At 47.6% G+C, this 72089-nt stretch overlaps 2 protein-coding genes across 2 annotated transcripts; both read left to right on the top strand.

Annotated features, from left to right (window-relative positions):
- The first annotated feature begins 39483 nt into the window (after positions 1–39483).
- Positions 39484–41145, top strand: LOC138645760 (zinc finger CCCH domain-containing protein 13-like). Its single transcript, XM_069735279.1, has one exon. It carries the CDS (start codon positions 39484–39486, stop codon positions 41143–41145), a length of 1662 nt encoding a protein of 553 aa, XP_069591380.1.
- Positions 41146–42783: 1638 nt separating this feature from the next.
- Positions 42784–43254, top strand: LOC138645759 (octapeptide-repeat protein T2-like). Its single transcript, XM_069735278.1, has one exon. The coding sequence runs from the start codon at positions 42784–42786 to the stop codon at positions 43252–43254; it is 471 nt and encodes a 156-aa protein (XP_069591379.1).
- The last annotated feature ends 28835 nt before the right edge of the window (positions 43255–72089 follow it).

The following is a 72089-nucleotide window of genomic DNA, read 5'->3' as shown; positions in this document are numbered from 1 at the left end:
AGGGGACAATACAAATATCTCGCTGAGGATCTGTTTATACCAAGGAAGGTGACGGGCACAAGGGGGCATTCTTTGCGTCTGGAGGAGAGAAGGTTTTTCCACCAACATAGAAGAGGATTCTTTACTGTTAGGGCAGTGAGAATCTGGAATTGCTTGCCTGAGGAGGTGGTAATGGCGAACTCAGTCGAGGGGTTCAAGAGAGGCCTGGATGTCTTCCTGGAGCAGAACAATATTGTATCATACAATTATTAGGTTCTGTAGAAGGATGTAGATCTGGGTATTTATTATGATGGAATATAGGCTGAACTGGATGGACAAATGTCTTTTTTCGGCCTTACTAACTATGTTACTATGTTACTATGTTACTATGAAGGGGTTAAGCTCCTCATTGCTGGGCTATTCTGGGGTGAGGACCATGTAACACTCATCACCTCCAGAACTGGATCATAAACCTGCTGTGATCCCTGGCGCCACCATGAACGCTTGTGGTCAGCACAGCTGTCGGCAGGCAGAGAGATGACAGCCGACAACGAGCACCGTCACCATCCTCCAAATCCCCGGGCATTCCATAATCGTGACAACGAAAATGTCCATCATCCACAGTGCACCATCACAAATGTCTGCCTCACAAATCACGCTATATCAGGAGTTATCCTCCAGGCACCTCCAGAGCTGCACTCGCTATTCTGATTTTACATCCTCTCATTCTCCAGTCACCTCCAGAGCTGCACTCGCTATTCTGCTGTTACATTGTGCCCTATCCTGCAGTCATTATGCTACTGATGACTCATCCTATTGTCACATCCAGAGCTCCTAAGTGTGAAGAAGATATCTAAGGAAGCTTCAGAAGGTGGTGAAGACTGTAGAGGAAACTCCTGAGGGCTGTGGAGAGCAGAGAAGGTTACTACACATGGAGAATACCTCATTGGAAACTAATGATCGTGGAGAAGACATCAGAGGGTCATAAAGAAAATATCAAAGAAAAGGCCTAAGAATGGTGAATACAACACTCGAGACTCCTTTCTACTCCAGAATGTAGAGGAGACCTCTGACTTGACTTAGCTGCTGAGCATGGTGAAGACATACAAGGAGTCTCCAGAGCATGCAGAAGAAAGCAGAGGGTGATAATGTTGGAGAAGACATCTGGGGGACTAGGGGTAGAGGCATCAACGGTGGAGATGGCCGCCCAATATGTCACCACATGTCATAGGCTGAAAAGAACGTAAGACTCCCGAGTGGACCATTGCTGCCCAAATTGTGCCCCCAACATCCATCCTCATAACCTCGATTCCCTACCCGATCACACTTATTTTATTCTTGCTTTGGCAACGCTAATTTTATTTTGGTCCTACCAATAAAGACTATTAGAACTTGACATCATAGAGAGCTGCTAAGGGTGGAGAAGACATCGGAGACAGCAAAGGGTAGAGAAGATATCAGTAGAGGCTCCTAAAAGTAGTGAAAATTTCACAATAGATGCTTGAACATGCATGTCACGATAATGTGAATATGCCATGTTTGAGTATCTACCTAAAAGCTCCATGGCCTGTCAGACACGCTGTGGGCCTTTCCAACCCCCCCCATCCTCTTCTCCCTCTGCCAATGTATGTGTTGTGAATTCTGTGGCCAAGCTCCCTCCTGTGGTCGTGAGTGGTACTGCGGCTGGTTCTGTCTATAAGCTTCCTTTGGTGGATGAGAGTGGTACTGCGGCTTCTGAGTTTCCTCAGGTGATGAGGTTAAGTCGTTAGGTGCTGCTCTATTTAACTCCACCTGGTGCTTTGATCCTGGCCTCCAGTCAATGTTCTAGTATTGGTCATGCTTCCTCCTGGATCGTTCCTGTGGCCTGTCTATCCTGCATAAGCTAAGTTTTGCTTGTGTTATTTTTGGTTTGCTATTTTTTCTGTCCAGCTTGCTATATTGGTTTTTCTTGCTTGCTGGAAGCTCTGAGACGCAGAAGGAGCACCTCAGTACCGTTAGTCGGTGCGGAGGGTCTTTTTGCCCCTCTGCGTGGTTGTTTGTAGGTTTTTGTGTTGACCGCAAAGCTATCTTTCCTATCCTCGGTCTATTCAGTAAGTCGGGCCTCACTTTGCTAAATCTATTTCATCTCTGTGTTTGTATTCCAAACCAGGGATTCAAGCTTCAGGAGGCTAATTTGCATATTCCAGGTGCCTTCTGGGAGAAGCGAAGTCTCCCTAAGCTAGAAGATCGTTGGGTACAGCCGGGACCAGCTGCTTCGAAAGCATCACCAAACCAGGGATTCAAGCTTCAGGAGGCTAATTTGCATATTCCAGGTGCCTTCTGGGAGAAGCGAAGTCTCCCTAAGCTAGAAGATCGTTGGGTACAGCCGGGACCAGCTGCTTCGAAAGCATCACCAAACCAGGGATTCAAGCTTCAGGAGGCTAATTTGCATATTCCAGGTGCCTTCTGGGAGAAGCGAAGTCTCCCTAAGCTAGAAGATCGTTGGGTACAGCCGGGACCAGCTGCTTCGAAAGCATCACCAAACCAGGGATTCAAGCTTCAGGAGGCTAATTTGCATATTCCAGGTGCCTTCTGGGAGAAGCGAAGTCTCCCTAAGCTAGAAGATCGTTGGGTACAGCCGGGACCAGCTGCTTCGAAAGCATCACCAAACCAGGGATTCAAGCTTCAGGAGGCTAATTTGCATATTCCAGGTGCCTTCTGGGAGAAGCGAAGTCTCCCTAAGCTAGAAGATCGTTGGGTACAGCCGGGACCAGCTGCTTCGAAAGCATCACCAAACCAGGGATTCAAGCTTCAGGAGGCTAATTTGCATATTCCAGGTGCCTTCTGGGAGAAGCGAAGTCTCCCTAAGCTAGAAGATCGTTGGGTACAGCCGGGACCAGCTGCTTCGAAAGCATCACCAAACCAGGGATTCAAGCTTCAGGAGGCTAATTTGCATATTCCAGGTGCCTTCTGGGAGAAGCGAAGTCTCCCTAAGCTAGAAGATCGTTGGGTACAGCCGGGACCAGCTGCTTCGAAAGCATCACCAAACCAGGGATTCAAGCTTCAGGAGGCTAATTTGCATATTCCAGGTGCCTTCTGGGAGAAGCGAAGTCTCCCTAAGCTAGAAGATCGTTGGGTACAGCCGGGACCAGCTGCTTCGAAAGCATCACCAAACCAGGGATTCAAGCTTCAGGAGGCTAATTTGCATATTCCAGGTGCCTTCTGGGAGAAGCGAAGTCTCCCTAAGCTAGAAGATCGTTGGGTACAGCCGGGACCAGCTGCTTCGAAAGCATCACCAAACCAGGGATTCAAGCTTCAGGAGGCTAATTTGCATATTCCAGGTGCCTTCTGGGAGAAGCGAAGTCTCCCTAAGCTAGAAGATCGTTGGGTACAGCCGGGACCAGCTGCTTCGAAAGCATCACCAAACCAGGGATTCAAGCTTCAGGAGGCTAATTTGCATATTCCAGGTGCCTTCTGGGAGAAGCGAAGTCTCCCTAAGCTAGAAGATCGTTGGGTACAGCCGGGACCAGCTGCTTCGAAAGCATCACCAAACCAGGGATTCAAGCTTCAGGAGGCTAATTTGCATATTCCAGGTGCCTTCTGGGAGAAGCGAAGTCTCCCTAAGCTAGAAGATCGTTGGGTACAGCCGGGACCAGCTGCTTCGAAAGCATCACCAAACCAGGGATTCAAGCTTCAGGAGGCTAATTTGCATATTCCAGGTGCCTTCTGGGAGAAGCGAAGTCTCCCTAAGCTAGAAGATCGTTGGGTACAGCCGGGACCAGCTGCTTCGAAAGCATCACCAAACCAGGGATTCAAGCTTCAGGAGGCTAATTTGCATATTCCAGGTGCCTTCTGGGAGAAGGGAAGTCTCCCTAAGCTAGAAGATCGTTGGGTACAGCCGGGACCAGCTGCTTCGAAAGCATCACCAAACCAGGGATTCAAGCTTCAGGAGGCTAATTTGCATATTCCAGGTGCCTTCTGGGAGAAGCGAAGTCTCCCTAAGCTAGAAGATCGTTGGGTACAGCCGGGACCAGCTGCTTCGAAAGCATCACCAAACCAGGGATTCAAGCTTCAGGAGGCTAATTTGCATATTCCAGGTGCCTTCTGGGAGAAGCGAAGTCTTCCTAAGCTAGAAGATCGTTGGGTACAGCCGGGACCAGCTGCTTCGAAAGCATCACCAAACCAGGGATTCAAGCTTCAGGAGGCTAATTTGCATATTCCAGGTGCCTTCTGGGAGAAGCGAAGTCTCCCTAAGCTAGAAGATCGTTGGGTACAGCCGGGACCAGCTGCTTCGAAAGCATCACCAAACCGCGCGCCGTAAGGCGAATTTTTGCCTGTAGGACATTATTGCAAGAGAGCTTGGCTGAGTAGATTACACAAGAAGGAAAACACACAGCAAGTCAGCAGGATCTAGGAGCAACATGGCAGATGTGACCACCTACATGGTGAGCTGCAGCATGTGCTACATGTTCACAGATCGACCAGAAGAAGAATCCAATTTCACCTGTCAGAAGTGTAGACTAGTGGCCCTTTTAGAAGAAAAGGTGCGGGGTCTGGAAGAAAGAATAGCAACTTTGAAACTCATCAAAGAGAATGAAGACTTTCTAGACAGAACAGAAGCATCTCTACTGGTCACAGAAGGTGCAAAAAGTGTCAGAGAACCTCCAAAAGCAGATGAGTGGAAGCATGTGACCAAAAGAAGCAAGAAGACCATGGAGAAATCACCAACCACACAACTGAAGAACCGATATCAAATCTTTGTAGAGGATGAAGATGGCACACCTAAGAATGAAGCAATACCAGCAAGCAAAAAAGAAAAGGGCACACAGCAACAAGTGACAGCAAAAAGTACAGCCAAGAAGCAACGAAGAGTGGTGGTGGTGGGAGACTCACTACTGAGAGGCACCGAAGCAGCCATCTGCAGACCGGACATAACTGCAAGAGAAGTATGCTGCCTTCCAGGTGCGATGATCAAGGATGTGACCGATAGGATACCAAAGCTCTTCAGCTCCAAGGACGTCCACCCATTTCTTCTGATACATGTTGGCACCAATGACACGGCAAGGAAGGACCTACCGACAATCTGCAAGGACTTTGAAGAGTTGGGGAAGAAAGTAAAGGAACTGGATGCACAGGTAGTTTTTTCTTCTATCCTTCCAGTAGACGGGCATGGCACCAGGAGATGGAACAGGATCCTTGATGCAAACAACTGGCTAAGACGATGGTGCAGACAACAAGGATTTGGATTCCTGGACCACGGTGTGAATTACTGGTATGATGGACTCCTCGCCAGAGACGGACTACACCTCAACAAACCTGGGAAACACACATTCGCCAGAAGACTCGCTACACTCATCAGGAGGGCGTTAAACTAGAAGAAGAGGGGACGGGAAGAAAAACATTAGACTCGAACAAAGACGACCCAGGAAAACATACTCAGAAGGGAGGTAAGAACATTTCTAAAACAATCCACAGTGAGGAGATTGGAACAAAACAAAATCCTCTAAACTGCATGCTCGCAAACGCCAGAAGCCTGACAAACAAGATGGAAGAACTAGAAGCAGAAATATCTACAGGTAACTTTGACATAGTGGGAATAACCGAGACATGGTTAGATGAAAGCTATGACTGGGCAGTTAACTTACAGGGTTACAGTCTGTTTAGAAAGGATCGTAAAAATCGGAGAGGAGGAGGGGTTTGTCTCTATGTAAAGTCTTGTCTAAAGTCCACTTTAAGGGAGGATATTAGCGAAGGGAATGAGGATGTCGAGTCCATATGGGTTGAAATTCATGGAGGGAAAAATGGTAACAAAATTCTCATTGGGGTCTGTTACAAACCCCCAAATATAACAGAAAGCATGGAAAGTCTACTTCTAAAGCAGATAGATGAAGCTGCAACCCATAATGAGGTCCTGGTTATGGGGGACTTTAACTACCCGGATATTAACTGGGAAACAGAAACCTGTGAAACCCATAAAGGCAACAGGTTTCTGCTAATAACCAAGAAAAATTATCTTTCACAATTGGTGCAGAATCCAACCAGAGGAGCAGCACTTTTAGACCTAATACTATCTAATAGACCTGACAGAATAACAAATCTGCAGGTGGTCGGGCATCTAGGAAATAGCGACCACAATATTGTAGTTTCACCTGTCTTTCACTAGGGGGACTTGTCAGGGAGTCACAAAAACATTGAACTTTAGGAAGGCAAAGTTTGAACAGCTTAGAGATGCCCTTAATCTGGTAGACTGGGACAATATCCTCAGAACTAATAATACAGATAATAAATGGGAAATGTTTAAGAACATCCTAAATAGGCAGTGTAAGCGGTTTATACCTTGTGGGAATAAAAGGACTAGAAATAGGAAAAACCCAATGTGGCTAAACAAAGAAGTAAGACAGGCAATTAACAGTAAAAAGAAAGCATTTGCACTACTAAAGCAGGATGGCACCATTGAAGCTCTAAAAAACTATAGGGAGAAAAATACTTTATCTAAAAAACTAATTAAAGCTGCCAAAAAGGAAACAGAGAAGCACATTGCTAAGGAGAGTAAAACTAATCCCAAACTGTTCTTCAACTATATCAATAGTAAAAGAATAAAAACTGAAAATGTAGGCCCCTTAAAAAATAGTGAGGAAAGAATGGTTGTAGATGACGAGGAAAAAGCTAACATATTAAACACCTTCTTCTCCACGGTATTCACGGTGGAAAATGAAATGCTAGGTGAAATCCCAAGAAACAATGAAAACCCTATATTAAGGGTCACCAATCTAACCCAAGAAGAGGTGCGAAACCGGCTAAATAAGATTAAAATAGATAAATCTCCGGGTCCGGATGGCATACACCCACGAGTACTAAGAGAACTAAGTAATGTAATAGATAAACCATTATTTCTTATTTTTAGGGACTCTATAGAGACAGGGTCTGTTCCGCAGGATTGGCGCATAGCAAATGTGGTGCCAATATTCAAAAAGGGCTCTAAAAGTGAACCTGGAAATTATAGGCCAGTAAGTCTAACCTCTATTGTTGGTAAAATATTTGAAGGGTTTCTGAGGGATGTTATTCTGGATTATCTCAATGAGAATAACTGTTTAACTCCATATCAGCATGGGTTTATGAGAAATTGCTCCTGTCAAACCAATCTAATCAGTTTTTATGAAGAGGTAAGCTATAGGCTGGACCACGGTGAGTCATTGGACGTGGTATATCTCGATTTTTCCAAAGCGTTTGATACCGTGCCGCACAAGAGGTTGGTACACAAAATGAGAATGCTTGGTCTGGGGGAAAATGTGTGTAAATGGGTTAGTAACTGGCTTAGTGATAGAAAGCAGAGGGTGGTTATAAATGGTATAGTCTCTAACTGGGTCGCTGTGACCAGTGGGGTACCGCAGGGGTCAGTATTGGGACCTGTTCTCTTCAACATATTCATTAATGATCTGGTAGAAGGTTTACACAGTAAAATATCGATATTTGCAGATGATACAAAACTATGTAAAGCAGTTAATACAAGAGAAGATAGTATTCTGCTACAGATGGATCTGGATAAGTTGGAAACTTGGGCTGAAAGGTGGCAGATGAGGTTTAACAATGATAAATGTAAGGTTATACACATGGGAAGAGGGAATCAATATCACCATTACACACTGAACGGGAAACCACTGGGTAAATCTGACAGGGAGAAGGACTTGGGGATCCTAGTTAATGATAAACTTACCTGGAGCAGCCAGTGCCAGGCAGCAGCTGCCAAGGCAAACAGGATCATGGGGTGCATTAAAAGAGGTCTGGATACACATGATGAGAGCATTATACTGCCTCTGTACAAATCCCTAGTTAGACCGCACATGGAGTACTGTGTCCAGTTTTGGGCACCGGTGCTCAGGAAGGATATAATGGAACTAGAGAGAGTACAAAGGAGGGCAACAAAATTAATAAAGGGGATGGGAGAACTACAATACCCAGATAGATTAGCGAAATTAGGATTATTTAGTCTAGAAAAAAGACGACTGAGGGGCGATCTAATAACCATGTATAAGTATATAAGGGGACAATACAAATATCTCGCTGAGGATCTGTTTATACCAAGGAAGGTGACGGGCACAAGGGGGCATTCTTTGCGTCTGGAGGAGAGAAGGTTTTTCCACCAACATAGAAGAGGATTCTTTACTGTTAGGGCAGTGAGAATCTGGAATTGCTTGCCTGAGGAGGTGGTGATGGCGAACTCAGTCGAGGGGTTCAAGAGAGGCCTGGATGTCTTCCTGGAGCAGAACAATATTGTATCATACAATTATTAGGTTCTGTAGAAGGACGTAGATCTGGGGATTTATTATGATGGAATATAGGCTGAACTGGATGGACAAATGTCTTTTTTCGGCCTTACTAACTATGTTACTATGTTACTATGTATTTTCATCTTACTCACAGTCATTATACAGTGGGGCAAAAAAGTATTTAGTCAGTCAGCAATAGTGCAAGTTCCACCACTTAAAAAGATGAGAGGCGTCTGTAATTTACATCATAGGTAGACCTCAACTATGGGAGACAAACTGAGAAAAAAAAATCCAGAAAATCACATTGTCTGTTTTTTAACATTTTATTTGCATATTATGGTGGAAAATAAGTATTTGGTCAGAAACAAAATTTCATCTCAATACTTTGTAATATATCCTTTGTTGGCAATGACAGAGGTCAAACGTTTTCTGTGAGTCTTCACAAGGTTGCCACACACTGTTGTTGGTATGTTGGCCCATTCTTCCATGCAGATCTCCTCTAGAGCAGTGATGTTTTTGGCTTTTCGCTTGGCAACACGGACTTTCAACTCCCTCCAAAGGTTTTCTATAGGGTTGAGATCTGGAGACTGGCTAGGCCACTCCAGGACCTTGAAATGCTTCTTACGAAGCCACTCCTTCGTTGCCCTGGCGGTGTGCTTTGGATCATTGTCATGTTGAAAGACCGAGCCACGTTTCATCTTCAATGCCCTTGCTGATGGAAGGAGGTTTGCACTCAAAATCTCACGATACATGGCCCCATTCATTCTTTCATGTACCCGGATCAGTCGTCCTGGCCCCTTTGCAGAGAAACAGCCCCAAAGCATGATGTTTCCACCACCATGCTTTACAGTAGGTATGGTGTTTGATGGATGCAACTCAGTATTCTTTTTCCTCCAAACACGACAAGTTGTGTTTCTACCAAACAGTTCCAGTTTGGTTTCATCAGACCATAGGACATTCTCCCAAAACTCCTCTGGATCATCCAAATGCTCTCTAGCAAACTTCAGACGGGCCCGGACATGTACTGGCTTAAGCAGTGGGACACGTCTGGCACTGCAGGATCTGAGTCCATGGTGGCGTAGTGTGTTACTTATGGTAGGCCTTGTTTCATTGGTCCCAGCTCTCTGCAGTTCATTCACTAGGTCCCCCCACGTGGTTCTGGGATTTTTGCTCACCGTTCTTGTGATCATTCTGACCCCACGGGGTGGGATTTTGCGTGGAGCCCCAGATCGAGGGAGATTATCAGTGGTCTTGTATGTCTTCCATTTTCTAATTATTGCTCCCACTGTTGATTTCTTCACTCCAAGCTGGTTGGCTATTGCAGATTCAGTCTTCCCAGCCTGGTGCAGGGCTACAATTTTGTTTCTGGTGTCCTTTGACAGCTCTTTGGTCTTCACCATAGTGGAGTTTGGAGTCAGACTGTTTGAGGGTGTGCACAGGTGTCTTTTTATACTGATAACAAGTTTAAACAGGAGCCATTACTACAGGTAATGAGTGGAGGAAAGAGGAGACTCTTAAAGAAGAAGTTACAGGTCTGTGAGAGCCAGAAATCTTGATTGTTTGTTTCTGACCAAATACTTATTTTCCACCATAATATGCAAAAAAAATGATTAAAAAAAAGACAATGTGATTTTCTGGATTTTTTTTCCTCAGTTTATCTCCCATAGTTGAGGTCTACCTATGATGTAAATTACAGACGCCTCTCATCTTTTTAAGTGGTGGAACTTGCACTATTGCTGACTGACTAAATACTTTTTTGCCCCACTGTATGTGGGGGGCTGCCTTTTCCTTTGGGGAATTTCTCTGAGGCAAGGTAGGCTATTTTTCTATCTTCAGGGCTAGTTAGTTTCTCAGGCTGTGCCGAGTTGCATAGGGAGCGTTAGGCGCAATCCACGGCTACCTCTAGTGTGGTGTGTTAGGATTAGGGATTGCGGTCAGCAGAGTTCCCACGTCTCAGAGCTCGTCCTTTGTTTTTGGTTATTGTCAGGTCACTTTGTGTGCTCTGTACTTCAATGTCCATTGTGGTTCTGAATTACCTGTTCATAACATGTATGTAACCCTAAACCCCTCATTTACCCCCTCCCTCAAGAATTTATGTGGCTTCAAACTGAAAGTACAAGTAGAAGCACATGGGGAAAAAAAACAGGTTTCTTTGTCTTTGCAAATGTAAATATCGTAGCACCGATTAATGATAAAAGTAGGACAAATACATTTTTGACAAGGGCTTCGGTAGAACTATCAGGCAGTGAGTTTTCTAGGTTCCACAACCAGCACAATTTAGAAATGGATTACTAAGGAACTGGGTCACCCAGCTACCCCATGTCTATACTTAAACGAATCCCTATGGCACGCTGTCGACACGGGTGTCGTCTTTCTACGGAGTTCCTATTCCAAGATATGTGGTATCATGGGTTTTCATAATGCTAAGTAAAGGGGAGGTTTCAGCCTCTAAGTGAGGTCACCACAGGAGGAGTGTCTTGGTTGTAGGTTAGGAAATAAGTAGTGAAGCAGCAGTCTTCACATATCTTTGTCTGGGATCTAACTGATATACAGATGTGTGCTATGCATCTAGATGTATCCCCTCCTCCACAGCACACGGTCGGCCATGAGATAAGATGACATAAACTAAATTGGATATAATTCCACACCAAACATAAAAAAGGGGGTGGACAAAAGTATTGGCACTGTTCGAAAAATCATGTGATGCTTCTCTAATTAGTGTAATTAACAGCACCTGTAACTTACCTGTGGCACCCAACAGGTGTTGGCAATAACTAAATCACACTTGCAGCCAGTTGACATGGATTAAAGCTGACTCAACCTCTGTCCTGTGTTCTTGTGTGTACCACATTGAGCATGGAGAAAAGAAAGAAGACCAAAGAACTGTCTGAGGACTTGAGGACCCAAATTGTGAGGAAGCATGAGCAATCTCAAGGCTACAAGTCCATCTCCAAAGACCTGAATGTTCTTGTGTCTACCGTGCGCAGTGTCATCAAGAAGTGTAAAGCCCATGGCACTGTGGCTAACCTCCCTAGATGTGGATGGAAAAGAAAAATTGACAAGAGATTTCAACGCAAGATTGTGCGGATGTTGGATAAAGAACCTCGACTAACATCCAAACAAGTTCAAGCTGCCCTGCAGTCCGAGGGTACAACAGTGTCAACCGGTACTATCCGTCGGCGTCTGAATGAAAAGGGACTGTATGGTAGGAGACCCAGGAAGACCCCACTTCTTACCCCGAGACATAAAAAAGCCAGGCTGGAGTTTTTCAAAACTTACCTGAAAAAGCCTAAAATGTTTTGGAAGAATGTTCTCTGGTCAGATGAAACAAAAGTAGAGCTTTTTGGGCAAAGGCATCAACATAGAGTTTACAGGAGAAAAAAAGAGGCATTCAAAGAAAAGAACACGGTCCCTACAGTCAAACATGGCGGAGGTAACCTGATGTTTTGGGGTTGCTTTGCTGCCTCTGGTACTGGACTGCTTGACCGTGTGTATGGCATTATGAAATCTGAAGACTACCAACAAATTTTGCAGCATAATGTAGGGCCCAGTGTGAGAAAGCTGGGTCTCCCTCAGAGGTCATGGGTCTTCCAGCAGGACAATGACCCAAAACACACTTCAAAAAGCACTAGAAAATGGTTTGAGAGAAAGCACTGGAGACTTCTAAGGTGGCCAGCAATGAGTCCAGACCTGAATCCCATAGAACACCTGTGGAGAGATCTAAAAATGGCAGTTTGGCGAAGGCCCCCTTCAAATATCAGGGTTCTGGAGCAGTTTGCCAAAGAAGAATGGTCTAAAATTCCAGCAGAGCATTGTAAGAAACTCATTGATGGTTACCGGAAGCGGTTGGTCGCAGTTATTTTGGCTAAATGTTGTGCAACTAAGTATTAGGGTGCCAATACTTTTGTCTGGCCCATTTTTGGAGTTTTGTGTGAAATGATCAATGTTTTGCTTTTTGCTTCATGCTCTTTCGTGTTTTTTCATTTAAAACAAATTAAATGAAGATAATAATACCAAAGAATTTGTGTTTGCAATCATTTTCAGGAAGAAAATGAGTATTATCTGACAGAATTGCAGGGGTGTCAATACTTTAGGCAAGGACTGTATATCAGGACACAGTTCTTCTCTCTTTCAGCTATCAGCACAAAAAGTCCTCTCTGCAGCAGCCTCAGCTCACACACGCTGCTCCAGCTCCACACCTGCATGCTGCACAGACCAGTTCATTCCAACGATTATTGCAGGGGAGAAGCAGAACATCCCATCATGCCAGACAAGGGGGTGCAGCCTCTTAAAGTGACAGCATGTTCCTTACTGTCCATGACAGCACCACCCTCTTACAGCAGAGCGGTGGTATAATGGAGCATTAGTGATCTGGTTTGAGCAATCATTCCTCTCACTATAAACCCGCATGGTTCTTGCGGGGACTCTGTGCAAAAGTTTTGGAGAACAAACTCAGTGTTTACTAGTCAATATGAGACAATACCGTGTGTACTTTCGATTACCTCCTCCCTTTCTCTTTGTTTTTCTACCCTATTTTTTATTTGGCAATGATGGCCACAAAAGGAGAAGGCTGGTACACCCAGCAGAACAAGGACACTCTTATTGCCCTTTGCGGGTTGACACAGATTGACGCCAAGGCAAAAAACAAAAGCCAACTGGTCGTGGCTCTGGTGCAACGGGAAATCACTCAGAGCCCAGCGGATGCAGAAGCCGGCCCAAGCGCAAATGGTGCTCCTGCAGAGGTCCAACCACTGAATGCTGGCCCTACTTGCAACCAGGGCATATTGGACCCCCACCTGCAGGTGGCCTTGGAACAACTCCCTGCCGACGACCGTGACGGATGTCTGAAGCTGATCCAGCAATACCAAGTGGAGAGCCCAGCGGGAGGCGGGAAGAGCCCAGTGGGAGGCAGAGAGCTGAGCGCCAAGCTAAGCGGGAGGCCCAAGCTGCCAGGGCCCAAGCTGAGTGGCAGGCCCGAACCACCGAGGACCAAGCTTAGAGGGACCATGAACTGTGGATGGCCCAACTCGAGGCAGTACCATCTACCACGTGGAACAGTGATTCCAACAATGCTCCGTCCCTTAAACCCTGGCCAGAGCACTTTCCTGTGATGGAAAAGGATGGGGACTTGAACACCTTTCTGTGGGCATTTGAGAAAGCCTGCAGACAGCACTGGCTGCCTGGAACCAAATGGGCCTGATACCTAACCCCAAGGCTCAAAGGCAAAGCTCTGGAGGCATTTGCTTCTCTCCCGCCAGACCAAGATGGAGACTATGAGGCCATCAAGCAGGCCCTGAAAACAAAGCACCAGCTTATACCTGAGGTTTACCATAGAAACCTCAAACGTGACCCACATGACAGTTACAGCGATGTGGCGCATGGAAGCGGACCCACTTTGACCAGTGGACCCAAGGACTGTCAGTGACCACCTTTGCACAGCTGCGAGACCTGATGATCAAAGACCAGATTCTACATTTTTTGCCCAGCTGAGGTGTGACAGTTCGTGATGGACCGAGAGCACAAAGACGTGGCTAAAGCAGCGCAGATTGCCGACACCTATGAGGCCAACCGTAAACTGGAAGTGCAGAAGCCAGTCTGCCAGCTGGAGAAGGGGTAATCCGTCAACCAACCCAAAGAAACCCCTGCTAACCGACTCACCGGAGGCCCTGTCCCCATTGCCAGCACTAGTTCTACCACCGATCTCCACAAGTGTTTCTAGCACCATGTGTTAGGAGAAGCAGAAGAACCCCCAGCCAAGGCACCAGGGCCTAATGCAGCTGTTCTTTTGGTGGGTGGGCAGTTGGGAGGGTCTATGACAACGTGCAGCATGTCACCATTGGGGGCCATGTCGCTAGAGGCCTCAAGGACACCGGGGCCGAATGAACTCTCAACTGACCTGAACTGGCAGCCCTGAATAGATTATTCAAGGGAAAACCCTGACTGTCACAGGGATTGGGGGCATCCGTTGTCTCTTGCCGATGGCCTGGGTGTATATAGATTGGGGTGCCGGAAGCAGGGTGAAGAAGGTGGGGTTGTCCGATAACTTGCCCACTGATGTTTTATTGGGGACTCATTTGGGGAGAATGCTTGCATATTATGTCCCTGATTCCCCTACCCAATCTGATGCTAAGGGCGATGCTAATGCGGATAATAATGACAGGGAAATGCATGCGTCCCCGGGAGTGATATACCAGATAATGCTTTATCTCGTACTGATGATGATGAGGATGAAAATGTTCATGTTTTACCTGCTAACCATTTATTTCCTAAGGATGATGTGTCTACAGGTGCAGGAGTGCTCAGCCACGTCACTCTGTGTGGTGGAATGGCTGAGGAACTCCTAACAGGAGCAACCGATGGTGCTAAAGTAAATGGGGAGATGCATGGGAACCATGAGGAAGGTGATGCTGTGCAACTGACCAGTGCCACAGAGGAAGGTAACTGCCCCATAAGTAGCACTGCTCCTGTGGTGTTGGGGGTGGATGGGGAGGTAGTACACATAGCAGCGCTGGCTGATGGGTCTGTGGAAATCTCCGGGGAGACAGCCTACATAGCTGATGTCACCTGCAGCCAGAGTGCCTGGAATGCAGATAACGTTCTGCCTTCTGGACCCTCCTCAGTCACAGGGGTGACTGAACCGGAAATGGACCCAGAGCAGGTCCCAGAGGGTTCCTGTGGGGAAGGGACCCTGATGTCGCTTCTGGTTGCCTCCAGCCAGGAGTTCCAGGCTGATCTACGCTCAGATGCGAGCCTGGACAACTTGAGACACCTCGCCGAGATGCCCACCTCAGTGACTGATAAGGAGAAGGTGTCCTGCGAACGAGGAAGGTTATACAGGGAGACAGTTACCGGTCAATCCCGAAAGGTGTGGTTAAGAGAAAGACAGCTGGTCATCCCATACCAATTCAGGAGTGAGTTGTTGCGGACTGCCCATGAGATACCACTCGCTGGACACTTGGGGATCAGCAAAACTAAGGCCCGGCTGTCTCAACACTTCTATTGGCCCAAGATGGGGACAGATGTGACAAACTACTGCCGCTCCTGTGTCACCTGTCAAAGAGTGGGGAAGGCGGGGCCTGCTCTTAAGGCTCCCCTGATCCCTTTGCCAGTGATAGAGGAGCCTTTCCAGAGGATCGCGGTGGACATTGTGGGCCCGCTGGCAATCCCCAGCAGCTCTGGAAAGCAAAACATCCTCTCACTGTGGTAGACTACGCTACCCAGTACCCAAAGGCAGTGGCTCTGTCCTCAACTAGGGTGGATAAGGTGGCAGATGCACTGTTCGCAATCTTTTCACGGGTAGGATTTCCTGGGAGATGCTTACCGATTAAGGGACCCAATTCTGCTTTCGAGCGCATATCACCCCCAAACCAGCGCTTCAACTGTATCCTCAGATACTACGCATGCTGGTTAAGACCCAAGGGCGTGATTTTGAGCGGTACCTCCCACACCTGCTATTCATTTACCGAGAGGTTCCATAGGCCTCAATGGGGTTCTCCCCCTTCAAGCTCCTGCACGGCAGACGAGTCCAGGGACCCCTTGGGTTGGTAAGGGAATGCTGGGAAGAGGAGCCGAACCATTCTGAAGTGTCCATTGTGGATAGTGTTGAGCGATACCGTCCGATACTTGAAAGTATCGGTATCGGATAGTATCGGCCGATACCCGAAAAGTATCGGATATCACCGATACCGATACCCGATACCAATACAAGTCAATGGGACACCAAGTATCGGAAGGTATCCTGATGGTTCCCAGGGTCTGAAGGAGAGGAAACTCTCCTTCAGGCCCTGGGATCCATATTAATGTGTAAAATAAAGAATTACCTTCTTTGCTTAAAATGAGCGCGTTTAGGGCCTTCCATGACGTCACGGCTTCTGATTGGTCACGTGCCGCTCATGTGACCGCCACGCGACCAATCACAAGCCGCGACGTCATTCTCAGGTCCTAAATTCCTAGAATGAGGAGTTTAGGGCCTGAGAATGACGTCGCGGCTTGTGATTGGTCGCATGGTGGTCACATGAGCGGCACGCGACCAATCAGAAGCCGTGACATCATGGAAGGCTCTAAACGCGCTCATTTTAAGCAAAGAAGGCTGCCGGTTACCAGCGGTGATGTCCAGGGGCCTCCGGAGAGGTGAGTATATCAATATTTTTTATTTTAATTCTTTATTTTACACATTAATATGGATCAGATACCGATTCCCGATACCACAAAAGTATCGGAACTCGGTATCGGAATTCCGATACCGCAAGTATCGGCCAATACCCGATACTTGCGGTATCGGAATGCTCAACACTAATTGTGGAGTATGTAATGCGCTTCCATGACAAAATGCAGACATTGACGCAGTTGGTGCATGACAACATGGCTCAGGCCCAGGCTGATCAGAAGCACTGGTGCGACTAGAACGCCTATGAGCAGACCTACCAGGTGGGTCAAAAGGTGGGGGTGCTGGTCCCTGTATTGAAGAATAAGCTTCAGGCAGCCTGGGAAGGCCCGTACGTTGTCCACCAACAGCTCAACCCAGTCACCTACGTGGTCATGCTTGACCACGCTCGGGGTAGGCAAAAGGCCTTTCATGTCATTATGATGAAGTCTCATCACGAACATGAAGCCTGTGTCCTACTGGTTTGCAACTTGCCCGAAGACGGGGAGGAAGACGCCCTCTTGGACATGCTGGCCTAAGCCAAGGCTGTTGGGTCCATCGAGGACGTGGAGGAAAGCGCCTTGCTTATTGAACCCCATTGGTCGCAGCTACGAACCAGGCTGGAACCCTTTCAGGCTGTGTTAACCAACAGACAGGGGGCTGAATGCCATCACAGCTTCGGACGTGCACCCAATGCCGAGCATCGAGAAGCTGCTTGAGCGCTTAGCTGGCGCAAAATATTTATCCATAATGGATTTGAGTCGGGGATACTGGCAGATTCCCCTGAGCCCCGAGGCGCAGGAGAAGTCCACCTTTATCACCCCCTTCGGACTGTACGAGTCCATGGTCATGCCCTTCGGCATGAAGAATGCCCCTGTCACTTTCCAGCGGATGTTTAACCACCTGCTTCAGGGACTGGAGGAGTACATGAACCTGGATGACATTATCATCTTCAGTCTCTCCTGGTTGGAACACCTGCAGTATCTCCTGGAGGTGCTCCAGTGAATTCACCAAGCAGGTCTGATCATCGGGAAAGTACCAGATGGGCATGAGAGAAGTCCACTACCTGGGGCACTGGGTAGGTGGGGGCTCCATGAGGCCAGAGCCTGGGAAAGTGGACGCGATCGCGTTCTGGCCCACCCCCAGGACCAAGAAACAGGTGATGTCCTTCCTGGGCACTGCAGGGTACTATAAGCGCTTCATACAGAACTTTAGTAGCCTGGCAAAACCCTTGACAAACCTCACCAGGAAGAAGCTACCCCAAACAGTTGACTGGACAGACGGCTGTGAGGTGGCCTTCCAGGCTTTGAAAACAGCCCTGTGCAACTCTCCCGTGTTAAAACCAGTAGACCGTTCCTGGTACAGACCGACGCCAGCAAGTTTGGTTCGGTGCTGTGCTCAGCCAGGTCGACACGGGGAACCAAGAGCAGTATTTGGTCAGTATTTTATATCAGTATTTGTAAGTCAAAACCCGGAGTGGGTGATAAATGCAGAAGTGGTGCATATGTTTCTATTATACTTTTCCTCTGTTTTTAGCTTACAAATAATGATGTAAAATACTGACCAAATACTGATAGCGTGACCGTAGCCTTACACAGATTCGAATTATGCATGGGGAATATCCCATGATTATGGCCCTAGCTTTTCTTACATCAGCCGGTAAGCCCATTAAAAATGCAGAGGTGGTGAAACAATTAATGGAGGCATTGATGTTACCAGTCCAGGTTGGCAAGGTAAAAGCACACACGAACGGTGACTCCGTGGAGGTAGAGGGCAACATAAGGGCGGATGAGGCTACTAAAGTAGCAGCAAGGCGACCTAGGGAGCAGTGGACGGTGGCGAGGAGTCAGCGTATTCCAGCCACACTGAGCCTAGATGTCCTGAATTCCCTCCAGCTGCCCAAACAGAGAAGGAACACTGGGAGAGAATGGGAGCTGAGCTGAACTCAGGAGTACGGAAGAATAAGGATAAATCGTATATACCAAGGTCCTTGTTCCCAATCATGGCGCAAGCAACACATGGCCCCACTCACACCTCAAATTGTCACATGCGTCCATGGTAGATGCCTTCTGGATCGCTCCTGGTTTCAATTACGCAGGTGTGAAACTCGTACAGTCATGCCTCATCTGTGCACAGCACAACCCAGGAAAAACAGTAAAAGTCCCTGTCACGATTCCCCTGACCGCTGTCAACACTGGGTCAGGATTCCCACCGTGACCGTCACCCCTACGTCACGGATTGAGGGGACTTCAGGCCAACAGACGGCTATCACATGTGCAGGGGGGCTTATCTTAGTTATCCCTCCACTCCACGATGTGATGAAAAACCACACACAAGGCTATTGACCTCTTAGTTTACAGCAGGGGCTTATTCTAGGTATCCCACTGCTTTTCTATATACCATGAACTGCAGGGATTTATATATATCCCGCTTACAGTTCCACTTAACACTTGCAGCTCTCTGGCGCCCCCTTACTTTCAGGTCAGATGAGGTACTGCACCCTGGGTAATTAGTCGCCAGGAAGGCTGCCTGCTATGTACTGGCTATTGGGCACGCTGCAGCGACGCAGTAAACTACTCCCACTCAGGCAGGAACAATAATTATCAAACCCGCAGTTGCTTCAGCATAATCCAACAGTCAGCGCACTTTCGCTGCCACCAGCTTCGATTCAAAGGGTCCGAAGCTAACCCAACACAACAGTAACAGTAGCGTATTTCCCTTCAGAAGACTTAGGGTACGGTTTTTAGAGCATGGAGAAGAACTAACATATAATAGTATATCCCATTAAAAATTAGGCAGTGCGTTATCAAAAATATTTTATAAAGAAGTTACAAATGAGACAATTGCAAATATGTACATGGGTAATTATAACATAAAGGGAATAAATGAGAAAAGCAACACTCACATGTTTAAAGCATGACAGGCATCCAGGCTAGTGGAGTTTTTCCATATGTCCCAGCTCATTTGGACGTGCTGCTGGCTTCAGAAGACAAGCAGTCCAGAAGGAGAAATCAGCAGAAGAGAGTGAGCTGGGGCTCCTGCCACAAACTTAATACCTTAAGGCTTTGACATCACAGAAGGGCTGGCTTATGCAGACCCTCCTCTCTCTACATTCTGAGTAAACTTTAAACTATTTCCTCTGATTTCTATAACTTCACTACAAAACATGTCAGAGTCCTAACATACTCATAATTCATCTCGGATTAACGTGAGCATTCTAATGAGATCAAATATGTCCTATCTGGGATACATTTTTCCAGAGAAAACCCTACTTCTTTACCAGATGGAGTTAGAAACCGGAGTTTCATGGGATGTGTAGATACACCGAGTGAGACTACGAATATATATTTTCATGTTCCTAGCTTAAATCGTTTGCCTAATATCTAACAAAAACTAAACAAAGAATCTCTCATGGATTCTTGAAGTTTCTACTTCCCTTATAGCTGAACAAGAGCTTACACAGGAAATGCCAGTTGTAAATTCCATGCGGCAATAAAACCTCTCTTTCCCCATACTCTCAGAGAAGGAAAGCCAGGAATTTGCAGCTACAAACTGTTACTCCAAGAAGGGGGGCTTAGCCCATGCAGGCTAGCAAGAGAACTACTTATGATATTTCATACCATATCGTGACAGTCCCTAAGAAAGCGACATTCAGGCCTCTCTACCCGTTTCAGAGACTGCAGACTGACTACATACAGCTACCCAAGGTAGGAGTGTGTGAAAATGTCCTAGTATGTGTAGATCTCTTCTCTGGTTGGCCGGAAGCCTATCCGGTAAAATGTGCAAATGCTAAAACGACACAAACTAAAAATTTCCAAAGGCCGTGATAGAAACATGAAAGAGCGGGGTAGAGTGCTTGTTTCTTGCCTCTTTTCAGTCAGACACACTCTAAATAGAAAGACAGGCTTGTCTCCTTTTGAAGTCCTGTTTGGTAGTTTGCCAGAGACTGGTCTGTACTTCCCATGGGTCCTACAAATCCAACATGGTGCTATTACAGCCTATGTCCGGGCCCTGCAGAAAAGACTTAATGTGGTGCATAAACATGTGTTTGCATCCATTCCAGATCCTACTGCCAGTGCAGACGTCAATCAGCTGAATCCAGGTGATTGGGTCATACACAGACGTACATCAGCTGAATCCAGGTGATTGGTGGTCATACACAGACGTACATCAGCTGAATCCAGGTGATTGGTGGTCATACACAGACGTACATCAGCTGAATCCAGGTGATTGGTGGTCATACACAGACGTACATCAGCTGAATCCAGGTGATTGGTGGTCATACACAGACGTGCATCAGCTGAATCCAAGTGATTGGTGGTCATACACAGACGTGCATCAGCTGAATCCAAGTGATTGGTGGTCATACACAGACGTGCATCAGCTGAATCCAAGTGATTGGTGGTCATACACAGACACGTGAGGAGCCCAGATCCACAGTCTGACGGCCCATTCCAAGTCCGGCTGACCATATCCACCTCAGTGAAGCTTGAGGGAAAGCCCACCTGGATCCATGCCAGTCACTGTAAAAAGGTCACCCCTCACGAGCAGAATGACTGTTCTCATAATCACCTTGCTGGCAGTGACAGGATTATTGCACTCTACAGAGGCACTAGATAAACTTTTAAATGTTGACTGGGAAAACAAATTTTTTTTTGCATCATGCTCTTCTTATAAAGGACATGGAAGGACAAAAACTAAAAGACTGTTGGATCTGTATACACAGCCCAGTATCTGCATTGACTATGCCGTACTTAGCCTTACCCCTGGAGCCAAGGAAGGTAATAACACCACACTGCATGCACAATGAGACCTGGACTCTGATTTTCCAGGTCCCTTGAGGTTCTCAATGAGACTAATACAATACAGAGACTCCTTTTTAAATCCCACTAACTGATTAGTCGCCTAGCAGGATGGATCTCTGGTATTGTATGTACTTGCATGCAGATTTTATTGTTTTGTTGATTGCTTTATGTAGCCAAAAAAGTGCTGATATATGTATTACCTAAGCTATTGAATAATGTATGGGTGAAAAAAGAATCTAAGGCTGAACCTTCTATCGTGTATCATAGACCCCAGAAAACCACTGCTGATGGGGGAAGCAAGTGTCCACACTGAGGGTGGATGGGCAAAGCAGGTAGGAAGCCCCCTTATGGGTACTAGACCCATGAGACAGTAGCTCCTTTGTGGACATCACCTGACCCTGTGGCAGAGGTAATACAATTTACAAAAGGGGGAACTTCATATAGAAGGGTTAATGTTTTGCCTTAAATTACTAGAATTCGTTCTTATGATGCAGTAGTGTTGTAGTCTCCGATTCAAGGATTTTATACTACTTATGTCTTTTCCATAGTCAGCAACATGTTCTGGGTACATGGTAAATAAAGCTTGACCCTGGATAACGGGGGGGGGGGGGGGGAAGCTACATGAGCTACATTGCTGTAAATGGTATAAAATACTGCCTAGTGTATCATTATATCAGATAAAGTAACTTGCTCACAACCTGTGTGCATTTCCTTTTCTCCAAGGGCACTTGTCAATTAGGGCTTAACCTCCTAATTTTGCCTCACTGGTGATCTAGCATATCTGACTTTGGGTCAAAACGCAGACAGCTACAAAAAAGTGTGACCCAAGTTGTAGCTATTATTAACCAGCATATAGGGTCTTCTTCAGGAGTCCCTGTCGTGCTACGTCTTGAAGGGTATGCCAACTCCCATCGTCCTACGCTTCCCCTGGCTGAAGAGACGCAACCCAGTCATAAATTGGCCGTTCAGGGAAGTATTCAGGTGGGACCAGTCATGTAAGGACGGCTGCCTGGGAGCTACAATTTCAACCATCTGCCTCTAACCTACCCCTTCTTTTTTTCTGGTGGGGGCAGCTAATAATAATAATAATCTTTATTTATATAGCGCCAATATATTCCGCAGCGCTTTACAGTTTAACAGTTTCAAACACAACAGTCATAAGTAGAGTTGAGCGACTTTAACTTTTTTAGGATCGAGTCGGGTTTCGCGAAGTAAAAAAAAAAAAAGTCGTGGATCGACCGAAACACGAAACCCAATGCAAGTCAATGGGGAATCAAAGTCGGCAGTGAGTGGAGGACAGGAAAACACATACAGTGCCCATTTTAATGCCAAAAACATCAATTCGAATTACTGAAGCTTGTCAATCTTTACTTTATAATAATAGTTAGGCATTGAAAATTGGTGGTCATTTGGCTAAAGTTGTTGGGGGTATGGCTGGCTCAAGTTTTTCGTGTGCCCGGGAAACGCAGACTACGTCACGGCGGTGAAGCAGGGAGAGGTAAGTATTTCAACTTTGCAAGTGCTGTGATCCTGAGCAAGCAGGGGGGCCCACTTGTTCGCATTGGCTCTGGCACAGGGCCCCTCAAAGTACGGCGGTGTGTTTGATGGCGGGGGCGTCAAATACACTAAAGGCTAAATGCAGTTTAATATTTGATAAAAAGCTGAAAGCCTGAAAATTGAAGCTCAGCTTTGTTCAGTGAAGGAGAACAACAAGCAGCGGCAGACACCGTTAGTAGGCCCAGCCAAACAAGTAGGCCAGATGCAGTTTAATATTTGATATAGGCTGAAAGCCTGAAAATTGAAGCTCAGCTTTGTTCTGTGGAGGAGAACAACAAGCAGCGGCAGACACCGTTAGTAGGCCCAACCAAACAAGTAGGCCAAATGCAGTGTAATATTTGATATTGGCTGAAAGCCTGAAAATTGAAGTTCAGCTTTGTTCAGTGGAGGAGAACAAGCAGTGGCAGACACCGTTGGTAGGCCCAACCAAACAAGTAGGTCAAATGCAGTTTAATATTTGATATTGGCTGAAAGCCTGAAAATTGAAGCTCAGCTTTGTTCAGTAGAGGAGAACAACAAGCAGCGGCAGACACCGTTAGTAGGCCCAACCAAACAAGTAGGCCAAATGCAGTTTAATATTTGATATAGGCTGAAAGCCTGAAAATTGAAGCTCAGATTTGTTCAGTGGAGAACACCAAGCTGCGGCACACACCATTTGTAGGCACAACCAAAGAAGTAGGCCAAATGCAGTTTAATATCTGACTCCGGATGAAAATTGAGGCTCAGCTTTGTCCAGTGGAGGACAACTGTAATGGGAGGCAGACATAGTTAGTAGGCCTAAATAAGTAAGTAGGCAAAATGCAGTTCAAAATTGGTAAGTGGAGTACACAGGCGGCATAGCTTTGTTCAGCGGAGGACAACTGTAATAAGTGGCTCAGACAGAGTAGGCCCACAATTAAAAAAGGTGGCTAATTGCAGTTCAAAATTGGTAAGAGGAGTACACAGGCGGCATAGCTTTATTCAGCGGAGGATAACTGTAATAAGTGGCTCAGACAGAGTAGGCCCACAATTAAAAAAGGTGGCTAATTGCAGTTCAAAATTGGTAAGAGGAGTACACAGGCGGCATAGCTTTATTCAGCGGAGGACAACTGTAATAAGTGTCACAGACAGACAGAGTAGGCCTAAAATAAAAAAGAAGGCTATATTCAGTTCACAATTGGTAAGAGGAGTACAGAGGTGGCATTGCTGGGTTCAACGGTGCAGGACAACTGTTGTGAGAGTCTGACACAGTTACTAGGCCCATATAAGTAGGCTAAATGCTGTTCTAAATTGGTAACAGGAGTACACAGGCGGCATAGCTTGGTTCAGCGGAGGACAACTGTAATAAGTGGCTCAGACAGACAGAGGCTCAAAAATATAAAAAGTAGGCTAATGTCAGTTCAAAATTTGTTTGAGTAGAACACAGGTGGCATAGCTTTGTTCAGCGGAGGACAGTTGTAATGTGTGGCACAGACAGAGACAGAGGCCTAAAATAAAACAGGGTGGATCATGCAGTTCAAAACTGCTAGCAGGAATAACCAGGTGGCCTAGCTTGTTTCGGGGGGGGGAGGACAACTGTTATGAGAGGGTGACACAGTTACTAGGCACAAATAAGTAAGTAGGCTACATGCAGTTCACAATTCATAACAGGATTGCTCAGGTGGCATAGGTTTGTTCAGTGGAGGACAACTGTTATAAGTGGATGACACAGTTATTAGGCCAAAATACTAAAGTGGGCTAAATGTCAGCCAAGGAATTGTTCATAAATAAACTGGTGGCACACTAGCAGCTGGGCAAGCAAGCTCCTGTAATGCATATTCTGCCAATTCAGGCCAGGTGTCTATTTTAGATGCCCAGTAATCAAAGGGGAATGACCTGTGAGGGAGAACATCGATAAGGGAGGAAAAACAGTTTGTAACCATACTGGACAAATGCTGTCTCCTGTCACTTTGAATCGATGCAGCAGTACCTGTCGTGTCAGCGGTCATTGCAAAATCACTGTGCCACTATGGCTGTCCCTTGTGAACCCTGCATCCACCACATTAACCCAGTGCGCCGTGATGGACACGTAATATCCCTGCCCATGCCTACTGGTCCATGCATATGTTGTGAGGTGCACCTTTCTACTGACCGATTGCCTCAGTGCATGGACAATGCATTCTTTGACATGCTGGTGGAGGGCTGGGATGGCTTTTCTCGCAAAGAAGTGTCAACTGGGTAGGTCATAGCGTGGTACTGCGTGGGCCATCAGGGCTTTGAAAGCTTCTCTTTCAACCAACCGATATGGCATCATCTCTAACGAGATTAGTCGAGCAATGTGGGCGTTCAAACCCGGTGTACGCGGATGAGAGGAAGAGTACTTTCTTTTCCTATCGAGAGCCTCCTGTAGGCTGAGCTGGACTGGAGAGCTGCATATGGTGGAACTAGCGGGGGTGCCGGTGGACATGGCAGATTGAGAGAGGGTTGGTGATGGTATTCTTGATGTTGGCCTACATACAGTGTTTCCTACCAAGAACCTTGTGATTCCCTGGCTGCTTTGGCCTTGCGACAATACCTCCACATTTGCTACTGGTGGGGTCATAACCGGTGGGCTTACAGTGAGGAAAGCAATGTTGCGTTGCTGACTAGCTTCAATATGAGCAGGTGGACCAACGGTACGGGACGTTTGGTAGTTAGTCCAGGCTTCTAAGTGCCTGCTGGTTAGATGTCTACGCATGCACGTTGTAGTTAAATTTTGAAGATTCTTCCCTCTGCTAAAGGTCTTGGAGCATTTCTTACAGATAACCAAGATCCGAATGATCAGTGCAAAGTTAACCAATTCCCACACTGCACTCTTCCTACTAAATACCTTTTCAGGCTTTGCACGCTGTGCTACTGTCACCGGATGGCCACGCTGTCCTACACCTGTTGTGGTTTTTGACACACGTTTTGGGCCTGATGCGGGCCTGCCAGATGACAGCTTTTGCGATGTAGATGGCTGCTGCGGATCATCCTCCGCTTCAGAGCTACTGGCAGCGGCACCCTCTTCCCCCAATGGCTGCCAATCTGGGTCATCTATCACCTCCTCTTCAATGTCATGTGCACCTTCCTCTGTGTCACAGTGTAAGGTGCTATAGCGTTCGAGACAGGGCACCACAATCTCATCAGGGTCAGATTCTGGATCAGTACACAGTGAGGGCAATGTAGTGATCTGAGTCAATGGAACAGCATAATAATCTAGCTGTGGCTGTGCATCAGTGCACTCCATGTCCGATTCTTCCTGTAATGGGCTTTTAACAATTTCCCGTTGTAACCCAGGCACGGTATGTGTAAAGAGCTCCATGGAGTAAAGTGTTGTGTTGCCCGACGCATCCTTCACTTTTGTTTTGGGAGAAGGACACAAGGAAGCTACTTTTTCTGGACCAGGAGCATCCACTGACGACTCGCTGGTTTTAGATTTCGAACCTTCTGAAGAGGAGGCGAAAGAGCTAGAGGCTGAGTCAGCAAGGAAAGACAAAACTTGTTCCTGCTGCTTCGGCTTTAAAAGCGGTTTTCCTACTCCCAGATAAGGGAGCCTTCAAGGCCTTGTGTAGCCAGACGATGACGCTGGCTCAACACCTCCAACCTTAGGTGCTATATTGCTTTTCCCAGTACCACCAGATGCTCCACCACCATCAGTACCAGCTGGTAACGACCACCCACGGCCTCTTCCACCAGACTTCTTCATTTTTGGGGAAATGTTACCAAAATAACAACCGTTATATGGTACTGTTAAACAAGGTAAAAGAATTTTTGGAGAATTTATATATCCTTTTTTGGGCGGGAATACTGCAGCCAAAAACAGGCCCAGTGTATTACATTACACAAAGTCAGTGGCAGAACGTGGCTGGCAGATATACGACAAACAGAACTGACGTATAGAACCTTTTTGGCAATTTAAAACTCCCTTTTTTGGGGGAGAGAATGCAGCAAAAAAAAAAAACAGGCCTTGTGTATTACACTACACAATGTAAGTGGCTGAACGTGGCTGGCAGATATATAAAAAAAATACAAGGGCTGTAGTACAATTTCAATCTCCCTACAATGATCTCAGGACAAGTATGGCAGCAATAAAAAGGACTGCTGCACACAAGAGTGTAGACAAAGAAACAAGATACCTGTGCAGAAAGGAGCAACAGGATTTTTGCTTTTAAAAAAGCAGTTGGTTTGCACAGCGGCGTACAAACAGCAATGCAGCCATCAGGTGTCATGTGCTGCTGCAGTGCAGTATAGAGCAACCTCCACCAGGGGGTGCTGGATAAGGAAAAGAGGCTGCACACACAGCGCAGCAACACTGAACAACAACACAGGTGTCACAGGTAATGAAAGGGACATGAAACAAGCCAAGGTCATACACGGAGATAGCAACGCGGTACAGAAGGGGCGAGCAGAGAATCGTCGGGGACAAGCAAGACATCAGAACCTACTGGGAACGTGGTAACCAAAACGTGAGATGTAAGACGCAGTTGGGGTACAGGCCAAAGGTCAGAACAAGTAATATACGGGTGCAGGCAGTCAGAGGCAAAGAGGAACACTAGTACAGGGATCCAGGTCAGGAGCTCAAACAGTGCAGGATGAACTATAGCTGACACTGGCCCACAGGCTGCAGAGGACTTAAATAGCTCAGCCAGCTCCAGAATGAGGCAGAGAGGATTAACTCCCACATGACCAGTCCAGAGACAAGACAGCTGAACATAATCTCAGAACTGGATCATGACAGTACCAACCTCTCAATGGGGGGCACTGGACCCCCAGGCTTCTCTGGATAACGAGCATGAAAGGCCTGGACCAGCCGATCTGCATGGACCAAACGCGCTGGCACCCATGACCGGTCCTCAGGACCGTAACGCCTCCAATGGACCAAATACTGCAGTGAACGGCGGAGCATACGAGAATCCACCACCCGTTCCACCTCATATTCGGTCTGGCCATCAACCACAACAGGCGGAGGGTGCGCGGGAGACTCACCCGAGGAAGGCACTGACGGCTTCAGAAGCGCCTTATGGAATACATTGGGGATCCGCAACGACGGAGGCAAGCATAGACAGAAAGACACAGGATTAACCACCTCCAAAATTTCATAAGGGCCAATAAACTTGGGACCCAGCTTAGCAGAGAGAATCCTCAATCTAATATTCTTAGTAGATAACCATACCTTATCCCCCAGCTGGTAAGTCGGCCCCACAGAACGTTGTTTATCGGCAAAAAATTTATACTTGCCCTGAGCCTCCCCAATGTTCCTCTGAACCTCCCTCCAGATCTCTCCTAACAGCAGAAAGGCTGAATCAGCCCCTGGAAACCCCGAATCCAGCCGGGAAAACTCACCAAAGTGAGGGTAAAACCCATAGTTACAATAGAACGGGGACGTACCAGTGGACTGATTGACACGATTATTAAAAGCAAATTCCGCCATGGGTACCGCAGAGCACCAATCATCCTGTCTGGACATAGCAAGACATCGCAATATCTGCTCCAAAGACTGATTGGTCCTCTCAGTCTGACCGTTGGTCTCGGGATGGTAGGCCGAAGAAAAGGACAGACTGATACCCAGCCTTTTACAAAAAGCCCTCCAAAATTTTGCCACAAATTGCACTCCTCTATCAGACACCACACTGACAGGCACACCATGCAATCGGACCACATGCTCCATGAATAGTTTTGATAGTGTCTCAGCATTAGGGAGACCCGCTAAAGGTACAAAATGTGCCTGCTTACTGAACCTATCAACAACTACCCAGATAACGGTTTTGCCATGAGAGTGGGGAAGATCAGTGATAAAATCCATGGACAGGTGAGTCCACGGTCTATCTGGAATTGGCAGTGGTACCAATTCCACGGCCGGTTACGGGAGGTTTTAGCGAGAGCACAAGTTTCACAGGAAGATACAAACCCAATGACGTCAGAAGCCAACGAAGGCCACCAAAACAGCCTAGTGATGGCTTTACGTGTGGCTGAGATTCCAGGATGCCCACTAAGAGCCGAGTCATGGAACTCCCGAAGCACCCTTAACCAATACTGGACAGGTACAAAGAGCTTATCATTGGGTACGGACGAGGGAGCAAGAGATTGGGCTTCACGAATCTCTCGCTCCAATACTGATGACACCGCAGCCACCACCACTCCACGCTGAAGAATGGAGGAAGGAGGTTCAGGTTGTGAAACTGGGTCCAAGCTACGATATAAGGCATCAGCCTTCACATTCTTGGACCCTGGTCTGAAAGTAATGGAAAACTGAAATCGGGAAAAGAAAAGTGACCACCTAGCTTGTCTCGGGGTCAACTGTTTGGCAGATTCGATGTAAGACAGATTATTGTGATCAGTAATAACAGTAATATGATGGGCAGCCCCCTCCAAAAAATGCCTCCATTCTTCAAATGCTAATTTAATGGCCAACAGCTCCCGATTACCCACATCATAATTCCTCTCAGCAGAGGAAAATTTTCTCGAAAAGAAGGCACAAGGTCTTAAGTTAGTCAACGTGGTGGGCCCTTGGGATAACACAGCCCCTACTCCCACCTCCGAGGCATCCACCTCTACGATAAATGGTTTAGACAAATCTGGTTTAACCAGTACAGGAGCAGTCATGAAACAATTCTTCAAAGAAGAAAATTCCCCCAAAGCTGCAGTTGACCAGTTTTTGAGATCTGCCCCCTTACGAGTTAAATCTGTGAGGGGTTTGACCACCTGAGAAACCCCATTGATGAATTTTCTATAATAATTAGCAAAACCCAGAAAACGCTGAAGACCCTTGAGATCTCTGGGTTGCACCCAATCCACAATAGCCTGTACCTTCCTAGGGTCCATACGAAAGCCCTTAGCAGACAAAATTACCCCTAGAAAGGATAATTCCTGAGCAAAAAATGAACATTTCTCTGGTTTAGCAAATAGTGAGTTCTCCCTAAGCCTCAGAAGAACTGCACGGAGGTGGTCCATGTGACTCTGTTTGTCGGAAGAATATATAAGGATGTCATCCAAATAAATTACCATAAAACGCCCAATAAAATCTGAGAAAACATGATTCATGAAATTCTGAAACACAGCTGGTGCGTTAGGCCAAAGGGCATAACCAAATTCTCAAACAAACCTTCAGAGGTGAGAAAAGCAGTTTTCCACTCATCCCCCTCCCGCATACGGATGAGATTGTATGCCCACCTGAGGTCCAACTTAGAGAACCACCTGGCCCCCAACAATTGGTTATACAAATCGGGGATCAGTGGGAGAGGATAAGTATTTCTTATGGTGATTTTATTAAGTTCTCGAAAATCGAGGCATGGGCGTAAACCACCATCCTTTTTCTTCACGAAAAAGAACCCCGCAGCCACAGGAGAGACAGATGGCCCAATGTGCCCTTTGCGGAGACTATCGGAGATATACTCCTTCATGGCAGCCCGCTCAGGGGCGGAGAGATTGCACAGACGGGCTTTGGGCAATTTGGCACCAGGAACAAGATCAACAGCACAATCGAATAGGCGGTGTGGTGGCAGAACCTCAGCCTCCTTTTCGGAGAACACATCCTCAAAGTCCTTCAGGTACTCCGGAATACCCTCCAGACTGACGGATGACACAGATACAGAAGACATTTCTTAGAACAATTTGGACCCCATTTAACAATGTTGCGGGATTCCCAGTTTATAACAGGATTATGTAATTGCAACCAGGGAAGCCCCAACACCAGTCCCGCAGGCAGATTGTCCATAACAAAACATGATATACGTTCTTGGTGTAAAGCACTCACTTTAAGGAGAAACTCTTCAGAAATCATTTTGATGACATTCTTAGCCAGTGGTGTTTTGTCAATGGCAACGACATGAATAGGAGTCTCCAGCCTAACTGTCCCTAACTTACACCTGGACACCAAGTCAGAGCTAATAAAGTTCATGGACGACCCGCTATCCACGAAGGCAGAAGTGGACACGGAGCCACTCCCACAACAAAGTTCCACTTCCAACAACATTTTTGAAAATGCCAAAAAAGGTACCTGAGAGTCGGGGTGACTACCATGACAATCACCCAGACTCAGCTGCTTGTAGGTTGGTGGACAGGAGGAGCAGTCTTTTTTCCAATGTCCAGGATCTCCACAGTAGAAACACAACCTTGCTTCAAACCGTCGTCTCCTCTCCTTCTCGTTGAGATTGGCAACTCCCACCTCCATAGGTTCAGATGGGGATGAAACAGGACCAGCAGGAAAAAAATGGACCCTTTCGCTGTGCAATACCTCTCTCCCTCAGCCTCCGATCCATGCGGATAGCCTGAGTCATGGTCTTCCCCAATGAGCTGGGAGGAGGATGGAAAGCCAAAGCGTCTTTCAGGTAATCCGCCAGTCCACTCCTGAACAGACATCTAAGCGCGGAATCATCCCAGGACACCTCAGTGGACCATCGGCAGAACTCAGAACTGTACCACTCGGCTGAGCGCTCCCCCTGAACCAGACCCATAATAGTGTCCTCTGCCAACCTGACACGGTCCGGTTCATCATAGATAAGTCCTAGGGCCTCAAAGAACCTATCTACTGACATGCGTTCAGGAGCAGTGAGGGGCAGTGAGAAAGCCCAAGATTGGGGACCCTGTCTAAGTAAGGAAATAATAACCCCTACCTGCGGAGTCTCATTCCCAGACGATCGAGGTCTAAGGGAAAACAATAACTTACAGCTTTCCCTGAACAAGTGAAATTTATCTTTTTCGCCAGAAAAAAGTGTCAGGAAGCTGAACCAAGGGTTCGGCAGAATGCAAAGCAACATCTACAGACTCACCAGGTTGACTAACAGCAAGGGGGGTTGTTCCCTGCATGGTCAGAACCGTCTCTGTCAGTTCTTTTTGTAAGAGAGTATGAGACGTGACAAGGGCCCGATGTTCCACCAAAAAATCCCGCACCATCTGTGTCAAACTGGACACTTGATCTGCCAGGTTGCAAAGCAGATCCATGACCAGAGAAAAAAAAATGACAAAATCCCCTTTAAATGTCTGGTCAGCTATAATGTAATGTGCTGCTGCAGTGCAGTATAGAGCAACCTGCACCAGGGGGTGCTGGTTAAGGAAAGGCGGTTGTACACACAGCGCAGCAACACTGAACAACAACACAGGTGTCACAGGTAATGAAAGGGACATGAAACAAGCCAAGGTCATACACGGAGATAGCTGCGCGGTACAGAAGGGGCGAGCAGAGAATCGTCGGGGACAAGCAAGACGTCAGAACCTACCGGAAACGTGGTAACCAAAACGTGAGACGTAAGACGGAGTTGGGGTACAGGGCAAAGGTCAGAACAAGTAATATACGGGTGCAGGCAGACAGAGGCAAAGAGGAACACTAGAACAGGGATCCAGGTCAGGAGCTCAAACAGTGCAGGATGAACTATAGCTGACACTGGCCCACAGGCTGCAGAGGACTTAAATAGCTCAGCCAGCTTCAAAGTGAGGCAGAGAGGATTAACTCCCACATGACCAGTCCAGAGACAAGAGAGCTGAACATAATCTCAGAACTGGATCATGACATCAGGGAGCCTTAGAATGCAGCCTAATAAGCTACAGAGCTGATGCACCCAAAAAAAAAAAATTCCACTGTCCCTGCAAAGAAAAGGTGGTGTTGGACAGTGGAAATCGCTACAGCACAAGCAGTTTCGGGGTTAATCTTCCCTCCCTAACTATATCCCTTCTTCTTATGAAGCTGTGACAACCTCTCCCTATGCTACGATCGGCAGAAGTAAGATGGCGGTCGGCATGCACGCCCCTTTATAGCCCCTGTGCCGCCGCAGAAAGCAAGCCAATCACTGTCATGCCCTTCTCTAAGATGGTGGGGACCGAGACCTGTGTCATTACTCTGCCCACACTCTGCGTGCACCTTCATTGGCTGAGAGATGGCGTTTAAAGCGTCATACGAAACGTGACTTTTTTAATTAAAACACCTGTGGCTAGGAGGCGGAGTGCTCGATCAGAAGGCTAAAGAATAAATTTCAAAAACCTGACCGTCACATCCAAACATAGACTAAGTGTGAACAGCTGCTGAACCTAAAGTTGCCAACTCGTATATAGTTAAGTAAATAAAGCAGCACACTGCAGCGCTAAAACATGCAAACATGAAAATTTAACTGCATTACTGCACTAGAAATATGAAAAATGAGAGCGTTTAGCGCATAAAAATGGTCAATTTTATGTGTACCTGGTAGCCACTTTACGGCATCTCACTTATACCAGGTCCTAAACTTGCCTTTCCTCGCTGAGAATAAACGTCTCCATCTGAATGGGTACATGTGAGACCTCTTCTAAGACTAAAATTCTCTCTCTCTGTGGAGGGGTATTGGAGGGAAATGTCAGATTTAGGGAGGTTAATAGACAGTGGGAGCAGAAGTTCAGTTTTGGAGATGTTGAGCTTCAGATAGAGGGTGGACATGATGTCGGACTGCGGACAGTCACTGGCGTTCTGTAGTACAGCGGAAGGTCAGGGGATGATGTGTATAGTTGTGTGTCATCAGCGTAAAGATGGTACTGAAAGCCAAATCTGCTGATGGTCTTTCCAATTGGGGCTGTGTAGAGGGGGAAGATAAGGGGGGCCAAGGACGGAGCCCTGAGGTACCCCAACAGTGAGAGGAAGAGGAGATGAAGTGGAGCCAGAGAACAGAACACTAAAGGAGCGGTCAGAAAGATAGGAGGAGAACCAGGAGAGAGCAGTGTCCTTAATGCCAAGTGACTGGAGCCTAGAGAGTAGGAGAGGGTGGTCAACAGTGTCGAAAGCTGCAGAAAGGTGCAGAAGAATAAGCAGAGAGTGGTCACCTTTACACTTTGCTGTCAGAAGGTCATTGGTCACTTTGATGAGTGCAGTTTCTGTCGAATGTAGGGGGCGGAAGCTGGATTGTGAAGGGTCTAGGAGAGAGTGAATGGACAGGTAGTGGGTAAGGAGAGAGTGAATGGACAGGTAGTGGGTAAGGCGGGAGTAGGCCAGGCGCTCCAAGAGTTTAGAGATGAAGGGGAGGCTGGAGACCGGTCTGTAGTCTTTTGTGCAGGATGGATTGAGAGAGGGTTTCTTTAGTAATGATAGAGTTTTTGAAGGAGGATGGGAAGATGCCTGAGGAGAGGGAGAGATTAAAGATTGTATTTATATGAGTTGTGACGACTGGAGAGAGACTGGAGGAGATGTGAGGGAATGGGGTTGGTTGTGCATGTAGTTGGACGAGAAGAGAGGAGCCTGGAGACGACTTCTTCTGTGATGGGATCAAATGTGGAGAGTGAGACGGGAAATGCAGGGAGGGATGGGAGTCACTGCACTTAGTGTCTGGAAGCGGATTTCCTGTTGGATATCATCTATTTTCTCTATAAAGTGGGAGGCTGCCAGGGAGTAGGGGCAAGACTCAACTCCCACCACAAATAAACCCCGAGTCTCAGAGTCCTCTTAGGTAGAGGGGTTAGGGAAGGATGGTGGTTCTTTCTGTATGCAGTGAGGGTATGGGTTTGGTGACACAGGGGGACCCCTCTACTGTCGGTTCCACAAAGTTCACTATCCTTTGGCAAACACATGCGCTAAAATAAACATGTAGGTCCAGACCTGTGTGTGAATAAGTACGTGTGGGTGTCCACAAAAAACATCAGGTGAAAGTACACATCTGGGACCTGGAGTTCTAGGGGTGATTGGTGAATCTATATGGATCGAGGCGTACTCGCTGTACGTTGCTTCCGGTGAGGTCTGGTGTTAAGGGTCCAGAGGCCCCTCATTGAAAGGGGGTACTGTCATGATCCATTTTTTGATTTGTGGCAGCTCTGGTTCCACTATGTTTTAAATGTAGTTTTTTCCTTTCAGGTCAGCATGTATTAATGTCAGTTTCCCTTGCTGGCAGCCTGCTGCAACTGCAATGTTGCTAGGTCAGCTGATATGGGTGGTGACCACTGCCACCATCCTTTTAATTGTCACCTGATGCATGAACTGACTGTTAGTGACAGGGTTATTCTATGGAGACCAGCCATGCAGTTGCAGCTCTCTGGTGTCAGCTACTTCTGGAGTTTGGAGTCCTGTTTCTGTGTCATCTGCGGTGTGGTCTTTTTACCTTGTCTGTCTCGTGCTTGTCACCAGGCTCAGACTGGCCCATAGGGTAACAGGGGAATTCCCCGATCGGCCCCAGTACAGATCTGGGCCCCCAACCCCACTATATGGGCATTATTTGGCATAATTCAATTGATTTACTCTGTACATAAAAAGCAAACTACCCAGTTTATTATTATATAGCGATCTAGGTAAATTTGTGAACGAGAGTAGTGTAATATTTGTATACATGTGAAAAGTGGGCCCAAGTCAATGTTACTGGTGGGCCCTTAGCACTCCAGTCCGACACTGATTGTCACCACCCTGTGTTGTACCTTCTACAGTACCTTCTACAGTGGTCAGGCTGACATCCTTGCCGGCCAGTGAACCAGGGCAGTACGAGGTGACAGTGAAGGACAAGGTTCGTGATGGCAGTGGGGGGGGGACCCACTTAAGGCATTAGGGGATGCCAGGAAAACCCACTTCTCAGTTTCAGTTCAAGAAACTTGCAGCTCTCTGGAACTCTCTTACCCTTAGGTTAGTCAGGGAACGGCACCTAGGATATGTAGTCACCGGAAAGGCTGCCCTGTCACGTACTGGCTATCGGGGGATTCTGCAGTGAGGGCGGTATGTATATCACCAGTCCCATGCCAAGAATACACATATGAACCTCCGATCTGTCACTGCCAGGATTCCCCAATAACACCAGAACATTAAGCTGCCAGCAGTTCCTCGTTTGATATAAGCAAGGTCCGTTACCAAGTCTATATTGGGTTAAAAACCCACCCCAGGTAGCGTGAATTGGCACAGAGTACGTGTCGGTTCGATCATAGAGCCAAAAGAACGAAGCTAGTAAATTTATAAGTTTACTCCAGAAAAGTAGGCAGTGTTTACAAAAGATATTACAAATGAGACAAAATACAATAATGTACAACAGTTAGAAAATAAATGGGATGAACATATGAACTTACTGAATCTCAGTCACAGGTATGATGTGTCGAAAAACGAGAGGAGAGGAGAGTTCCCAAAGAAAGGATTCATTCAACAGAATGGATGTTAGCTGTTATGATCCGGTGACCTTGGAGCCGCATGAATAACTTTCACTGGAGTAGGTGGTCACTATACTGACCGCAAATCATGATCTTAACACCGCAACTAGAAGTAGCCGTGGAGTGTACCTAACGAATCCTAGACACCTCGTCACAGCCGGAGGACCAAATACCCCTAAAGATGGAAATAGGAATACTATCTTGCCTCAGAGCAGAACCCCAAAGGATAGACAGCCCCCCACAAATATTGGCGGTGAGTCGGAGAGGAAAAAACATACACAGGCAGAAAAACAGGATTTAGCACAAGAGGCCACTCTAGCTAAAATAGGACAGGATAGGACAGAGTTCTGTGCTGTCAGTATTAAAACCCTTCAAAAATATCCACAGCAGAATATACAAAAACTTCCTCCATCTAACTAAAGACGTGGGAGCGTATATCTGCAACTCCAGCGAATCCTACAATTCAGAGCAGGAATACAATCAAAAAACAAGCACACCGCCTGTGTGCCACAGAAAAAGAAACAGACACTTATCTTTGCTGAAATGGCAGCCAAGCAGGAGAAACCAGACAGAGATCCATCATATCCCAAAAAACATTGACAACTGGCCAGGACTAATGAGTCCTGCAAGCCTAAATACCCCAGTCAGAACTGCAATTAGCAGATACACCTGTCCAAGACTGCAGCCCAGGAACAACTGCATTACCATCTACTACCACCAGAGGGAGCTCAAAAGCAGAATTCACAACAGTTAGCGGTCTCTCCGGGGTTCTGAACACCTTTCAAAATGTATGTTTCTGTTTTATGCTTTGCCCACAAACCTAGAAACTTCTCCTTTTGCTGACCTCACTGGTGGGCTGTGTTCTAGAAGATACACCTCTCTTTGGAAGTTATCAAAACTCCTATTTTCCATATCTTTGGCTGGGAAGCTCAGGGCACGATGACAGGGGCATTATATTTTTTCCCTGTGAATTTACCATTCCTTTGAGACCAAACACGGCATGACTGCGTGTTACTGGGGGGGGGGGGGGGCAGAAATTCAGTTCCCAGGTTTCTTATAGCCCTAATGGCCACAAAACGCTGCCATACGTAGCCCTAAGTGCCCAGATCCGTAAAATCCAATTTTCAGGTTTCTAGGATCAATGTGCGTTACTAAATTCGACTTGGAGTATTCTGTATAGGGAACAAAGAAGTCCTTTGCGGGAAAACATGTTGGCTGGAGGCTAAAACTCGCATTCCAGAGAGAGGGGGAGTAGAATTTCACAGCGAGAGGAGGGGGGTTGCATGTGGAGTTTAGTTTTACACAAACCAATTGGGGGGGAGCAGCAGGCATCTCTGGCTGTGTCACTCTAACAATGATTCATATTTTCCTGATGGGAGTGCAGGGACAGGCTCAGGTTGGAGCTCAAGGTGTCCTGTCCCTCATTCCCTATCGATTGGGCCTTCCTCTCCCCTTTTCCATCCCGTTGTGTCGTGCCGTCTGCTAACTGACCCCCTGGTGGGATTGTGACAGAGACAAGCATCTGACCATCCAACGGAAAGAGACAAGCATCTGATCCGACCCTCCCACTGAAAGAGACAAGCATCTGATCCTCCTACAGAAAGAGACAAGCATCTGTCCCTCCTACAGAAAAGGTCTGATCTGACCCTCCCACTGAAAGAGACAAGCATCTGACCCTCCCACAGAAGTCTGATCTGACTCTCCCGTGGGAGGGAGACAAGAACCTGACTCTCCCGTGGGAGGGAGACAAGAACCTGACTCTCCAGTGGGAGGGAGACAAGAACCTGACTCTCCCGTGGGAGGGAGACAAGAACCTGACTCTCCCGTGGGAGGGAGACAAGAACCTGACTCTCCCGTGGGAGGGAGACAAGAACCTGACTCTCCCGTGGGAGGGAGACAAGAACCTGACTCTTCCGTGGGAGGGAGACAAGAACCTGACTCTCCCGTGGGAGGGAAACAAGAACCTGACTCTCCCGTGGGAGGGAGACAAGAACCTGACTCTCCCGTGGGAGGGAGACAAGAACCTGACTCTCCCGTGGGAGGGAGACAAGAACCTGACTCTCCCATGGGAGACAAGAACCTGACCCTCCCATGGGAGGAGACAAGAACCTGACCCTCCCATGGGAGGAGACAAGAACCTGACCAGGTAGAGACAATCCTCTTATTGGCAGAGATAGGCTTCTGTGTAATATTAAAGTTGTGCCCCCAGATTACAGAGCTAGATTACGTTTGGCGCCCTGAGGCTAGAAGTATCCGGTGTGCTGGGTTCAGAAGTTGAGTATGTAGACAGAGCCTCAGACACTGGAGCAGCGTGGCCATCGCTGGGCCCTTGGCTGTGGCCTGAGGCAAGGCAGTGTTATTTGAGCCTGGAGGGCTACGTGTGAGTTACCTGGGCTGTTATGCACAGAGGATAGATGCAGCTTACCGTAGTCACGCCCCAACTCATTGTGCTCGGTCCACATCATATTATAAATGGAATTATAGCTGCTGCCTCCAGAGGAGCCCGGTAAGAACATTTTCTGTCAATCTGACTTTTGTCTTCTCACTGTAATAATTTTCCACCATGATGATTAAAAGGGGTTGTCACCTTTCAGAAAGCTTCCCTACCTGAACAGTTGGTTGTAAAATCCCTAGACCGGCTATACCTACCCTCACCAGGTCCAGCACACTGTCTCCACTGCAGCAGTCCATCCGATGACATCACTGAAACCAACCAACCAATGGAGGAGGGGCAGGGATGGGGACACTGTGCTGGACTGTGCTAGCTTTTTCACAACTGTGCAGGCAAGAAAGTTTTCTGACAGATGAGAACCCCTTTAAGGATCTTCACTTCCAGAAGTGGTTAATACGGTGTCACCCCCAGACTTGTGAGGTGGTCTCTCGTGTGACTGAACCGCACAGTGGATCCCCCAAAAGTTCAGTCACTACACTCAGGACAGCGCATGGCATGACACGTACAGTAGATGGCGCCGTTTAATCTGTTGAGGTGCTGAGAATAGCATCAGCGCCACCAGCTGGAGCAGACTGGAACTGCACTGCTGAATCGGAGTATCCCAATCAGGTGGAAGATGGCAGCGACTCCGGGAACATCTACATTCAGGTCCAGTTGAATCCGCTAAGTAGCACTAATTACGCCATCACTAACGAGGCTCAGACAATGGCTCCTCTCATTTGCTGCGGAGTCACTCATACCACTGATGAGGGAACACGAGGCGCCGGCGTCCTCCGCTTGGCGTGTAGCGGTGGGAGGGGGAGAGCTAATATTTGTGTTCATGGTGGAGACGTAGAATTACAGAGCCTGAGATGTACAAGACGCCGATCAGCCGCCAATCGTCTCCGTCAGCCCGGGGAAGGTCTGTGCACAAGATGAGGCCGGAGCTAATGGAATGACAACATGAATCACAGCGTCTGGATGCAGGAAGGGCCACAAATGAGGTGTGAAGCGCAGGATATTGATTACTCGTGGACTACAAGTGTCGCCTTTAATGTTCACTCTTTGCGGAGAAGCGGCAAGGACAGATGGCGCCTTAACTCTCCGCTGATAGACTTTAATGGTGAAATATTGATTTCTATCCAGCCAAGGCCTGATGCTGGGGCCAGAGTCATTTGTTGGCGAGCACCGGACATGCACTGCACCGCCTGTAATCAATCATTCCTGGCAAGGCAGGTGAAAGCTCCAAGCTAGCCACCTTGAATCCCAAAGATGTGTCAGATGCAAGCGAGCGGGAGAGTACAAACAAGAGGAGGCGGAAAGGAGATCACGGGGGAGACTGTGATAAAAGATGGAGCGAGAGACGACAGAGAGCGAGAGACGACAGAGAGCGAGACGACAGAGAGCGAGACGACAGAGAGCGAGACGACAGAGCAAGTGCAGGAGAGTACAAACAAGAGGAGGCAGAAAGGAGATAAAAGATGGAGCGAGAGACGACAGAGCGAGAGGGACGGCAGAGGGCGAGAGAGACGACAGAGGGCGAGAGAGACAACAGAGGGCGAGAGAGACGACAGAGGGCGAGAGGGACGACAGAGGGCGAGAGGGACGACAGAGGGCGAGAGGGACGACAGAGAGCGAGAGGGACGACAGAGCAAGTGCGGGAGAGTACAAACAAGAGGAGGCGGAAAGGAGATAAAAGATGGAGCGAGAGACGACAGAGCGAGAGGGACGGCAGAGGGCGAGAGAGACGACAGAGGGCGAGAGAGACGACAGAGGGCGAGAGAGACGACAGAGGGCGAGAGGGACGACAGAGGGCGAGAGGGACGACAGAGGGCGAGAGGGACGACAGAGGGCGAGAGGGACGACAGAGAGCGAGAGGGACGACAGAGCAAGTGCGGGAGAGTACAAACAAGAGGAGGCGGAAAGGAGATAAAAGATGGAGCGAGAGGGACGACAGAGCGAGAGGGACGACAGAGCGAGAGGGACGACAGAGGGCGAGAGGGACGACAGAGGGCGAGAGGGACGACAGAGGGCGAGAGGGACGACAGAGGGAGAGAGGGACGACAGAGAGAGAGGGACGACAGAGGGCGAGAGAGACGACAGAGGGCGAGAGAGACGACAGAGGGCGAGAGAGACGACAGAGGGCGAGAGAGTACAAATAAGAGGAGGCGGAAAGGAGATAAAAGATGGGGCGAGAGAGACGACAGAGGGCGAGAGAGACGACAGAGGGCGAGAGAGACGACAGAGAGCGAGAGGGACGACAGAGAGCGAGAGGGACGACAGAGCAAGTGCGGGAGAGTACAAACAAGAGGAGGCGGAAAGGAGATAAAAGATGGAGCGAGAGGGACGACAGAGGGCGAGAGGGACGACAGAGAGCGAGAGGGACGACAGAGAGCGAGAGGGACGACAGAGCAAGTGCGGGAGAGTACAAACAAGAGGAGGCGGAAAGGAGATAAAAGATGGAGCGAGAGGGACGACAGAGGGCGAGAGAGACGACAGAGCGAGAGGGACGACAGAGGGCGAGAGAGACGACAGAGCGAGAGGGACGACAGAGCGAGAGGGACGACAGAGGGCGAGAGGGACGACAGAGCGAGAGGGACGGCAGAGGGCGAGAGAGACGACAGAGGGCGAGAGAGACGACAGAGGGCGAGAGAGACGACAGAGGGCGAGAGAGACGACAGAGGGCGAGAGAGACGACAGAGGGAGAGAGACGACAGAGGGCGAGAGAGACGACAGAGGGCCAGAGAGACGACAGAGGGCCAGAGAGACGACAGAGGGCGAGAGAGACGACAGAGGGCGAGAGAGACGACAGAGGGCGAGAGAGACGACAGAGGGCGAGAGAGACGACAGAGGGCGAGAGGGACGACAGAGAGCGAGAGGGACGACAGAGCAAGTGCGGGAGAGTACAAACAAGAGGAGGCGGAAAGGAGATAAAAGATGGAGCGAGAGGGACGACAGAGGGCGAGAGAGACGACAGAGCGAGAGGGACGACAGAGGGCGAGAGAGACGACAGAGCGAGAGGGACGACAGAGGGCGAGAGGGACGACAGAGGGCGAGAGAGACGACAGAGGGCGAGAGAGACGACAGAGGGCGAGAGAGACGACAGAGGGCGAGAGAGACGACAGAGGGCGAGAGAGACGACAGAGGGCGAGAGAGACGACAGAGGGCGAGAGAGACGACAGAGAGCGAGAGGGACGACAGAGCAAGTGCGGGAGAGTACAAACAAGAGGCGGAAAGGAGATAAAAGATGGAGCGAGAGGGACGACAGAGGGCGAGAGAGACGACAGAGGGCGAGAGAGACGACAGAGCGAGAGGGATGACAGAGCGAGAGGGACGACAGAGCGAGAGGGACGACAGAGCGAGAGGGACGACAGAGCGAGAGGGACGACAGAGCGAGAGGGACGACAGAGGGCGAGAGGGACGACAGAGGGCGAGAGGGACGACAGAGGGCGAGAGGGACGACAGAGGGCGAGAGGGACGACAGAGGGCGAGAGGGACGACAGAGGGCGAGAGGGACGACAGAGAGAGAGGGACGACAGAGGGCGAGAGAGACGACAGAGGGCGAGAGAGACGACAGAGAGAGAGGGACGACAGAGGGCGAGAGAGACGACAGAGGGCGAGAGAGACGACAGAGGGCGAGAGAGACGACAGAGGGCGAGAGAGACGACAGAGGGCGAGAGAGACGACAGAGGGCGAGAGAGACGACAGAGGGCGAGAGAGACGACAGAGGGCGAGAGAGTACAAATAAGAGGAGGCGGAAAGGAGATAAAAGATGGGGCGAGAGAGACGACAGAGGGCGAGAGAGACGACAGAGGGCGAGAGGGACGACAGAGCGAGAGGGACGACAGAGAGCGAGAGGGACGACAGAGAGCGAGAGGGACGACAGAGAGCGAGAGGGACGACAGAGAGCGAGAGGGACGACAGAGCAAGTGCGGGAGAGTACAAACAAGAGGAGGCGGAAAGGAGATAAAAGATGGAGCGAGAGGGACGACAGAGGGCGAGAGAGACGACAGAGCGAGAGGGACGACAGAGGGCGAGAGAGACGACAGAGCGAGAGGGACGACAGAGCGAGAGGGACGACAGAGGGCGAAAGGGACGACAGAGGGCGAGAGGGACGACAGAGGGCGAGAGAGACGACAGAGGGCGAGAGAGACGACAGAGGGCGAGAGAGACGACAGAGGGCGAGAGAGTACAAATAAAAGGAGGCGGAAAGGAGATAAAAGATGGGGCGAGAGAGACGACAGAGCGAGAGAGACGACAGAGCGAGAGGGACGACAGAGCGAGAGGGACGACAGAGGGCGAGAGGGACGACAGAGGGCGAGAGGGACGACAGAGGGCGAGAGGGACGACAGAGGGCGAGAGGGACGACAGAGGGCGAGAGGGACGACAGAGGGCGAGAGGGACGACAGAGGGCGAGAGGGACGACAGAGGGCGAGAGAGACGACAGAGGGCGAGAGAGACGACAGAGGGCGAGAGGGACGACAGAGGGCGAGAGGGACGACAGAGGGCGAGAGAGACGACAGAGCAAGTGCGGGAGAGTACAAACAAGAGGAGGCGGAAAGGAGATAAAAGATGGAGCGAGAGGGACGACAGAGGGCGAGAGAGACGAGAGGGCGAGAGGGACGACAGAGGGCGAGAGGGACGACAGAGCGAGAGGGACGACAGAGCGAGAGGGACGACAGAGGGCGAGAGGGACGACAGAGGGCGAGAGGGACGACAGAGGGCGAGAGGGATGACAGAGGGCGAGAGGGACGACAGAGGGCGAGAGGGACGACAGAGGGCGAGAGGGATGACAGAGGGCGAGAGGGACGACAGAGGGCGAGAGGGACGACAGAGGGCGAGAGAGACGACAGAGGGCGAGAGACGACGGAGCAAGTGCGGGAGAGTACAAACAAGAGGAGGCGGAAAGGAGATAAAAGATGGAGCGAGAGAGACGACAGAGAGCGAGAGAGTACAAACAAGAGGAGGCGGAAAGGAGATCACGGAGAGACTGTGATAAAAGATGGAGCGAGAGACGACAGAGGGCCGCGCGAGAGAGACTAGAGCGCCGCGCGAGAGAGACTAGAGCGCCGCGCGAGAGAGACTAGAGCGCCGCGCGAGAGAGACTAGAGCGCCGCGCGAGAGAGACTAGAGCGCCGCGCGAGAGAGACTAGAGCGCCGCGCGAGAGAGACTAGAGCGCCGCGCGAGAGATTAGAGCGCTGCGCGAGAGACTAAAGTGCCGCGCGAGAGACTAGAGCGCCGCGCGAGAGACTAGATCACGAGAGAGAGACTAGAGCGCCGCGAGAGACACTAGATCACGAGAGACTAGAGCGCCGCGAGAGACACTAGAGCGCGAGTGCAGAAGCGTACAGTGAAGGAAATAAGCATTTGATCCCTTGCTGATTTTGTGAGTTTGCCCACTGACACAGACATGAACAGTCTATAATATTAAGGGTAGGTTAGTTTTAACATTGAGAGATAGATTAAAAATAAAATCCAGAAAATCACATTGTATAAATTATATACATTTATTTGCATTTTGCAGTGAGAAATAAGTATTTGATCCCCTACCAACCGTTAAGAGCTCTGGCTCCTACAGACCAGTTAGACGCTCATAATCAACTCATTACCTGCATTAAAGGGAACCTGTCAGCACTTTGCCGCTATAAGCTGCGGCCTCCGCCTTTCAGGGCTGATATACGGCTTTTTATAATGAGGTATATCTGCCCCATGTCCGACTTGGAAGTGAAGAAAAGTAAGTTATATTATACTCACCCGGGGGAACGGTCCGTCCGATGAGTGTCGCAGGTCTGGGTCCAGCGCCTCCCATCTTCTTACGATGCCGCCCTCCTGCTTCTTCATCGCTCCCCGACATCGCGCTTCTGCGCAGGCGTACTTGGCTGCCCTGTTGAGGGAAGAGTAAAGTACTGCAGTGCGCAGGTGCCAGGAAAGACCAGAGGCCCAGCGCCTGCGCACTACCGTACTTTACACTGCCCTCAACAGGGCAGACAAGTACGCCTGCGCAGGAGCGCGATGCAGCAGGAGGGCAGCGTCGCAAGATGGGAGGCGCTGGACCTAGACCTACCGACACCCATCAGACCGGACCACCCCCGAGGGCGAGTATAATCTAAAGGTACCGTCACACATAACGATATCGTTAACGATATCGTTGCTTTTTGTGACGTAGCAACGATATCATTAACAAAATCGTTATGCGTGACAGCGACCAACGATCAGGCCCCTGCTGGGAGATCGTTGGTTGCTGGGGAAAGTCCAGGACTTTATTTTGTCCCTGGATCACCCGCTGAATCGACATGTGTGACGCCAATTCAGCGATGTCTTCACTGGTAACCAGGGTAAACATCGGGTTACTAAGCGCAGAGCCGCGCTTAGTAACCCGATGTTTACCCTGGTTACCATTGTAAATGTAAAAAAACCAAACACTACATACTTACATTCCCAGTGTCTGGTCACGTCCCTCGCCGTCAGCTTCCCGCACTGACTGTGAGCACCGGCCGGCCGTAAAGCACGCTGTGCAGCGGTGACGTCACCGCTCTGCTTTACGACCAGTGCTCAGTCAGTGCGGGAAGCTGAAGGCGAGGGACGTGACCAGACAGCGGAAGGTAAGTATGTAGTGTTTGTTTTTTTTACATTTACAATGGTAACCAGGGTAAACATCGGGTTACTAAGCACGGCCCTGCGCTTAGTAACCCGATGTTTACCCTGGTTACCCGGGGACCTCGGCATCGTTGGTCGCTGGAGAGCTCTCTGTGTGACAGCTCTCCAGCGACCAAACAGCGACGCTGCAGCGATCGACATCGATGTCTATATCGCTGCAGCGTCGCTTAATGCTACGGTACCTTAACACTCTTTCTTCACTAGCAGGTCGGACTGGGGGCAGATATACTTCATTATAGAATGCCGTATATCAGCCCTGAAAGGCAGAGGCCGCAGCTTGTAGCAGCCAAAACAGGTGACAGGTTCCCTTTAAAGACAGCTGTCTTACATAGTCACCTTTATAAAAGACTCCTGTCCACAGACTTCATTAATCAGTCAGACCTTAACCTCTACAACATGGGCAAGACCAAAGAGCTTTCCAAAGATATCAGGGACAAGATCATAGACCTGCACAAAGCTGGAATGGGCTACAGAACCATAAGACGATGGGTGAGGAGACAACTGTTGGTGCAATAGTAAGAAATGTAAAATGACTGTCAATCGAGATCGATATGGGGCTCCATGCAAAATCTCACCTTGTGGGGTATCCTTGATCATGAGAAAGGTGAGAGATTAGCCTAAAACTACACGGGGGGGAGGGGGTGGACTTGTTAATGATCTCAAGGCAGCTGGGACCACAGTTACCAAGAAAAAACTGGTAACAAATTACGTCGTAAAGGTTTAATATCCTGCAGTGCCCGCAAGGTCCATCTGCTCAAGAAGGCGCATGTGCAGGCTCATCTAAAGTTTCCCAATGAACACCTGGAGAATTCTGTGAGTGATTGGGAGAAGGTGCTGTGGTCAGATGAGACAAAAATAGAATTAGACCTACCGGTAATTCGGTTTCTAGGAGCCTTCCATGACAGCATAGGAGGATGTCTCCGTTCCCTAATGGGGGACAGGAAGCACAAGAGGTTAAAAACCCCTCCCACCTCCCATTAGCCAGTGACTTACAACTAACACCATAGCACCGGTTACCTTTAGATTCTCAGAAATTAATCCAAGAATGTCGGGAGGGAATTAGTGCTGTCGTGGAAGGCTCCTAGAAACTGAATTACCGGTAGGTCTAATTCTATTTTCTCTAGTAGCCTTCCACGATAGCATAGGAGGAATACCAACCAATTCCGCATTGGGGGGGGGGGGGGGGAACCACAGCCTGGAGAACTTTCCGGCCAAAGACTAGATCGCGATTGGACCAGAGGTCCAATCTGTAATGTTTGGTAAAGGTATGTAAAGAGGACCAAGTTGCAGCCCTGCAGATCTGTTCAGTAGATGCACCAGCCCTTTCAGCCCAGGAGACTGAGGTGGATCTGGTGGAGTGAGCTTTTAAACCTGCAGGTGCCGTCATGTTCTGGGCTAGGTATGTTTCAGCTACAGCCCTTTTTATCCAGTTGGAAATTGTACTTTTTGCTTTCTTGCCTTTATTTCGACCGAACAAATGTACAAAGAGATTTTTGTCAGTTCTGAAAGATTTGGACTGCTCCAAGTAGTGGAGGACTATGCGTCGGCATCCAAAGTGTGGTACTTTTCTTCCTTTGGATTCATCGGGTTTTGGCAGAAGGATGGTAGGACTATGTCCTGTGAACGATGAAAGTCCGACATCACCTTTGGAAGAAAGGATGGGTCCAGGCGGAATATAATGGAGTCATCTGTGATGTTTAGGTAAGGCTCCCTGACCAATACAGCCTGCAATTCCCCTACTCGCCTTGCTGTAGATATGGCAACCAAGAACGCGGTTTTATACGATAGGAGCAGAGTGGTGCAAGAGGACAGGGGTTGAAATGGAGGGCCCGCGAGTCCTCTAAGGACCAAGTTTAAGTCCCAGGATGGGAAAATAATCTGTCTTTTGGGATGAAGTCTAAGTGCCGAAACCATGAACCTTTTCATCCACCGATGACTGGCTAGATCTTGGTCGAAGACAGAGCTTAGAGCAGATACCTGGACCTTTAGTGTGCTTGGTTTGAGCCCCAATTCCAACCCTTTTTTGCAAAAAGTCCAATATTCGAGATATATCTGGGTGGAAAGAGTTAGGTGCATTAGGGTGACACCACGAGAATTTCTTCCAAATTTTGCTATATATAGCATTGGTAACAGTTTTTCTGGATTTTTGCAAGGTGGAGATCATGGATTCTGAGAGCCCCCTAACTTGTAGTACCTGGACTTCAGCAGCCAGGTTCAGCCTTCGGGCATTTGGGTGAAGGGGGAACCTGCGGAAGAAGGTCATCCGATGGTGGTAAGAAAACCAGTCCATCCGCCTGAAGCTCTATGATGAGATGGTACCAGCTCCTTTTTGGCCATACTGGGGCTGCAAGGATAGTTGCAACCTTGTCTCAAATTTTTCGAAGGGTTTTTGCCAGCAATGGTATTGGGGGGAAAGCATATGCCAGCCGAAACTTCCATGTGTGGGCAAAGGCGTCTACTCCCTGAGAGGCGTCCCTGGGATTCAGGGAGAAGTAGGCTTCTACCTGCGCATTCTGGCTTGAGGCCGATAGGTCCACCTCGGGTAGGCCCCATTTGTCTGTCAACATGTTGAAGGCGCCCTTTTACAGGCTCCATTCTCCTGGCTGGATGTCCTGTCGGCTTAGAAGGTCTGCCTGTGTGTTTACGGACCTCTTTTGGTGTACCGCCGTCAAGGAGAGGTTTCGCAGCCCAGCAGAAAATTGTTTGAGATCCCTCTCCAACCGTTGAATTTCGGGCTAACTTGGTGCTTGAGATGGGCTACCGTAGTCATATTGTCTGAGTAAACTCTGACATGGTGACCTATGACCAGATTGTTTTCTGCTAAAAGAGCCTTCTCCACTGCCCTTAAAGGGAACCTGTCACCCCCAAAATCGAAGGTGAGCTAAGCCCACCGGCATCAGGGGCTTATCTACAGCATTCTTACGATGACATCCTCTTGTCTTCACGCTGCAGGAAAGGGCAGAGAGGCCCGACGCCTGCGCACTGCAGTACATTGATCTGCCCTCAACAGGGCAGGCAAAGTACGCCTGCGCCAGAGCGTTTAGACAAGAGGACGTCATCGTAAGAAGATAGGAGGCTCCCGGCGCAGACCGCGATGCCCATAGGACCAGAACAGAACCGGGACCGCCCTGGGTGAGTATAATCTGACCTCTTCTTCTCATCTTTCAGGACACATTGGGGGCTTATCTACAGCATTGCAGAATGCTGGAGATAAGCCCCTGATGCCGGTGGGCTTAGCTCACCTTTGATTTTGGGGGTGACAGGTTCCCTTTAAGGCCGGGATCACACATGCGAGAAATACGTCCGAGTCTCGCATGGTAAGACCCGGCATTGCCGCCGTCACTCAGGAGCGGAGCGCGAGGCCGCATGTATTGATATGCGGCTGCACTCTCCGCTCCTGAGTGACGGTGGCAATGCCGGGTCTTACCATGCGAGACTCGTACGTATTTATCGCATGTGTGATCCCGGCCTAACTCTCTGAAGTTGGAAGATTTGGTGCTCTCCTGCTGACTCGAGTCCCTGTAACGGGACCACAATGATACCACAGCCCCCCAGCCTCTTCTGCTGGCTCTGTTGTTACCGTCACCAGGGGGTTTGTATCCAGTCTACACCTCTGCATAGGTTTGTCCGATTTAGCCACCAGTTTAGGGAGGCCCTTACTCTCCCTGTAGTTTGTGCTCTCTTGTTTAACCCCTTTCTGCCATTAGACGTACTATTCCGTCCATGTGGGGTGGGCCTTACTTCCCAAGGACGGAATAGTATGTCATAGGCGATCGGCCGCGCTAACGGGGGGAGCGCGGCCGATGGCGGCCGGGTTTCAGCTGCTTATCGCAGCTGACATCCGGCACTATGTGCCAGGAGCGGTCACGGACCGCCCCCGGCACATTAACCCCCGGCACACCGCGATCAAACATGATCGCGATGTGCCGACGGTGCAGGGAAGCATCGCGCAGGGAGGGGGCTCCCTGCGGGCTTCCCTGAGACCTCCGCAGCAACGCGATGTGATCGCGTTGCTCCGGGGGTCTCCTACCTTCCTTCCTGCAGCAAGATGGCCGCGGATCCGGGTCCTGCAGGGAGGGAGGTGCCTTACCAAGTGCCTGCTCAGAGCAGGCACTTGGTAACGCTGCAGCGCTGAGACAGATCGGTGATCTGCCAGAGTGCTGTGCAAACTGGCAGATCACCGATCTGTACTGTCCCCCCCTGGGACAAAGTAAAAAAGTTTAAAAATTTTTTTACAAGTGTGTAAAAAAAAAAAAAAAAAATCCTAAATAATGAAAATATATATATATATATATATATATATATATATATATATATATATATATATATATATATATTATTCCCATACATTTCTTTATCTAAATAAAAAAAAACAAACAATAAAAGTACATATATTTAGTATCGCCGTGTCCGTAACGACCCGACCTATAAAACTGTCCCACTAGTTAACCCCTTCAGTAAACACCGTAAGAAAAAAAAAAAACGAGACAAAAAACGCTTTATCATACCGCCGAACAAAAAGTGGAATAACACGCGATCAAAAAGACGGATATAAATAACCATGGTACCGCTGAAAACGTCATCTTGTCCCGCAAAAAACGAGCCACGATACAGCAACATCAGCAAAAAAATTAAAAAGTTATAGTCCTCAGAATAAAGCGATGCAAAAATAATTATTTTTTCTATAAAATAGTTTTTATAGTATAAAAGCTCCAAAACAAAAAAAAATGATATAAATGAGGTATCGCTGTAATCGTAGTGACACGAAGAATAAAAATGCTTTATCAATTTTACCAAACGCGGAACGTTATAAACGCCTCCCCCAAAAGAAATTCATGAATAGCTGGTTTTTGGTAATTCTGCCTCACAAAAATCGGAATAAAAAGCGATCAAAAAATGTCACATGCCCGAAAATGTTACCAATAAAAACATCAACTCATCCCGCAAAAAACAAGACCTCACATGACTCTGTGGACTCAAATATGGAAAAATTATAGCTCTCAAAATGTGGTAATGCAAAAAATATTTTTTGCAATAAAAAGCGTCTTTCAGTGTGTGACGGCGGCCAATCATAAAAATCCGCTAAAAAACCCACTATAAAAGTAAATCAAACCCCCCTTCATCACCCCTTTAGTTAGGGAAAAATAAAAAAATTAAAAAAATGTATTTATTTCCATTTTCCCAGGGCTAGGGCTAGGGTTAGGGTTAAGGCTACAGTTAGGGTTAAGGCTACAGTTAGGGTTGGGGCTAAAGTTAGGGTTTGGATTACATTTGCGGTTGGGAATAGGGTTGGGATTAGGGTTAGGGGTGTGTCTGGGTTAGAGGTGTGGTTAGGGTTACCGTTGGAATTAGGGTTAGGGATGTGTTTGGATTAGGGTTTCAGTTATAATTGGGGGGTTTCCACTGTTTAGGGACATCAGGGACTCTCCAAACGCGACATGGCGTCCGATCTCAATTCCAGCCAATTCTGCGTTGAAAAAGTAAAACAGTGCTCCTTCCCTTCCGAGCTCTCCCGTGTGCCCAAACAGGAGTTTACCCCAACATATGGGGTATCAGCGTACTCAGGACAAATTGGACAACTTTTGGGGTCCAATTTCTCCTGTTACCCTTGGGAAAATTCAAAACTGGGGGCTAAAAAATAATTTTTGTGGGAAAACACCGGATTACGTACCGGTAATGCTCTTTTATAGAGCCACGACAGCACCTACTTGAGAGAGGGGATCCGCCCCTAGGAACAGGAAACTCCTATGGAGAGAATAAAAGGGGCGGCCCCCCTCGCTCCCACAGTTGGGTTTACAGAGATTGCGAAGAACCGCCCACCAGATTTTAGTAGGTCATTCAATATTATCGTTTATCATTAGTTAACTTAAGTATGGCTAACTACAAGAACCAAACACCCTTAACCGTGCTCCTAAATAAAAAACCTATAAGGGTGGGAAGTGAAGGGGTGCTGTCGTGACTCTATAAAAGAGCATTACCGGTACGTAATCCGGTGTTTTCTCTTCGCCACGACAGCACCCACTTGAGAGACTTTCAGAGATAGTCATTTGGGAGGGATCACCGTGTTAAGGACTGATCTACCGAAGGACAAGTCAGATGAGGAAGACAAGTCTAATCTATAGTGATTATAGAAGGTAGTAGGCGAAGACCAGGTTGCGGCCTTACATATCTGTTCTATCGGAACCTCCGCTCGTTCAGCCCAGGATGATGCAATCGCCCGGGTGGAATGTGCTCTTACGGTCTCAGGCGGATTCTCCCCTTTGGATGAATAGGCCAGACATATTGCATCTCGAATCCACCGAGATAAAGTACCCTTCGTGATTCCAGCTCCTTTCCTATGACCCTGGAAGGAAACAAAGAGAGCCCTGCTCTTCCTCCAAGCACTAGTCCTATCCAAATAGGCTAATATGGCTCTCCTCACATCTAATGTGTGGTATTTTTGTTCTTCCTGACTTGTAGGGTTATCATAGAAGGAGGGAAGAAAAATTTCTTGTGACCTGTGAAATTTAGTACATACTTTGGGTAAGTATGAAGGGTCTGCTTTTAGGACAACTCTGTCTGGGAAGACTGACATAAAGGGAGGATCTATCGATAGTGCCTGTATGTCACTTACTCTTTTCGCTGATACTAAGGCGACGAGAAGAGCTGTCTTGAGGGAGACATGTTTTATGTGAGCTGAATGTAGAGGCTCAAAAGGGTGATCTGTAAGAGCTTCGAGAACTAAATTAACATCCCAAGGTGGTACATGGGGAATGTGAACTGTCTCTGACCTCTGGCATGCTGCAATAAACCTGGCTACCCACTTATTACCTGCGATATCGTGACCATATAAAGCCCCCAGCGCAGAAATGTGTACTTTTAAGGTACTGACTGCCAGACCTAAATCGCGCCCTTTTTGAAGAAATTCTAGAATCATAGGAATATGAATTTCTTTGACAGGGCCGTTGGGTAGAGGTTTAGAAATTTTCTCCACACTCTTGCGTAGATGGAGGTAGTGTATTTTTTTCTACTTAATAGCAGAGTGTCAATTACTTTGTTTGAGAACCCTCTTATCTTTAGCAGCTGCCTCTCAAATTCCAGGTTGTTAACCGTAGACCCTTCACATGAGGGTGGTTGAAGGGGCCCTGGAAAAGAAGATCCCGATCCTCCGGAAGGATCCATGGGTCTGAAATTGACATGGCTCTCAGCCAGGAAAACCATGGCCTCTTGGGCCAGAACGGAGCTATTAAGATCACGTTTTCTCTGTCCTCCCTTATCTTCCTGATTACTGTCGGAAGTAGTATCAGTGGGGGAAAGGCATATGCCTTCTTGAATACCCATGGTACTTGTAGGGCGTCGAAGATATCTGGATTGTCGGATCGGAACAAAGATGCAAACTTTTTGACTTGCCTGTTTTGTTTTGTCGCAAAGAGATCTATCTCGGGAGTGCCCCATTTTTTTACTATCATGCAAAAGATACGATGACTTAGAACCCATTCTCCTTGGTGGAGAGTGTGGCGACTGAGGAAATCTGCTGTCGAATTGTCGATTCCTCTCACATGTAGCGCTGATAGGGACAGAAGGTGCTCCTCTGCTATGGCTAGAATGTTGTCGGCTATAGACATGAGTGCTTCTGATCTTGTTCCTCCTTGGTGGTTTATGTATGCTACTGCTGTCATGTTGTCTGAAAGGATTCTTGTATGCGTTCCTTGTAGCTGCGGAAGAAATTTAGACAAGGCATGATAGATAGCCTTCAGTTCTTTTTTATTAGAAGAATCATCCGATTCTCTAAGAGACCACAGACCTTGTACTATTTGATCTCCTAAGTGTGCTCCCCAACCACTAGGACTGGCATCAGTAAAGATAGTTTTTGAAGGTTTAACCACCCAGGGAACCCCACTGGTAAAATGATCCGGATCTAACCACCAAGTGAGAGATTGTACCACATCTGATGGTAAGGAAATACGACTATCTAATTGGCCCAGCAGTCTTTCTTCCTCACGAAGTATTGTATACTGTCATTTCCTGCTATTGAATTGGGCCCACGGAACAGCTGGAATACATGATGTGAAAGAACCAAGAAGGGACATACCTTCTCTTATGGAAATTAGGGGGTTGTTAATCACCGATTGTACTTTGTTTATGATTGCTATTTGTTTTGACTCGGGAAGGAAGCACATCTGATTTGTAGAGTCTAGAATAATTTCTAAAAATGTTTGATTAGTTGTAGGGGACAATCTAGATTTTTCCCAATTTACTAACCACCCTAACCCCTGTAGGGACGAAATTGAATCGGATATACGTTGATGACATTGAGAAAGGGAATTCCCGACTATCAATAGGTCATCCAAATAAGGTATTATTTTAACCTCAAATATGACATTACCTCTGACATTAGTTTTGTGAAAACTCTAGGGGCTATTGATAGTCCAAAGGGCATTGCTGTGTATTGATAATGTCGAACCTGACCTCTGATCATAACTGCCACCCATAGATATTGTTGATGCTCCCTGAAGATTGGAAGAGGATAGTATGCATCTTTAAGGTCAAGAACTGCCAAGAAGTAATGGGGAAACAGAAGCTTAATAGACCGAATGGATTCCATTTTAAAAGTTTGGTTCTCTAAGAAGATGTTTAGTCTCTTAAGGTTAATTATTGTTCTATATGATCCGTCTGGTTTCGAAATAAAAAATAAAGGGGAATAAAATCCCCTTCCTCTTTCATGAAAGGGGACTTCCACCAATACTCCTTTGGACAGGAGAGTTATTATTTCCTGTTCCAAGGCCTGTTGTTGTGATGGTGACCCCAAGGAAGTCAGAAAAAATGAGTCTGGGGGGACTTGGATTGGAGAAATTTTAATTTTAGGCCCGTAGTTATAAGGCTAGTTGCCCATGGATTTGAAGTTATTGCCAGCCATTGTGTAGAGAAGAAGGACAACCTACCACCAACGGGTAGATCTGTCCTAGCGGGGTTTATCCTCAGGTTTGAAAGGGCGTTTTCCGAAGAAGGCTCCTTTTTGCTTAAAGTCCTTATTATCCCAACGGTTCTGGTTTTTATAGTCCCGTCTTCTGTTGAACATGGGCTTTCGGAACGCTCTCTTATAAGATGGAAGATAAGTGTTATTGGGGAACCCTTTCTTCCTCTCACCCGCTTTGGTAATAATGTCATCCAATTGAGTACCAAATAGGTACTCACCCTGGCATGGCAGACCACATAACTTAGATTTCGTTTGTGGATCCCCTTTCCATCCTTTTAACCACAAGGCGCGGCGAGCCGCGTTGGTTAGACCTGCTGATTTGGCTGCTAATCGGATGGAATCAGCCGAAGAGTCAGCCAAAAAGGCAGTAGCCCCTCTAATTAACGGAATAGAGGACATTAGTTTATTGCGGGAAAGACCACCTTTCAGGCCCTCTTCAAGATCATTCAACCAGACCAGCATGGACCTAGCCGTGCATGTGGCCGAAATAGCCGGTCTGAGAGCTCCTGTACAGGATTCCCAAGCTCTTTTTAAAAGGGAATCAGCTTTCCGGTCAAGCGGGTCTTGCAAAGATCCTGTATCTTCAACAGGCAGTAAAGATCTTCTAGAAGTGGACGCCACTGCCGCATCTACTTTTGGGGCTTTTGACCATCTGGAAAAATCCTCGTCATTAAAGGGATAGCGACGTTTTGAGGAAGACGGCAACCCTTTTTGCCCCTGGCTTTCCCACTCCTTTCTAATTCCTTTATCACTGGAATAACAGGAAAAGAAGGTCTTTTTCTTTCAGACAGGCCCGCAAACGTCACATCCTGTGGCGTTTTTAGGGTTTTAGTATCTTCCAAACCCATGGTGTTACGTAATGATTTGACTAAATTGTCAATGCTATCTGTAGGGAAGCATGAATCCTGCTCACTCTCAGAGGATATAACCTCGAGACCCGTCCAAATCCTTATCCTCAACCTCAGAGGATTGTTCAGATGTAGGAGAGCTAATTTCTTCCTTTCAGGAACTTTCTCCGAGCTTTGAAAGGCTCGTAATTCCTCTCTAATCATGCTACGTATATCTTCCGACCTTACTTACTTTTGGGCACTGGTGCTCAGGAAGGATATAATGGAACTAGAGAGAGTACAAAGGAGGGCAACAAAATTAATAAAGGGGATGGGAGAACTACAATACCCAGATAGATTAGCGAAATTAGGATTATTTAGTCTAGAAAAAAGACGACTGAGGGGCGATCTAATAACCATGTATAAGTATATAAGGGGACAATACAAATATCTCGCTGAGGATCTGTTTATACCAAGGAAGGTGACGGGCACAAGGGGGCATTCTTTGCGTCTGGAGGAGAGAAGGTTTTTCCACCAACATAGAAGAGGATTCTTTACTGTTAGGGCAGTGAGAATCTAGAATTGCTTGCCTGAGGAGGTGGTGATGGCGAACTCAGTCGAGGGGTTCAAGAGAGGCCTGGATGTCTTCCTGGAGCAGAACAATATTGTATCATACAATTATTAGGTTCTGTAGAAGGACGTAGATCTGGGTATTTATTATGATGGAATATAGGCTGAACTGGATGGACAAATGTCTTTTTTCGGCCTTACTAACTATGTTACTATGTTACTATGTTATGTTACTGACGACTCCTCACGTAAGGTGGATTCGATGCATAACTGGCACAGCTTTTTTAAATAGATATCCGGGAGCGGCTGAGAGCATAAGGCACATTGCTTAGGTTTGGCTTTCCCTGTTCTTTTAGCCTAGGGAATTAGATAAAAGAGGGGAGTGTAATCAGCTTAAAATAAGGTAGACAAAACACTCACCCCTGAAGCTGTCATCATAATACCGGCTGACGAGAAGGAGACGGAGGAACAGATGGAAGAACCGACCGGTCCGATCTCTTTTCCCTGGTGCTCTTGGAGGAAGATCTGCGGCTGCTGCTTGTCCGGCTTCCAGTAGTAACAGCGGTGACCTCAGCTGAAGGCAACGCTGTGTCCTGGGGAGACGCCATGATGGACGCCGGGAATCAGCGCCGGCGTCCTCTTGTAATGGGGACCGCCATCTTCTTCCTGCCGCACCCGGAAGTGGCCACTACATCCAGGTTGCGGCTCTGCTGTGCGCGCCTGCATCCTATCCAGCGCACAGGCACCGTCCTCCTTCAGCCTCACCCCGGAAGTTGTAACAACACTTCCGGGGGACAAACACTGGGCCATACGCTGCCTGTGCGCCACCGAAGATGGCGACACAGGTTCTTACCCCAGCGATCCGGACCCCGCAGGCGTGCTGGATGAAACTCCGTGAGCCAGGCGACTCCCCGATCCTGGCCTCACGGTACCTGCCAGCAGAGGGGGGAAGCTATTATAGGACCCCCGACGCTGCTTCCAGCTCTGGAGCCCTTGCCGTCCCTGTACAGGTAAACTGCGCAAGCGGCATCCAGGCTGGGTATCCTCTTCTCTCCAGGTGTCTCCCGTAGGAACAGGAAACCAACTGTGGGAGCGAGAGGGGCCGCCCCTTTTATTCTCTCCATAGGGGTTTCCTGTTCCTAGGGGCGGATCCCCTCTCTCAAGTGGGTGCTGTCGTGGCGAAGAGAAAAAAAAAGATTTTTTATTTTCACGGCTCTGCGTTATAAACTGTAGTGAAACACTTGGGGGCTCAAAGTTCTCACAACACATCCAGATAAGTTTGTGGGAGGGTCTAGTTTCCAATATGGGGTCACTTGTGGGGGGTTTCTACTGTTTAGGTATATTAGGGGCTTTGCAAATGCAATGTGACGCCTGCAGACCATTCCATCTAAGTCTGCATTCCAAATGGCGCTCCTTCCCTTCCGAGCCCTCCCATGCGCCCAAACGGTGGTTCCCCCCCACATATGGGGCATCAGCGCACTCAGGACAAATTGGACAACAATTTTTGGGGTCCAATTTCTCCTGTTACCCTCGAGAAAATACAAAACTGGGGACTAAAAAATAATTTTTGTGGGAAAAAATTTTTGTTTTATTTTTACGGCTCTGCATTATAAACTTCTGTGAAGCTCTTGGTGGGTCAAAGTGCTCTCCACACATCTAGATAAGTTCCTTAGGGGGTCTACTTTCCAAAATGGTGTCACTTGTGGGGGGTTTCAATGTTTAGGCACATCAGTGGCTCTCCAAACGCAACATGGCGTCTCATCTCAATTCCTGTGAATTTTGCATTGAAAAGTCAAACGGCGCTCCTTCCCTTCCGAGCTCTCCCATGCGCCCAAACAGTGGTTTACCCCCACATATGGGGTATCCGAGTACTCAGGACAAATTGTACAACAACTTTTTGGTTCCAATTTCTTCTCTTACCATTGGGAAAATAAAACAAATTGGAGCTGAAGTAAATTTTTTGTGAAAAAAAGTTAAATGTTAATTTTTATTTAAACATTCCAAAAATTCCTGTGAAACACCTGAAGGGTTAATAAACTTCTTGAATGTGGTTTTGAGAACCTTGAGGGGTGCAGTTTTTAGAATGGTGTCACACTTGGGTATTTTCTATCATATAGACCCCTCAAAATGACTTCAAATGAGATGTGGTCCCTAAAATAAAATGGTGTTGTAAAAATGAGAAATTGCTGGTCAACTTTTAACCCTTATAACCTCCCTAACAAAAAAAAAATTTTGGTTCCAAAATTGTTCTGATGTAAAGTAGACATGTGGGAAATATTACTTATAAGTATTTTGTGTGACATATCTCTGTGATTTAATTGCATAAAAATTCAAAGTTGGAAAATTGCAAAATTTTAAAACTTTTCGCCATATTTCCGTTTTTTCCACAAATAAACGCAGGTAATATCAAAGAAATTTTACCACTATCATGAAGTACAATATGTCACGAGAAAACAATGTCAGAATCACCGGGATCCATTGAAGCGTTCCAGAGTTATAACCTCATAAAGGGACAGTGGTCAGAATTGTAAAAATTGGCCCGGTCATTAACGTGCAAACCACCCTTGGGGGTAAAGGGGTTAAAGAGTTGGGGCTCCCATTTCAGTTTTCCAGAATGTGTGCCTGCAGAACTCTGGAATGGGCCTGTGCCCAAGACACAGACTGTATGCAAGCCGTCATAGACCCCAGAAGATCCATGGCCGTCCGTAGGGTAGGCGACCTCTGCTTTTTGAAGCCTAGGATTTTGGCTATCAGATTGTGGCGATGGTCTCCTGGTAAAAAAGACTTCTGATTTGCTGTATCTAGGAGAACCCCCAAAAATCTTATTGTCCTTCACGGCTGGAGTTGGGAATTTTTTAGGTTGGGAAACCAACCCAGATGTTGCAGAACGTCCAGAGTTCTGTACACCTGTTTGAGGATCTCAGCGGAAGGACCAATAACACAGGTCTGCAAAAAAAATTTTTTCAAGAGCCGTTTGGTTATTCCACGTAATCTTTGTTTTTAAGTGCGCTGAATCCGAAAATGCCCTCCGTTTTGTCATAGGACATCACGTTTTCTGACAATGTAAGTAACTATCTTAAATAAGACAATACCTCAAAATAAATGGAAATACTTATAAAATTAATTTTTTATTACAATTGTTTCATGAAAATCATTTTTTAACTGCAATGAGCTCACTAACACACACTAAAATCGATTCTTCTTCCCTGTGAGGCTTCTCTTGGTACATTTACGCTTGTGAGGAGCATCTGGAATGTCTCTCTGAAGCGTCCAACAGTAGTCTGCCATCATTGTAATGCTCCATCTTCCCTGGTATCTTTCCATCTCTTTAATGTCCTGGTGGAATCGTTCACCTTGCTCTTCACTCACAGCTCCCAAATTTTCAGGAAAGTTGTCAAGGTGGGAATGGATGAACGTCCAGACTCATCAGGCAACCTAAAGCTTGAAATGCTTTCAGCATTCGTCCGACGATTTTTTTGTAGTCAGGGTCAGGTATATCTTCAATGCATTGATGTGAATTAATTAATAGTAATTTTGACTTTCAAAACCCTAAGATAAAAATACCAAAAATTGAGAAAAATATACTAAAATTTGAAGAGAATTTTGCATTTGTGGCAAATCCTGATGTCCAGGATTTTTCTCAATATTTTTTTTTGTTTTCAGCACACCAAAATACATGGAAATTAGATGAAAATAATCAAACAGCTTTTTAGTCGCAGACCTGTGTAATTAGCAGGTCGTCCAGATAGGGAACGATAGCGATACCCTGCTTTCGTATGTGTGATACCGCTTCCTCCATGACTCTGGAGAAGACCCTTGGGGCCAAGGAGATCCCGAAGGGAAGCACATTGTATTGAAAATGCAATACTCTCTGATTTAGGTGAACCGCAAACCTCAGGTACTTCCTGTGTTGAGGATGTATAGGAAAATGGAAGTAGGCGTCTTTGAGATCTATAGTCGTCATAAAGGAGTCTAGGCCTATCAATGGGATGGCTGATTTTATGGACTCCATCTTGAATTTGCGGAAAGCGATGTAGTTATTGAGGGACTTTAGATTTATTATAATCCAGGCCTGACATGAAGGCTTCTTTACCATGAAGATACGGGAATAATGACCTCTTCCCTGATCGCTCACTGGAACTGGGGATATTGTCTTTGAGGCCACTAGCTCCTGCAGCCCTGCTAACATTAAGGTTTGAGCTTCCCGAGATGGAGCAGGAGTGACTCTGAAGATGCCGGGGGGCCTTGAATTCTATTAGGAGTCCCTCCTGAATGACATTTAGGACCCAGTGGCTGTTGGAAATAGACTGCCAACTGTGGATGAATTTCGAGAGACTCCCCCCCTCCGGGTCAGAGTCATTGTTTTTCTTGCTGTGGCTGATGGGGAACAAGGATATTCTTGGGTTTCCCCTTGGCATACCTCCATCTCCCAGTTTTCCCTTTCCCCCTGGCTTGGGAGGGTTGAGACTGAGGGCCAAAAAAGCCCGATTACTTACCGGTAATGCCCTTTTAATGAGGCACGACAGCACCCATTTGAGGGACCCGCCCATAGGAACAGGAAACCTACAGAGATAAAAAGGGCGGTCCCCCTCTCCTCCTCAGTCGTTTTTCAGAGTACGAGAGGAACCGCCGTTGTTAAACTAATATATATGTCCGTAAACTTTTGTACATTTTATCTTAGTTATATTCACCCATGAACAAAATATACCGTATATGTAACCATACATAACTTAGGGTGGGAAGTGACAGGGTGCTGTCGTGGCTCATTAACAGGGCATTACCGGTAAGTAATCCGGCTTTTTACCCTTCGCCACGACAGCACCCACTTGAGAGATTTACAGAGAACCTTCACCTGGGTGGGATCACCGTGCTGAGGACACCTCTCCCGAATGCCAAGTCAGATATAGAAGATAGGTCAAGTCTATAATGCTTATAAAAGGTCAATGGTGACGACCAGGTTGCGGCCTTACATATGAGCTTGATGGAGTGTCTTTATTCTCTGCCCACGAGGATGATACAGCCCGGGCCGAATGTGCTTTCACTCCTTCTGGAGGATTTTTGCTCTTTGACAAGTAGGCCAGACAGATGGCATCTCTGATCCAGCGGGACAAGGTAGCTTTTGTGACCCCGTGGCCTTTTCTGTGACCCTGAAAAGATACAAACAGAGCCCTACTCTGTCTGCAGGACTGGGTTCTATGTAATTTAAGACTGCTCTTTTCACATCCAACATATGTAGCTTCTCTTCCTCTGGATTTGATGGATTGTCATAAAAGGAAGGCAAAAAAATCTCTTGAGATCTATGGTAATAGGATGCTACTTTGGGAAGATATGATGGATCGGGCTTGAGAACCACCCTGTCCTGGTATGTCACTAAGAATGGCGGGTCTATGGAGAGAGCATGGATGTCTCCCACTCTTCTGGCCGAGGTCAAGGCTATCAATAAGGCTACCTTATACGTGAGATTTTTTAGAGGAATATAATGTAAGGGCTCAAAAGGGGGTTCAGTTAAAGCATCAAGAACTAGATTCAAGTCCCAGGGAGGTAAACGTGGGATATGTAATGGGGTACATCTTCGCATGCTCTAATGAATCTTGCTATCCACCTGTCCCCCACTATGTTAGCACTATAGAGGGCTCCTAAAGCGGACACCTGAACCCTTAACGTATTGACTGATAAACCCAATGAATGGCCTTTTTGTAGGAACTCTAGGATGGCTTTAATAGGAATCTTGCTAGAGAAGGGTTTTGTATAAAAAGTCAGGAACTTTCTCCATACTCTACTGTATATTAAAGTTGTAGATTTCTTCCTACTTAACAGTAAGGTGTTAATTAATTCTTGAGAAAACCCTCTTAATGTCAGTATTTGCCTTTCAAGTGCCAAGCCGTTAGGTGAAGACCATTCAATTGTGGATGGTAAAATTGACCCTGGGACAGTAGGTCTGGGATCACTGGCAGAATCCAGGGAAGGCGAGGCACCCGAAGACCACTGCCGGGCAAACAAGTATTTGACAGGTACAACTGCCGAAGCCGGCCACGCAGCGTACCAGGAACCTCTCCATGCCCCATGGGGGACAGGAAAGACACTGGGTGGCTAATGGGAGGGGTTTTTAACCTCTTGTGCTTCCTGTCCCCCATTAGGGAATGGAGACAACCTCCTATGCTGTCATGGAAGACTAAAATGAGCTCTTTTGCATTAATTCAACTCGCCATGTTTGGAGGAAAAAAAACTGCTGCCTATGAACCAAAGAATACCGTTCCCACTGTCAAGCATGGAGGTGGGAACATTATGTTTTGGGGATGTTTCTCTGCTAAGGGCACAGGAATACTGCACTACATCTATGGGAGAATGGATAGAGCCATGTACTGTAAAATCCTGAGTGACCACCTTGTTCCCTCCACCAGGACATTAAAAATGGGTCATGGCTGGGTATTCCAGCAAGATAATGACCCAAATTGTACAGTCAAGGCAACAAACGAGTGGCTCAAAAAGAAGCCCATACAGGTGATGGAGTGGCCTAGCCAGTCTCCAGACCTTAATCCCATATGGAAGGAGTTGAAGTTCCGAGTTGCCAAGCGACAGCCTCAAAATCTTAATGATTTAGAGACGATCTGCAAAGAGGAGTGGCGCAAAATTCCTCCTGACGTGCGCAAACCTCGTCATCTACTACAAAAAACGTCTGACTGCTAAGCTTGCCAACAAGGGTTTTACCACAAAGTAGTAAGTCTTGTTTGCCAGAGGGATCAAATACTTATTTCTCACTGCAAAATGTAAATTATATAATTTATACAATGATTTTCTGGATTTTATACCCGTCAATGTTAAAATTAACCTACCCTTAAAATTATAGACTGTTCATGTCTGTCAGTGGGCAAACTTACAAAATCAGCAAGGGATCAAATAATTATTTCCTTCACTGTAAAAGCAAGGAGAGGAAAGGAAATAACGGGAGTGTCATGATAATATAAATATGCCATATTCTGAGTATACTTCTAGAAGGTTCCATGGCTTTACAGTTTGGGATGTGGGATGATAGCGCTACACACCAGTGCGGTTTATAGTTTCCCGTACCAGCAGATTCCGAGAAATGGATTGCTACTTAACCGGGTCATACAGATACTTCATGTTAGGCTCAAATTAACGCCCAGCTCTTGCCCATAAGAATGGTAGTTCCGTGATCGCTATTCGGGGTGCCAACCCCGAGCTACGATGGTTATTTTTCAGTACGCTTCAGTCCCCCTGAGAAAAGAGGAGTGCATTTCATAACTCAGCCCACTCCGTGATGTCACAACCAGAGGGTATACCTTAAACCTGCTGAGCTATGAGTGGGTCTTTGCCCAGGAAGCCAGCTAACAGAAACTGTGCAATCTGCTCTGATGCATTGGGACATATGCTCCTCCCCCAGCCGCATGGCCAGCCATAAGACAAATGTAAGTTTATTGTCAACTTTAATCCCCTTTATTTTGCAATCGTTTTGTAGATACTATAATTGTCTCATCTTGTGATATTATTTTTTCTACTTTTTGTAAACCCTGCCTTATCTTTTTGGAGTAAAAGTTATAATATTTACTAGCTTCGTTTTCCTTGCTCTAAAAAGTAACACCAACGTCCTCTGAAGTAAATTACACTACTGATTGGGTTGGCTCCTGACCTGCTATTAGTCATAGGAAAAGGAGCTGGTGGCTAGAGTTGAGCGACCTTGACCTTTTTAGAGTCGAGCCGGGTTTCGCGAAACCCGACTATCTCAAAAGTCGGGTCGAGTGAAATCGGCCGATTATGACGTAAAGTCGGGATCGACCGAAACACGAAACCCAATGCAAGTCAATGGGGCAGCATAGTCGGCAGTGAGTGGGGGCCAGGAAAACACCTAGAGTGCCCATTTTAATGTCAAAACCATCCATTCTTCTTAATGAAGCTTGTCAAGCGTAATTTACCTTATAATAATTGGAAGGCATTTGAAATTGGGGGTCATTTGGCTAAAGTTGTGGTGGGTAGGGCTGGTTCAAGTAATTAGTGGGCCCAGGAAATCTGGACCACGTCACGGCAGTGGAGCAAGGAGAGGTAAGTATTTCAACTTTGCAAGTGCTGTGAACCTGAGCAATCAGGGGGGGCCCACTTGTTGGCATTGGCACTGGCACAGGGCCCCTCAAAGTACAGCGGTGTGTTTGCACGGCGGGGGCGCCTCCCACCGGCAGCAACACTTTTGCGTACTATGAGAGGCCCTGTGCCAGTGACGTCGCCAACTAGTATTCCTCCCACCACCTGATGAAGGAACCTGCACTTTCATCTGCACCTTCCTCTTTGTCCCCGTGTAAGGTGGTGTGGTATGCGGGAAGAGCAACCTGACTTTCAGCAGGGTCACAATGTTGTTGTGTAGCGTGCACGGGGAATGTTGCGTTATGGGTCAATGTACCAGCAGACTCATCTATCACTGGCTGGGCAATGGGCAGGATGAGGAGGAAACACAGATATAGGCCCAAAGAATAAAGTGGGCTAAATGCAGTTCAAAATTGGTAACACAGGACTAATCAGGGGGCATTGCAGTGGAGGACAACTGGAATGAGAGGCTGACACAGAGAGTAGGCCCAAATCAGTAAGTAGTCGAAATGCAGTTCAAAATTGGCAACAGTAGTAAACAGGCGGCACAGCTTTGTTCAGTGGAGGAGAACAGCAAGGAGTGGCAGACACCGATAGTAGGCCCCAACCCAACTAGTAGGCCAAATGCAGTCTAACATTAACAACTACTTAACGAGCGCCTGAAAACGGAATTTCAGGACAGGAAACCAGGAGAACAGCAAGGAGCGGCAGACACCGATAGTAGGCCCCAAACCAACTAGTACGCCAAATGCAGTTGTTCCGTTTAACCACAATTTAATGAGAGCCTGAAGATAGAAGTTCAGGAAAGGCAACCTGGAGAACACCTTGGAGTGGAACACACCATCTCTCTACACCCCATACCCAATTTGTAGGCCTAATGCAGCGTAGTTTCCAACAACTACTAAACGAGAGCCGGAAGATCGAAGCTCAGGAAAGGCAACCTGGAGAACACCTTGGAGTGGAACACACCATCTCTCTACACCCCATACCCAATTTGTAGGCCCAATGCAGCGTAGTTTCCAACAACTACTAAACGAGAGCCGGAAGATCGAAGCAATGGAGAGGAAACCTGGGGAACACCTTGGAGTGTAACACACCATCTCTCTACACCCCATACCCAATTTGTAGGCCTAATGCAGCGTAGTTTCCAACAACTACTAAACGAGAGCCGGAAGATCGAAGCAATGGAGAGGAAACCTGGGGAACACCTTGGAGTGTAACACACCATCTCTCTACACCCCATACCCAATTTGTAGGCCTAATGCAGCGTAGTTTCCAACAACTACTAAACGAGAGCCGGAAGATCGAAGCAATGGAGAGGAAACCTGGGGAACACCTTGGAGTGTAACACACCATCTCTCTACACCCCATACCCAATTTGTAGGCCTAATGCAGCGTAGTTTCCAACAACTACTAAACGAGAGCCGGAAGATCGAAGCAATGGAGAGGAAACCTGGGGAACACCTTGGAGTGTAACACACCATCTCTCTACACCCCATACCCAATTTGTAGGCCTAATGCAGCGTAGTTTCCAACAACTACTAAACGAGAGCATGAAGATCGAAGCAATGGAGAGGAAACCTGGGGAACACCTTGGAGTGGAACACACCATCTCTCTACACCCCATACCCAATTTGTAGGCCTAATGCAGCGTAGTTTCCAACAACTACTAAACGAGAGCATGATGATCGAAGCATTGGCGAGGAAACCTGGGGAACACCTTGGAGTGGAACACACCATCTCTCTACAGTGGAACACACCATCTCTCTACAGTGGAACACACCATCTCTCTACACCCCATACCCAATTTGTAGGCCTAATGCAGCGTAGTTTCCAACAACTACTAAACGAGAGCCGGAAGATCGAAGCTCAGGAAAGGCAACCTGGGGAACACCTTGGAGTGGAACACACCATCTCTCTACACCCCATACCCAATTTGTAGGCCTAATGCAGCGTAGTTTCCAACAACTACTAAACGAGAGCCGGAAGATCGAAGCAATGGAGAGGAAACCTGGGGAACACCTTGGAGTGTAACACACCATCTCTCTACACCCCATACCCAATTTGTAGGCCTAATGCAGCGTAGTTTCCAACAACTACTAAACGAGAGCATGATGATCGAAGCATTGGCGAGGAAACCTGGGGAACACCTTGGAGTGGAACACACCATCTCTCTACAGTGGAACACACCATCTCTCTACAGTGGAACACACCATCTCTCTACACCCCATACCCAATTTGTAGGCCTAATGCAGCGTAGTTTCCAACAACTACTAAACGAGAGCCGGAAGATCGAAGCTCAGGAAAGGCAACCTGGGGAACACCTTGGAGTGGAACACACCATCTCTCTACACCCCATACCCAATTTGTAGGCCCAATGCAGCGTAGTTTCCAACAACTACTAAACGAGAGCCGGAAGATCGAAGCTCAGGAAAGGCAACCTGAGGAACACCTTGGAGTGTAACAAACCCTCTCTCTACACCACGGAAGGGCTGATTCTTAGGAAGGAAGGCTGTCGGAAAGAAGCAGGGCGCGTCCAAGAGTGATTATATTCTTATTAGGTATATACTCACCCTCGGACGCGCCCTGCTTCTTTATTTGGAATGAATGTTTATTTGCAATGTGGTTTTGACTTACTCTATTTTTTTGGTAAATAATGATTTTATTATTTTCATTGTTTTGCATCTTCTTGGCAATAATATAAAGAAGACGCGACAGGACAACACTCGGTGGATGCCATATCTGTGTTTAAAATTGAAAAAACCTTTCAGTTAACTACTTGCAGGAGAAAGTTATTGTAGCTGGTGGCCATTTTTAGTACTGTACCAGATTTTTGTTGTATGTGTTTGTTTTTAATGTTAAAATGTCTGCATTTGATATCTCTCCAGTATTTTCTTTTTTATAAGCAAAATACTTATTTTTATATTTTCTGATGTTGGTTCCAGGGGTACACGGGCAGCAGTGGTGTGGTCAGTGGAGGCCTAGTGGAAGGAGTGACCGCAGACAGGCATCGAAGGCCTAAAATAATAACACATGGCTGTAGGCAATTTTAAATTGGTTACAGGGGTACACGGGCAGCAGTGGTGTGGTCAGTGGAGGCCTAGTGGAAGGAGTCACCGCAGACAGGCATCGAAGGCCTAAAATAATAACACATGGCTGTAGGCAATTTTAAATTGGTTCCAGGGGTACACGGGCAGCAGTGCCCTGGTCAGTGTAGTAGTAGTAGAAAGAATGGACCGCAGACAGGCATCGAAGGCCTAAAATAAAAAAATTGGGCTGGCTGTAGGCAATTTTAAATTGGTTCCAGGGGTACATGGGCAGCAGTGGTGTGGTCAGTGGAGGCCTAGTGGAAGGAGTGACCGCAGACAGGCATCGAAGGCCTAAAATAATAACACATGGCTGTAGGCAATTTTAAATTGGTTCCAGGGGTACACGGGCAGCAGTGGTGTGGTCAGTGGAGGCCTAGTGGAAGGAGTGACCGCAGACAGGCATCGAAGGCCTAAAATAATAACACATGGCTGTAGGCAATTTTAAATTGGTTCCAGGGGTACACGGGCAGCAGTGGTGTGGTCAGTGGAGGCCTAGTGGAAGGAGTGACCGCAGACAGGCATCGAAGGCCTAAAATAATAACACATGGCTGTAGGCAATTTTAAATTGGTTCCAGGGGTACACGGGCAGCAGTGGTGTGGTCAGTGGAGGCCTAGTGGAAGGAGTGACCGCAGACAGGCATCGAAGGCCTAAAATAATAACACATGGCTGTAGGCAATTTTAAATTGGTTCCAGGGGTACACGGGCAGCAGTGGTGTGGTCAGTGGAGGCCTAGTGGAAGGAGTCACCGCAGACAGGCATCGAAGGCCTAAAATAATAACACATGGCTGTAGGCAATTTTAAATTGGTTACAGGGGTACACGGGCAGCAGTGGTGTGGTCAGTGGAGGCCTAGTGGAAGGAGTGACCGCAGACAGGCATCGAAGGCCTAACATAACAAAAATGTCAATACAATGGTATTGTCAGTGGCAGGCATTGAAGGATGTCAGCGCATAGACTAAACATTGGTGGAGCTGTGAGATAATTTTGCAAGTGGTAGAGCACTGTTTGAGCTGGGGTGGGGGGAAACTGTCTTGTGGCCGGCGGTACAGGCCCAGGGCCCCTCATATTACAACGGTGTGTCTGACGTTGGGTGCGCACCACCACCGCCAGAGACACTTTATTGTACTAGGAGGGACCCAGTGGCAGTGCCGTCGACCAAAAGCGGGCTCACCCACCTCTTCAGACAAACTGCACTCTCACGGGTGCTGTCGCCAAGTGTCGATACCACGGCCCCGTGTGGGGAGTTTGGCCATTTAGTGAGGTGTAAACATGTCGTATGCTGGACAATCAGGTGCAGAAAATTACGAGATTGGAAAAGGCATTCAGAATAGTCCACAGGCAAGACCTTTTCATAGGAAAGCTAGGTGTCAGCCGGGCAAGGTGGGGCAAAAGATTTCGAAATCCAGTTGTGGTTCATTTTAATGAAGGTTAGATCATCTACATTATGGGTAGCCAGACGAGTCCTTTTTTCTGTTAGTATTGAACCTGCAGCACTGAATACTCTTTCTGATAGGACACTAGCTGCCGGGCAAGCAAGCTCCTGCAATGCATATTCTGCCAATTCTGGCCAGGTGTCTAATTTTGATGCCCAGTAATCAAATGGGAATGACGGTTGAGGGAGAACGTCGATAAGGGATGAAAAATAGTTTGTAACCATACTGGACAAATGTTGTCTCCTGTCACTTTGAATTGATGCTGCAGTACCTGTCTTGTCTGCGGTCATAGCAAAATCACTCCACAACCTGGTCAGAAAACCCCCTCTGGCCAACGCCACTTCTGATTTCTGCCCCTCTAACTCCTCTGGTCTGCTGGCCCCTGCAGCTCGTGTGAGAACGATCACGGGCGCTGTGTGCAGGGAATGCCAGAAGCAAACGGTCAACAAGAGTTGATTGTTTGGTTGCTAATATTAGTTCCAAGTTCTCATGTGGCATTATATTTTGCAATTTGCCTTTATAGCGAGGATCAAGGAGGCAGGCCAACCAGTAATCGTCATCATTCATCATTTTAGTTATGCGTGTGTCCCTTTTGAGGATACGTAAGGCATAATCCGCCATGTGGGCCAAAGTTCCAGTTCTCAAATCTGCGGTTGTGCTTGGTTGAGGGGCAGTTTCAGGCAAATCCACGTCACTTGTGTCCCTCAAAAAACCAGAACCCGGCCTTGCCGCGCCACCAATTTCCAGTGGCCCCGGAAAAGCTTCCTCATTAAAAATATAATCATCCCCATCATCCTCCTCCTCCTCTTCGCCCGCTACCTCGTCCTGTACACTGCCCTGGCCAGACAATGGCTGACTGTCATCAAGGCTTTCCTCTTCCTCAGCTGCAGACGCCTGATCCTTTATGTGCGTCAAACTTTGCATCAGCAGACGCATTAGGGGGATGCTCATGCTTATTATGGCGTTGTCTGCACTAACCAGCCGTGTGCATTCCTCAAAACACTGAAGGACTTGACACATGTCTTGAATCTTCGACCACTGCACACCTGACAACTCCATGTCTGCCATCCTACTGCCTGCCCGTGTATGTGTATCCTCCCACAAAAACATAACAGCCCGCCTCTGTTCACACAGTCTCTGAAGCATGTGCAGTGTTGAGTTCCACCTTGTTGCAACGTCTATGATTAGGCGATGCTGGGGAAGGTTCAAAGAACGCTGATAGGTCTGCATACAGCTGGAGTGTACGGGCGAACGGCGGATATGTGAGCAAAGTCCACGCACTTTGAGGAGCAGGTCGGATAACCCCGGATAACTTTTCAGGAAGCACTGCACCACCAGGTTTAAGGTGTGAGCCAGGCAAGGAATGTGTTTCAGTTGGGAAAGGGAGATGGCAGCCATGAAATTCCTTCCGTTATCACTCACTACCTTGCCTGCCTCAAGATCTACAGTGCCCAGCCACGACTGCGTTTCTTTCTGCAAGAACTCGGACAGAACTTCCGCGGTGTGTCTGTTGTCGCCCAAACACTTCATAGCCAATACAGCCTGCTGACGTTTGCCAGTAGCTGCCCCATAATGGGAGACCTGGTGTGCAACAGTGGCAGCTGCGGATGGAGTGGTTGTGCGACTGCGGTCTGTGGATGAGCTCTCGCTTCTGCAGGACGAAGAGGAGGAGGAGGGGGTGCGAACGGCTACAGCCAATTGTTTCCTAGACCGTGGGCTAGGCAGAACTGTCCCAAACTTGCTGTCCCCTGTGGACCCTGCATCCACCACATTTACCCAGTGTGCCGTGATGGACACGTAACGTCCCTGGCCATGCCTACTGGTCCATGCATCTGTTGTCAGGTGCACCTTTGTGCTCACAGATTGCCTGAGTGCATGGACGATGCGCTCTTTAACATGCTGGTGGAGGGCTGGGATGGCTTTTCTGGAAAAAAAGTGTCGACTGGGTAGCTCGTAGCGTGGTACAGCGTAGTCCATCAGGGCTTTGAAAGCTTCGCTTTCAACTAACCGGTAGGGCATCATCTCTAACGAGATTAGTCTAGCTATGTGTGCGTTCAAACCCTGTGTACGCGGATGCGAGGCTAAGTACTTCCTTTTTCTAACCATAGTCTCATGTAGGGTGAGCTGGACTGGAGAGCTGGAGATCGTGGAACTAGCGGGGGTGCCGGTGGACATGGCAGACTGAGAGACGGTGGGAGATGGTATTGTTGCCACCGGTGCCCTAGATGCAGTGTTTCCTACTACGAAACTGCTGATTCCCTGACCCTGACTGCTTTGGCCTGGCAAAGAAACCTGCACAGATACTGCAGGTGGTGCGGAAAATGGTGGCCCTACACTGCCGGAAGGGATGTTGCGTTGCTGACTAGCTTCATTGGCCGAGGGTGCTACAACCTTAAGGGACGTTTGGTAGTTAGTCCAGGCTTGCAAATGCATGGTGGTTAAATGTCTATGCATGCAACTTGTATTGAGACTTTTCAGATTCTGTCCTCTGCTTAAGGTAGTTGAACATTTTTGACAGATGACTTTGCGCTGATCAATTGGATGTTGTTTAAAAAAATGCCAGACTGCACTCTTTCTAGCATCGGATACCTTTTCAGGCATTGCAGACTGAGCTTTTAACCGGATGGCCACGCTGTCCTCCAACAGGTTTTGGCTTTGCCACGCGTTTTGGGCAAGATACGGGTCCGGCAGATGGAACCTGTTGCGATGTTGATGCCTGCTGCGGCCCCTCCTCCTCCGCTTCAGAACTGCTGCCGCCTGCACCCTGTTCCCCCAATGGCTGCCAATCGGGGTCAAGAACTGGGTCATCTATTACCTCTTCTTGTAGCTCGTGTGCAACTTCGTCTGTGTCACCGTGTCGGTCGGTGGTATAGCGTTCGTGATGGGGCAACATAGTCTCATCAGGGTCTGATTCTTGATCATTACCCTGCGAGGGCAATGTTGTGGTCTGAGTCAAAGGACCAGGATAGTAGTCTGGCTGTGGCTGTGCATCTGTGCACTCCATGTCAGATTCAACTTGTAATGGGCATGGACTGTTAACTGCTTCACTTTCTAAGCCAGGGACGGTATGTGTAAAGAGCTCCATGGAGTAACCCGTTGTGTCGCCTGCTGCATTCTTCTCTGTTGTTGTTTTTGCTGAAGAGGACAAGGAAGCGACTTGTCCCTGACCGTGAACATCCACTAACGACGCGCTGCTTTGACATTTACCAGTTTCACGTGAGGAGGCAAAAGAGCTAGAGGCTGAGTCAGCAAGATAAGCCAAAACTTGCTCTTGCTGCTCCGGCTTTAAAAGCGGTTTTCCTACTCCCAGAAAAGGGAGCGCTCGAGGCCTTGTGTAGCCAGACGACGAACCTGGCTCCACAGCTCCAGACTTAGGTGCAATATTTTTTTCCCACGACCAGCTGATGCTCCACCACTACCACTACCCTCATTACCAGCTGACAATGAACGCCCCCGGCCACGACCTCTTCCACCATACTTCCTCATTGTTTTAAAAACGTAAACAAACTAACGGTATTTGTTGCTGTCACACAAATTACACGGTGAGCTATAACTTCAGTATGATTTAGCTACCCCTTTACAGGTGAGTGAGACCACAACGAAAATCAGGCACAATGTTACACACTCTGTTGTTGGTGGCAACAAATGAGAGAGATGCCACACACGCAGGACTGTCACTGAAGCACAAATGTAAATATTAATCTCCCACTGATTTGATTTTTTTTTTTTTTTTTTTTTTTTTTTAAGGGAGACTTTAGGAAAAAAAATAATAGAATAAAATGATTTTTTCAGGAAGAATTTAGAAACCAAATAAAAAAAATGATTTTTTCAGGGAGAATTTAGAAAACAAATAAAACAAAAAAAGGCTTTCTATGGCCCACTGAGTGAGAGATGACGCACACAGGAGTCAGGAGTGGCACACAAGCCCAGAGGCCAATATTTATCTCCCACTTTTTTTTTTTGTTCCAGGGAAAATTTATAAACCCAATAAAAAAAATAATAAATAGGCTTTCTATGGCCCACTATCTGAGAGACAGAGAGAGATGGCACGCTTAGGACTGGCACACAAGCCCAAAGGCCAATATTAATCTCCCTTTTTTTTTTTTAAGGGAGAATTTATAAAACCAAAAAAAAATAAATAAATAGGCTTTCTATGGCCCACTATTTGTGAGAGAGATGGCACGCTCAGGACTGGCACACAAGCCCAGAGGCCAATATTAATCTCCCACTTTTTTTTTTTTTTCCCAGGGA

The sequence above is a fragment of the Ranitomeya imitator genome, chromosome 7, assembly GCF_032444005.1.
Source record: "Ranitomeya imitator isolate aRanImi1 chromosome 7, aRanImi1.pri, whole genome shotgun sequence".
NCBI classification, from domain to species: Eukaryota; Metazoa; Chordata; class Amphibia; order Anura; family Dendrobatidae; genus Ranitomeya; species Ranitomeya imitator.
This window is presented reverse-complemented; position numbering and strand designations above follow the sequence as displayed.

What these genes read in the sequence shown, in the direction of transcription:
- LOC138645759 (XM_069735278.1), top strand. Translation starts at nt 42,784, where the DNA reads ATGGAGCGAGAGGGACGACAGAGGGCGAGAGAGACGAGAGGGCGAGAG.
- LOC138645760 (XM_069735279.1), top strand. Translation starts at nt 39,484, where the DNA reads ATGTGTCAGATGCAAGCGAGCGGGAGAGTACAAACAAGAGGAGGCGGA.